Raw genomic sequence first — 51,358 nt, forward strand, 5'->3', positions numbered from 1 at the left:
GTTATGCAAAGAGAATGGACGGTTTAAAGATGCTTGTCCCAGTGCATTTTATGCACGGTACTTCGAAGGGGCACTTGTTAGATAATAGTGTCATGTTTCAACGATCCAAACTGGCTGGATCTTGAGTCAAAACTGATTGGACAAAACCATCTACTTCGCTTGTTTGATCTCTGTCCAGCTCCTAAACATACACAACAGGCATATAGCAATATTATCTACCGATACCACTTCATTTCCTTCTTTTCTTAATAAGAAGAAAACAGTCCATGGGACTCACAAATTAGGCAAGCAAGCTACCTATCTCAATTAGATAATCTGTTTCCACACTTAAAATCAATTGAATCATCGGTATTTGAATTAGTGGCAAGGAAATTTGCCAAACAATAAGCCATCTGTCTTATCAGCACATTGACCAATCCTTCATAGTTACCAGAATTTAGCTTTGAAATTTGATCCAGCGTGGTTAGCATGCGGAAGGCTTTCAATGGGTCTCTTAATGATATTTACACGACAGCACTTCTCTGGAGTTTGATGTAACAATGTATGGGCTATTGAAATGCTTAGATAACAACCCTCCGAATTGTTCTTGCAACTGCACGAGACACTAGCCTTCCAGCCAAATCAGCCGGCAACAGAAGCAATTGCTGCTGAGATTCGGGTGGAAGCTGCAAGATATTGTAGCATGTGTAAGCTTGGCAACAAGATAAGTAGCTACGGCATATATGGAATGAGATTGATCATGAAAATTCTCCAAAGCGGCCTTGGAAATAAGTAATCATGTGCAGCTGCAGGTCCTACAAACTACACAGTTGAAGAAATTGCGTGATGACTACACGGTGTGCCCTGCAGATGAAGTGCATTCAATCTGCAGTAATTGCACTTCTCAACTGTCAAAGAGTCATTCATGGTCCGATATTAACCTGTTGCAGTTTCCAACTGAGTAATGCAGAATTTATGGGATCCTGCTCGGCACCAAAATGTGTAGCTTGCTGCTCAGCAGGACTTGTACATGGGGATGGTTAGGTAAATCCAATGTGATTGTGAGGATGGGGTGCCCCAAAATTGCCCAGAACTGGGACACTCCCTATCACTGTCGGTCATGCCAGATTGAAGGTCTGGATCACCAAACCATCCCACAAGTCCAGAAGCCTTGGCAGCAGCAAAACAGCGCCTGTTGCTGCACAGGAAGCCATAATTCTCACAACCAGTAACTACACCTACCACAACCATCCTGTGGAGGGGCCCTAGCTGTACCTCGTGGGGACATTAACAGTCGATGATTATCACCCATGCCCTAGCAACCAGAATATGCATCAAACAGCTGTATAAAATCGGATGACACCAATTTGTACTGCCACAAAGAGACAATATCTGTCCCTGAGCACCACCCACTTGCAGCAAGCTTTCAGTGTCACACAAGCGGTCTAGTACCCTCTCCACGTGGCATCTTTAACAGAAATGCCAATTTATACCGCTTCATAGTCTGTGGCTGAGAAACACCCCCTTGTAGCAAGGTTTCTATGTCACATAAGCATGGTGTGCTGTAACAGCTGTTACAAGGCCATAGTGACCATTGTGTAACGCTAAAGGTGGCAACTGTTACATGTTACGGGGTTGTAACGGCCCTGTAACAGTCTGTTACAGGTTTTCCTCAAAGAAAAAGAAAAAGAAAAAGAAAAAAAAGAAAAGGCCATAACAGCCGTAACAGTAATGGTGGTGGCTGTTACTACCACCATTACTGTCGTGGAATAACTTGCACATAAGAGGTCTAGTACCCTCTCCACATGGCATCTTTAAAAGAAATACTAGGTCTGTTTGCAGCAGCCTTTGAAGGCCACTAGCATGCCTATTGATGATAATGTTTACATACAACATTGTTCACTTTCCTGCCACAGTGTCCCATGTGCAAGGCTCCAGTTGGATAGGAATGTTTTTCATAATCGTTAGTTTTTTGTAATTGAAAATTCACATCTTAATTAGCAAAGTTTGCATTTTGCTTTTAAGATCAATTTGACTGTTTGGCCTACCTATCCTAAACCATGATTTTACAGTGTTTGTTGTTATGCACATATGACTGCTTAGCTACCAAATTTACAAATTGCAATTAAGCAGTGATAAGGCATGCTAAGGAAGTGACATCAGTTCCCCATAAGATGGCATATATTGGTATATGTACAACATACAGGGCTTTAGCCTAGGGGTCCATAAAATGGTCGGCTGTTGCTAGAAAATTTAGATTGATCAAGGAATCTAAATAATTCATTTAATGGATCATAGGATGGGCATATTATATAGTACATATGTTGGCCGATCCTAAGAAAAAACAGACCACGAGCATCTCCACTATCAGTAACATTAGTATGTACTGCCCCATGAAGTTGGAAGCTATTCGACTGATTTTTGCCCCTATACTGCCTACCTTTGCATGGCTTGGATGTTCTACACAGGTGACATGTTGGCAGAAAAGAAGGTGATGCATATGGAAGTTCACATACAACGTTGCTTGTGAACAATTCTCCATAATTTTTTTATGTATGTATTTGACTACCTACCTCAGGAATTACGGAAAGAATGGGCAGAAAATCTTGAGCGGATGGCAATTGATAAAGAACAAGTAATGCCTCCTCCAAGCCTGTTTTCTGATTCTCATCCACCCTGATAACATCTTTCCCTCCCTGCAGAAAAAAAAAAAAAAAAAAACCTAATGTATTAAATTGCATAAGTACACAGTAAAGGCCCACACTTCACCGGTAGAAGGAAAAAGGGGGCAATATATATATATATATGTATATAATAAGAAGAAGAAGAAGAAGAAGAAGAAAAGAATGAAAGAAAAAAAAAAGACCATATTTTGAGTCCAATGGAAATCACGATGTTCTGACTATTCATCCAACAGTCAAACGGTGAACTCTTCAGTTGTCAGCAGTTTAGGAAACCTAATAAGGATTGAAAGGTCCAACAATATTTTAATGGTGGATAAGTGACTGACGTGCTTGAATTTGATGAGAGAAATACAGGATACTGGTGGGTATGGTGGCACGTGCCGGCTAGATGTAGGAGAGGTCGGTCTAGGCTACATGTATGAAAAAACAAAGAAAGAAAAGGGCAGAAATGTCATGTGCACAAATCTGTACCCCTTGTTGTGCTGAGCAGGCAAAATCTGAGCCATCCATTAATAAGCAGGCACACTTCTAAAAATTCCCTAATACCCCTGACCTATATGTTGAAAATCCCTTTTTATGTCCCAATAAGTCTCAAAGTTTAAGACTGCTAATAACTATTTGTGTGGAGACTGTAGTGTGTGGACACTTTTCCCGCTTGTTAGATGAGCCAGTGTGTGGACACTTTTCCTTCTCGTTAGATGAGCTAGTGGAGACAGTGTAGTCTGTTTGAGTGATCCAGGGTTCAAACCCAGGTACTGTTGACTTAAATAATAATAATAATAACAACTATTTGTGTGGGTGAAATCATCCCATTCTTTTGATCCGGAACTCAGTATGCAAGTCACCCGTACTGGCAAGGAAAGACAACTCACCTATACAACCTGCATGGGGTAGGCATATGCATTGGTGACGAACAGCAAATCTCAAAAAAAAAAAAAAAGGAGAAGAAAGATAGAAAGAAAGAAAAGGAAACAAAGGGTGGCAAACAGCAGTTGGCAGTACTTCAAGCCAACAGTGGTTTGGAAACAGAAATCTTAATAAATGCGCTCCTTTTTCCAGCCTTCTCCACCACAAAGCAGAACTGAAATGTACAGGACCATCCCAAACGTATCTTGTGATTATTTTGGCACAACAGTGAATTGTGTTGACCTCAAGAACCAGGGACTTCCAAACATTAGGGCACAATAAGTGATAAGATATGAAAAACTTGGCCAGGTTTGAAGTGGGATTCGACTTGTGAGTTATGCCTTACCTAGTGGTCCCAACAAAGTAGACCTAAGCAAGTCATGAACAAAGTTAGTGCATCCATGAACTTTTATCTTTGTTTGTTTGTTTGTGTGTGTGGGTTGGGGGAATGGGTGTTCAGAGGTTTCTTAGAAAATTCAGATTCATTTTCTTTGCAAGTTTATTCTCATAGTTTCAATTAAATATTCAGATAGATAACTATCAAAGAAGTGTCCAGCTCTTACATCATTTAAGTTTTCACTCCTTTGAAGCCCAGATAACAATAGCATCAGGCGGCGCAGGGTTCTCAAGTTGTTGATATCCTCCTCTGCCATTGTGGATGATGGAAAATGACTAAATGGCAACCTCGAAATAGCAGCAGAAGTGACAGAGTCCATGGTTGCTAAACCCAGTGCATCTATACCCTGTATTTATTTGCACAAGGCAATAAGTGTTACATAAAAAAATAAGAATAAACCAAATCAAACAATTACATCATTAGAAGAACTTAAGATTCAGAGAACTTGTGTTGAATTCACTCATATGGCCACATGCACTCAAAATAGAGATAGAGGTTTAAGTATATACCCCAACCATACAGTACCTCAGCAACTTGGATTTATTTATTTATTGAAAAGTACCTCTGCAACTTGGATTACTCAAATTCTTGTCCAATATCCAGTGGAAAATACATTGGCAGCTAAAAAGGTTGGGATGAATCAGGCAAATGCATATTAATCACCAAGCCCACTCCTTGGCAGTTACTCGTAAAGGTTAAAAATTTCTAAAATGCATGTCAGAAATATTTTGGTCACAGAAGCTAAATCTTTGTTGAAATATTACTTCATTTCTGGAAGACCTTAGTACATTGAAAGAGAACCAATTAAATCAGTAATCAGGAAATGGTGTCTTGCTTAACTAGCTGCCTTATGGGCCATCTGGGGGAAAGGAACGACCGCTGCTTTAGGAATAGAAGCGGCTCTATCCCTGCAGCGGTCTCTAAGGTGTTTAGACTCTAGGGAGATTGGGCCCCCATGTAGGGGTTGTTTTTGCTCTGTTTCTTTCTGTTGAATTCTTTTTGCTCTTCTTTTAATGAATTCTTTGCCGAGAGAGAGAGAGAGAGGGGACATCCAAGCCATATGCAAGGTGGTCTGCACCATCCAGATCACCCATGGCAAAAATCAGATTGATCCACTTGTTAGGTGGGCCACACCCACACACTGGATCAGACATCAGCTGTCCTTGATTTCAAGGGTTTAGCCTGCTGGATGAGTAAACCATCCTGGTTTTTACCCCAGGTGACATTTCCAGATCAGCCCCACCTTTTGCATCGCTTGAATGTTAAACACAAGTGAAACATTAGTGGGAGAGTGTTATATGTGAAAGTACACATACAGCAGTGTATGCAAAAGTTCACATACAGCATTGTATCTGAAAGCTCACATACAACGTTGTATGTGAACATTTCTCATGTAAAAACATAACTGAACTGATTATGGAAGAACAAAGATCTGATCGCTACTTGCATTTGAAAATTGGTTTGAATAAAGGGAAACTTAAACTGATATCTAAATAGAGTAACAAATCTGTCATGTTTGGATGTAGCTTTATCATTTCAATGTCATATCTATCTTTTCGACTTCAGGATGTTCCACGATCACTTCAAACAAGCATAGAACACAGTACATACTCATGAAGAAATGAAAAACACAAACTTTAATATTTTCCTAAGCATTTAAAAACCATCTTATAGTCATGATTTCATGCCATATCTTGCGAATAGCAATGGAGATAGACATCCCCAAGGTACAACAGTTAAGGCATTAATTGCAGCTTGCACTTAGTTGCCATTCCTTTATTTATCTCATCAGTTACATCCTTATCCCTGTTTTTATCAGATGACACTATTTTGAGATTCCGTGTACTGTTTGGTCATGTTATCGTGATAAGCGGCCAAGTTTGCAGATTCTAAGCATCTCCTGCCCTCACTCTTCGCCATATCCTTAAATCCCATTGAATCACTGGCAAAACGGTAGAATATGAAAAGGCCTAAAACCATACCTTAGCAAACTCTTCCAGAAGTATTTCCCTCACAAATGCACCCTGTAAAAAACAAAGAGAAATGAAACTCCCATGTCACATTCAGTGCCTCGGCACAATACAACAAGAAAAGAAAAAGCTGTCAATACCTTTTCAGTCAATGTGAAGGAAAGTATCTGCTTGATAACCACCTTGGAACCTGTGTCTACTGATTCCTTTTTTATCAATGATTGCTCTGTTCTTGCACGAAGGGACTGTCATAAAAATATGCAAATTTCTGAAAGAAATCAGCTGCAGCAACTGGGAAAATAAACAGCTAAAGTAGGGCCTAAACAAGAATTCATAGCAATGCAAGCTTCGCTGCTTTTCCTAGTCAAGTAGATTTTAAAGAGATCCATCAAAATGCTTGTGAATGTTTTCTGAGGAAAGCACTGACTCTAAGATAACTTGTAAAGGCAATGTTCACATGCATTATTGGTACACTCTCATCAGATGCAGACTCACATAGGTGTGTGAAAAAACAGGCGAATTGCTATTTCCAAATTGTACATCAAACCACATGCATTTTTTGTTGGGAGAAAAAAAAACCTTCTCGATCACACACAGGAATATTGAAGTCAAAAGGAAAAAAAGGGAGAAGCTGCAAATCAAAACACAGATTTACATGGTTCCCTTTCGGTATGTCCACAGACTCACGCCGATCCATTATGCTCAGAGGAAAAAACGAAGAAGCAGCAGCTCTCAATACAATTCCTCTCTCTCTCTCTCTCTCTCTCTCTCACACACACACACACACACACACACACAACAGGCTATATATATGACCCCAAATGAACTAGGGTTCACATAAAATACCGTGTGAAAGTATGTAATTGCCCTCGCAGTGCTGTTTGGAAGAACAGTACATCTCTGATGATCAAGCTCCACAGAGCCTAACATTTTTATCATGATGTGTACATGAATGCCCATTCTAGGCTCTGTTCAATCACAAAGTCAGCGACAACAATGATCTCTGCATTTATTTGGTTGTTAAACATGCATATTAAATGTGTTATAAAGCATAAACTACAATGTGCATTAATTAAGATTTAAGTACTCAATATAGGATAAATGTGATTATACCAGTTGCCAAAGTTCAATTTAATTGATTTAAGTTGTTAGAAACAAAACAGTGAAAAGATTTCAAATTTTAGTGCTGTGTGGTATTCTTTCTTTTCTAAATAAAAAAAATAAAAAATCTAGATACAAATTCATGCCATAAGTTTTCTCATAAGTCCTGACCAAAGGAATTGTTTTTGTGTATTATTATTATGAAAGGTAATGATGATTTTATTAATAAGAGTGCCGAGATGGTGCAAAACTACAAACTAGAGAGGAAAACTACAATCTCTCAGCCCATTTATACAAGAGGCCCATTCAACAACAAAGCCATCGCCCTCCTCAAAACCCTCTTTACACTATTGCTAACATTACAAAAACATCTCCAGTTCCTTTCTTCTCATAATACCCAAAGGACAACCAATAGACTTAGCCTCCACAGGGCCCTCTACTGCTTCTGAAGACCCAACTTAGCATAGTCCATGAAATGTGGAAACTCCTAAGGAAACCAAATCACGCTTGATGCACAAACGAGTAGTGAATGAAGAGAGGGTTGACCAATTAAGCATTTGCCATACACATAAGGCAGAAATTCAGAATAATCATTGATCATTTTCTAAGATCATCCATGGTTAGAACCCTCTCACTTCCAACCAGCCAACTGAAAGCCGCAATCTTTGAGGGAGCTCTATAAGACCACAAGTATCGCCTTTGCACATAGTCCCCTTACTTTGCTCGAACTTCACTGAGTCTCTTGTTTTTGCTTCCCTCCCTCCTCTCTAACCTCTCTCGGCTCATCCTCTCCTTCCCTCCCCTGTATGTTCCCCTTGAGATTTCTTCAACACCACATCCTTGTAAGACAACCCTAGCGTCACTACGCCTTCTACCTCGTTTCCTTCTCCTTTTTCTAAGACCACCCTCCCCTACTTTTCCAATCTATCATTCTTCTCATCCTGCTTCCAAGCTATTTGGTGATTCTTTTTCTAAGACCACCACTCCCTACTTTTCCAATTTGACCCTCTCTCTTCTCATCCTGCTTTGGAGCTATTTGGTGATTCACTAAGTTCAAATCTTACTAGGCTCTCTACACTAATACTTTTAGACTTTCAACCCCTCATACTATCTCCCATTTAATGACTCAGTCACCAAGTCTTGCTTGAATTCTCCAAACAAACAAAATGCGAACCCCCACATCTCATTGGTATCTTTCTGCCTTGGAATCACCACCTCCCTCGCAGTCACTAACATTTCGAAAACCCTTTTGAAGTTGAGTTCATACATCCCTCTGGTAAATTTTCCATAGGTGGGCAATATATATTGGAATAGGTAATAGCTTTTAAAGCTATAGGGATAATAATTTCTTTTGCTCTCTTGTATTTTTTTTTCCCCTCTTTTGTATGTTGTATTCTTTTGGCTTCGGCCTGGCAAAATAAACCATCACTTTTCCAAAAAATAAAAATAAAAAAAAAAAAAAAATTCCACAAAGAGAGTTGGAAGCTTCGGGATAGGCCAGACTTTCCTAGATCCTTCTTCCCTTTTGGCATACTCTTCTTCCCGACCTACATCCACCCTACCACCTTGCACCTCCCCTCTGATTTCTCCTCCTCAATGATTGCTCTCTCTTGTTTCACCCTTGATGTTGTTGATTACTTCCTCATTGCGCACCTCTTGATTGGCTTTTCTCACTGTCATGTCTCGAACTCCCTCCCCTTTTCCACTCCCTTGAACAATGATCCTGTTAAGATGTTAGGTGATGCAAGACAATTAACCACTTGCTCTAAAAGCTCGAATTGATAGAGCATGGCGAATTAATCCCTTTATCTTATAGCCTAAGCCTCACATTGCATGGGTTATGACCTCGGCTGGAACCCCCTCGTGGGCCCCACATCACATGGGTACCGCCTCACACGGGCTGCCCACTCCGAGTGTCCCCGCATCCCACAGGCTACCCCACTCGAGCCCAGTGTGAAAATGCCCCTGCATTACTTGTTTTCATGAACTTTTTCCAAAGAGTGCACTCCTAATACATTCATTACTACAAATAGTGACTCAATGAATTTTCAACTCTATACACTTCTATATCACCAGTAAGTGTAGTTGGAGAAAACGTCGCACAGGTTGGGACCTCGGCCGAACCCCCCCGTGGGCCCCACATCACATGGGTACCGCCTCACACGGGCCGACCACACCGAGTGTGTCCTTGCATCCCTCAGGCTACCCCACTTGAGCCCGGTGTGAAAATGCCCCTGCATTACTAGGGCTTCATCATGACCACCCAACCTTGATTCCTTCCTTGACTATCCTCCTCCTCAATTGATGTCACTGATGTAGATCTTCTTCCTTACCTCCAATCTCCGTGATCGACTTCTAAGAATCCCATTTGAATGGACCTACCTCGAGACCATCCTCATAATCTTCATGGCGTTCTTCCTCACAACATTTTTCCTCACGTGTCATTTTTCTGCTTAAAGAAGTTCTGGAAAAAATTCTCACGGAAAAGCATAGTATGGTTATATAAGGAAATATTCCATCCGAAGGGTGGGTTTAAAAGATAACTAGAATTATAAGATTTTTTACATGCCCAATGTCATTTAGGAAATTTGGTAAAATGACATTGTGATATTTCATGGGCCAATGAAAGAAAACAAAAAAATCTTGGTTGACCCATGTTTTACAAGGAAGCACATTAGTGTTTGGAATAAATGGATCTATACACTTTCACAAACAACCCACTGAATTATCGGCTTATGGATGAATTTGCAATTTTGTTTGGTCTAATTTCATAGGATGTACTTCGTTAATGACAACATCCTTGACAAGCATGGTTCAAATTTTTTAAAAAGAAAAGAGAAAATGCGATAGATGTGTGCATGCATATATATGAATGAGAGAATAGAAAACTCACCTCGGTAAGTAAAGATTCCAAACGATCAATCCTGAATCTACCCTCCTGATTAAGACAATTCGGAATTATGATTTGTTAAACTAATTAAGTATAAGCATCACAGATTAGCAGGACTACAATAAAAATAAGACTAGGACACACGGAATATGATTTAAGTTAGATGGACCAGCAAATTCACCTTATAAAGGAGATCCTGCAATGTTGACCTAAGCTGACGTGAGTTGTCAGTGAGTACTTTTCTTGCAATCCATGGGTATGAACTACTAAGAACTTTGTAATTAGGATTGAAACTAATTGCAATACCCTCCAAAACTGCAAGGCTGGGACACTCAAGAGCAGAAAACAAAATTAGTTTCCTCATAATTCATGAAAGCAGGTGGACTCAACAGTATTCCGCAAAAGAAAGAAAAAGCAGGCAGTCCTTGTTCTTGAACATTCAAAGAAACCTCAATCAGAATCTGAAAGTCTCATGAGTTATGACAATGTGCATTAGAAAAAGCAACAACACCCATTACATGGACTTCTTTTTTTTTGGTACAGCATGATTACCTCCGAATGACAAGAGAAAAATATGAGGGTATTTGAAATTTGAACTTGTACCTAGGAAAGCAAGACAAAAAAATATATATATTAAAAAACATTCAACAAAGGAAACACCAAAATAGAAAAGCAAAAAGACAATGACATGTTAACTAGACAATGAGAGCAAGAAAATTTGCAGCGATAGCCTCTCACCATCCTGCTGCCTTTTTATTCCCTCATTGGTTGATTTAAAAGTATTGTTACCATACAACAGATCAAATTAGGTTTCTTTTGCTTTAGAAGTATGTATCATGTAAAACACTCTTTTCTAAATGATTGAATAAAAAAAAAAAAAAAAAAGTCTTTATGCAGAGAGAATCTCCTGCTTTTGGAGCAATTCCTCAAAACCTATCAGGTGTGATGCCTGATATAAGCATGGTTTAACGCTATGCATACAAGGTATGATGCTTTGTATTTGGTTGGTGTGACACTCGGCCATGGTATGAATGATACATCTTTGCTTTGGACATTTAATAGTGTCTTTTTATTGTTTGTGGTTAATCATCCTGTGTGATTTTTGCATGCACCATTTCTGACAATGAGCATATCTAAGAAGCACAGTTTTCAAAAGATGCCTGCAATATAGAAATATGTAATGGTTTTCTGTAGATAGGGTGCCATGGTCATTTGCCTTTGATGTCAAGGTAGAGGTAAAGAAGATCCCAAAGTTCATCATTTATATGTTTCAATACACTGCAGAACAACATGATGTTTCGATTTATCCCTTTTTTTTCTTCTAAGGTTAACAGAAAATTTATTAAAGACTTGCAGCCGAAGCAAAGCAGGAAAAGAATACAAGGGACGCCCAAAAGAAAACAACAAAAGACACCCAAACTAGCACTTAGCACTCGAGACAGTCCATTCCGAAACAGACAATAGAATGGACTCCACAATCATCTCAAGAGACTTAAGAGGTATCCCAGAAGAATCTCCGGTTCCTTTCGCCCCATAATATCCACCACATTGCCGGCAACATCATGAGCCATCTTTCCCTCCCAACCTTCTCAATACAGCCTCCACACCATGCCCATAGAAACCCCCTAACAGAATACGGCATGACCCATTACACCTCTAAGAAGGAGAGAACGCGATCCCGCACCTTGCTTGTGAAGGGGCAAAATATGAAGAGATGGTCAATAGATTCAGCGCTGCAGCAACACAACCCACACATATTTGGGATGACCATGGCTCTTTTTTGGAGGTTGTCAATAGTCAGCACTCTCCACCTACCCACCAACCACGTAAAAGCTACCACCTTGGACGGCACCCCATAGGACCAAAAAATGGAAGGCGTTAACTTCTTGTGGTTTAAAATCAAAAGGCCGAAGAATATTAGAAAATGATCTAACCGAGAAGACCCCCGAAGGATGCACTTTCCAAACCCAAGAGCCTGCCTCTTTCGAGGGAACTACAAACTTTAATCTAAGCCAAAACACCAAGAAACTCCTCTTCCGCATCCGTCAAACTCCTGCATTTGAGGGTCCAACCAACTTGAGACCCCTCCCACAAGTAACAATCCGCCACCCTTAACCTCGCATTCGGGGCCACCCGCACTACATTAGGAAAATCAAGATGTAGAGGGTGGTCCCAGCACCAAGGATCTTCCCAAAATCTGATGTTAGATCCGTCACCCAAGCCATAGGAAATACCTATGAAAAACTTGTCTCTAAATGAGAACCAAAAAACAATGAAAATCAACCTAGTGGCTTGTGAATGGGTCCACAGAACTAATTGGGAAGGGGGTTTGGCATTCTCGGATGTACAAACTTCCAATGTATGCTGATGAGAAGATGGTTTTGTGTTTGTTGGGGGATACAATGACATGTGGTAAGAATTATAAGAGTTAACTATGGAAGATTTGGTAAGAGTTCTGCTGCAACAATTTACGAAGTTCAGGGCTTTGCCATCTATAGAACAAGGTATTCTATAAAAAGATCTACAACTCATTTGATTTTGTTTAGATGATTGACACAAGGCATGCCCTTGGTAACTGTAAATCATTTATTTTATTTTTTATTTTTGAGATATAATAACAATTTTATTAGAAGCTCGCAAAAACGAGAAAAGAATACATGGCACCCCAAAAAAGATGAAATAGACAAATTGGCAGCCAAGGCTGCACTTAATATGAATAGCCCACCCCGAGACTAGACACTTAACCTTTCTAATTACATCCTCCACCCCAGGAGTCTCATTATGAAAACAACACCCGTTTCATGCTCCCCAAATAGACCAAAAAAAAAAAGCCATTAAGATTTATTTTTTTTAAAAAAAAAGGGCCCAAAGAGGACTATCAACTGACTTGGGCATCACCCACACTGTCTTCAAGGAACCTAAAAAGTGATCCCACGCTCCTCTAGCGAAAGGGCAATGCAAAAATAGATATTCTATTGATTCAGCACCAAGTATCAACCCAAAAACGAGTGCGAAGACCGTTCCAAGCGAGAAAGCAATCCCTTTACGCACTTAATGCTCAGTAGCCGCAATCGCTTTCCACATACTAGAAGCCCTATATAAGGAGGTCCTCCTAGCAAACCATTCTCCACAACTTACCCTCCTCATGCCTGAGCCTCCCAACCCACTTGCCAAGAAGAGCTAAATTCACGTAACCCTAATCACGAATACCGATTTGTAAGGTTAAATTATACACAAATGAGCGGACAATGTTAAATGCACAAAATATAATAAGGTTTTCATTTGTTTAACAACTAGATGGAAGAATGGGATAAATGAGAATTTTCAATGACACATACATAATAAGGTTATCATTTCTTCAACTACCGGATGGAAGAGTAGGTAAATGAGAATTTGCAATACTGATTATTTGTTCTATAGGTTAATCCTGGGACTGAATTCGTTCAACTACAACCACAATCAATATGCTGTGGAGATCTGTTTTTGTTCCGTTCTCACAGCTAGTGTCAATGCTTCCAAACTGGTTTTCAAGGATGCTTATTACGAAATCCATCTGGCCTTAAACATGCAAGAAAATCCCATTGTACTATAAGATACTTCTGCTTCTATGTTAAGTTTCATCGCTAAATAAAAGGATCCACATAAGGATCAAGAAAGGCTTGAACCAGGACTTATTAGACAGTACAACCTAGTTCCACAAATAGAAAAAAAAAAAAAAAATCCAAAGAGAATACAGTGTTTAGAAAACAATGCCTTTCAATTAAAGAAAAACATTTGCGGATAAAAAAACAAAAGAGGAATAACATTACAACAGAGAAAACTTTGGTGAAGTTGACCAAACTATGTGTAAGATGGGCTTTCAATAAAAAGTGACTTCATCTCGCAGCAAATACAATGGCAAAAAGATGCAAGTTTAGTTTACCAAAAAAACAGAGAAGAAGAAGAAGAAGAAACAGATGCAAGTTTGGTGTCTACTGGCGACATCAAATAAATATACCGATCATGGATAAAATAATTCATAAAGTATAACAGTAGGATGGCACCGACATGTCAAATATGATTGCAGCAGAGGTTTGATGAAAGATGAGGATTTTCTAGATGGCCCAGGGCACTTACATGAACTCTCATACCAGAATATATATATATATATATATATATATATATATATATATTCTCAACTTTCAGGTACTGCTCTTCTAGTGATATTTTCAAACATTCAGACTTGCTGCCATCACAGTGATTACCTCTCAGGTTTTGCTCAAAAGGAGTTCAGTGAGCAGCTGATGAAGCTTTAACAGGAAAACACAGAATTTCTTGTGAATGGTTGAGTTGATTCAAGCAATTTCATGCATGGATTGTGACTAGTTTGTGAGGGATGTGACTCTTCTGAGTTAACTCAGACTCAGTAGAGTCTGATCCAATTCGGTACCACGAGTCACCCTACAAATCTGCCTGGGCACAACCTGAGTTGGACGAGTCACCCCCAACTCAGGTGAGTTGCGGCACATTATGGGATCAAACAAGTCGGTCAAAGTTGCCAAGTAAAAAAAACCACGATATCAAGTTAATTAACTGGTATTCAACCTTGACTAGAGATTTGAGGGACCATGTTAACGCGTATTTTGCGTGTATTTTTATTTATTCAGGGAATTTCATAGACATTCATAAACAAACGTAAACAAGCACATAAGAAGACAACATAAAGGAAGACATTTTATTCCAGCGATTTTGAGTTCTTTACATTCCAAGCTGTGATTTGGCACAAGCCCTTAAATACATCATGTAGAATACCTTTGATTAAAAGGCGGAAAGACTGTCTGCAGGGGATGGCGTTTCTAAAGAAGGTTGCTTGAACCATGCCAAGCTAATTGTCCAGACTGCACCATTTTTGGTTGATCAAGTGGCGTTGACTCATTTTTTATTCATTCAAATTCTAGGCTAAACAATTGTCAAGCCTCTAGTTGAGCGGTGCATCTCTGAGCTCCGCCTCTGGGACGGAGAGCCCTGGAAGACCAGCTATGAGCTCCGCCTCTGAGGTTGTCTCATTTTTTATTCAAGCTCTGGGCTGGACCGTTAAGCCTCAAATCAAGCGGTGCAACTCTGAGCTCCGCCTCTGGGACAGACTTCTGGAAGACCACCTATGACTATGAACTCAAGAAGTCCAGCCCACAGAGATTGCCCTTAGTGAGCAAGCCACTGACCGACTCTGAATGGTGGAGGTCCTCAACATTAACATAATCCTTGCAAAAGGCAAGTTATTAGATAGTCGTTTTGCGAGCATTAGGATACTCATATCATCGTAACTCGTGAGACGTCGTGGATACTCCGCATTATCACGATCCCTTACCGTGTGCCCAATATGCACACAAGAAGTGATAAGAGCTTGACTGAAATCCCAGCTAACACATGGAAGCGATTGGGCAATGCTCATTAAGCGAATGTTGTGGGAGCCCAGGAGGTTGCTATGGGGATCTAGGGGGTTGCCGTAGTGGAGTCGAGGCCGCCGCGCCATATGACTCGGCCACTGCGGGAGATCGATGGGCTGCCATGCAAGAGGAGAAAGCCATTGCGGGTGACCAGCGGGCTACCGTGGATGGGAGATTGCAGCCGTGGGGGACACTTCGGCCGTCGCGGAAGCTGGCAGGCCGCTGTGCATAGGAATTTTGCTGACACAGAGCTACGACCACCACGTCATATGACATGGCCGCCACAAGACTTGCCAGGCTACTGGATGCAATGCGCAGCATTCCACCCTTACTTTTTTTAACTTCCATTATGGGGGTTTCTGTTTGGCCGGGGATCGGCTTGACTTGTCGGATTCCTCCTTGGGACGATCACGCCGCATCAGAGATGTTCCGATAGATCATTTGATGAGTGTCGAAACGTTTCTCACCTGTCGGTGGTTAGATTTTGAGATTCCGGTGATATCATTCCGTCTTCTCTTGTCCAACAGTCCGAAAGATCATTCCTTTAGAGCGGAATGGGCTATTTATAGGTGAGAATGTCGGTGAACGAAGGCGAATGGTAGCCTGCCATGTGGCGTGCAATGCGGGGTTTTCAGCGAGTTGCATGGCGGCCATTCCCCGTGCGTCACTCGGCACGACGCCGTGGCAGGACGTTGTGGGTTGCTTTTGCTCATCTTGCTCGGTGGTGACCTGGCTTGCGCATCGGCCAACGTGTTACTCTCCAGTGTCTTCTTTTACTTATTGCCCGTTTGGCGCAGCGATCAAGAGTCCTACGCAGCGCCCGCACCCTTAGTGCATCTATTTTGAGGCCCTAACAACACACAATCTAGAACTTGTAACAGCCACCACTAGATGTTGATAAAAGCTAAATTTGCAGTTGCACTATTCTAGTTCAAGTAATGTTCAAAGACATTTTCATGAAAGATAGTGCGTGTTCCTTCATTCAAAGTACTTGTCTAATAGCAATCACATTGATTACAAGGTCCAATCTTCTGTTATGTTTGCTAATCATACAAATTCTTCAAAGCATGGGAGGAAAAAACAAAAAGTAAATGTAAGGAGCAACAACTAGATGCATTGACCAAACACGATATTCAGAAATAAACAGCATACATGGTGCGTCCCAGATTTCCTGACAGGTCACCAAAACTTATATTGCGGACTCCTTTATTTACAGCACTTTGGAAGACATCTACAGCCAAACAACGCCTGCATTATGTTAGCAACCACTTTAATTTATGGGCCTTGAATATTGACGATTCAAAGACCTCCAAACTGCCAACATGAAATGATCTAGACAACGTAACATTCCATGAAAAACAAACACATGGGACCTAGGTCTGGAAGCAGGTGAAAAAAGTGAAACCTGTTAATGCCTTTGTTACATCACTCTTCTGTGCAGTTGGAGGAAGAAGCCTGTTGCAAAATGATTTAAAAAGGTAAACCGAATTTTCCGTTCACTACTGTAAAAGTTTCAGCAGTCCAATAAAGTTGTCTGTAATTAGCATACCCAAGAGTGACAAAATCTTTAGCTAACGCATCAAAATCACGGTTCACAAGATGGAGACAAGCTTCGATAAATCCATCCCGCAGTTCTTGTTTAAATTCACCCATCATACCAAAATCTGTTAATGGAAGAAAATCACATTAGTCACTATGCAAGTGAGATCTAAAAAATCAACGGCCACTGAGCTAAGAAAAAAGGAATTCTCCATTGGAGCTAAAGATGAAGGTGATGATGATCTTAGCAACTTTCAACCAGCAATTTGGGGTTGGCTTTTAAGTGGTAGATTGGCAAAAGTTTTATGATTGGCTGCCTACCAGGCAACTTCCTCTTCAAACCAGTGATGGCAGAGGCTCACGTGGATAACACCCACATACCAACACAGCCCGACCCACTACTGACCATCAACCCGACTACAGCTGTCAGGCAAACCACTAAGCATGAACCCATGATATCACTTTAAGTCGGGTATGGTTTGTCTGTGAGGCGATAACACATGCCACAGAAGTGAAGATTGTTTCCCAATCAGCTCCAACTCTCCAAAAGCACATGTATTCATCTGCGAGGCTATAACCCATGATCCAAATTTGTGCCATGAAATTGGAGATTGCTTTCAAATGAGCTCCAAGTCTCCAAAAGCATGTGCATTCATCTCGCAGCTATCTATAATAACATTTTGAGAAACAACCTCAATTGTCCGTGGACACATAAAGTGCAACAGGAGGGTCCTACACATCTTGATCTGAGTGCACCTCCTCCATGACATGCTCAATCCCCACTATCATCATCAATTTGGGCCAAAATCCCTGAGTCACCACCGTCAAACCTAACCAATATAGTCCCCCATGGAGGAGGCTATGAATCCCAAAAGGTACCCTACGAACAAAAACATAATCCTATAAAAGGGGAATGATCGCATGCATTCAAAGTTTCGAACATGTCCCATACGTTCAAGCTGTGTGATGCCCACCTGTGAGGTGTATGTGGAATCCAAACCGTGCATCTGGTGTGGCTCCTAATTATCACCATATATCGAAGAATCATCCCTATCAAAAACTCAGGTGGGACAAGCATTTTAAACAGCGACCAGCGTGTAGTGTAGCATTCGCCCCTATGAGGCATGAGGACCGAGGAGTATAGCAAAGAGCGTGTAGCTTAGCGTTCACGCCTCTAAAGCATGAGGTGTAAGCTACATAGTGTATAGCATAAGCTACATGCTACTTCTAGATTTTTAATGAATGCTGCTTTTGGTTGCACCAATTTCATGATATTCTGCACCAAATTAGACAGTTCAATAGTGAAATTTAACAAAATTTCATGATATTTGGTGCAACCAAAAGCAACCTAAAGTAATAGGAAAGGGTAATGATTAAGTATAAAGGTAACAAAATAGCAACAAAATTGATTTAATACTGTTACTTATACTATATTTTACTAAAAGAATTGAAAAGATTAACTAATTTTTATTGAAAATAGAAAAATGTAACAAATCATTGAAAACATTGTTGTAGTTGCCTTTCAAAGATAAAAATAAAAATAAAATCGAGTGTTATAGTGAAAAATAACTTGTAATGTGAGCCACGTAGTAGGTAGCGTGCAACGTATGCAAATTATCATGTAGCATAGGCCACACATGGCTTAAGCTATTTTCACGAGATACGTAGCATAAGCTACACACTACATACCGCAGCTTGTCGGTATCGTTACAAGTTTTGCTAACTGGAGATAAAGATATATTATCGTTATCGCCGATAATATCGCCGATAACCGGAAATGTGAAAAAAAAAAATGGCAAATAATGAGGAAAATGATGGAATTTTTCAATAAAACTTCAGGGCATGCCTAAATACACATATTTGCAAATTTAGGAATAAAAAAATTATAAAAAAAAAAATGCATTAAATAATAAGTTTTCATTTAATGGGACCCAAAAAGCATACGCTGCCATAAGAAATCACTCCAATTGTAATCAAAATGAGTTCAAATAATACAAATGCAACTAAAATATAATAATTAGGACATGTAAAAGTTAATGAAGTAAAAAAGTACACCTTTCTTGGGACATGGAATCTATATATTGGTATACTTGGTGATTGATAGCTTGGATATGGCACTTGTTTGACATATTGACGCATCCATTCAATTTTCCAGATCATTTTATGGTATAAGCCCAAAAAATAGATAGATCCATATCTCAAGTGAACCACATCATAGGATAGTGTTGATTGAATGCACACCATTAAAAACTTCTCAAGGGCCACAAATTTTGTATCAAACTAGTTTGTATAACCTAATTAACAAGTTGGATGTCAAATAAACATTACATTGAACCCTGGGAGGTTTTTAATGGTGGACATTCAATTGCTACTATTTCTTGTGGTGTGGTCCACTTGAGAGTTATACATGCCTGATGTTTTGGATCAAGATCTAAAATGATCTGAAAAAATAGATGGACAGCATGGATCAAATAAATACATCATGATTAGGCCCACATAGCACCAACCATTAGCCATCTTGACAGTGGCAACGTCACTAGCCAAATCAAGTCCTCTAGGTGGTGTAAGGACTTTGTGGTACCCACCGTATCCCATGTGTTTTATGATGCTGTGAATAACGAGGTGGCTACTGGAGAGTGTTCCGTGGGCCCACCATGATATATGCGAGAAATCAACTCCATTAATCCATTTCAGCATATCATTTTAGTACATGGTCCAAAAAATGAAGTAGTTCCAAATCTCAAGTGGACCACATCAAAGGAAACAACAACGATTGAATCCCACCATTAAATTGGAAGCGGATTCCATTCCCTTAAAACTGGAAGCAGATTGGCTGGTGTACCACGCACCAGCTATATAGCTGCTGCAGGTACGTATCGTGCGAAGACGTGCACTAATGTTGCTCGAGCTCCGAGTTGTACGAACGGTTCAAAGGAGATCAAAGTTACATGGGCCCCACAGTGATGTATTTATAATATCTACACTGTTCATCTTTTTTTAGAGATCATTTTAGAGCATTATCCAAAAAATGAATCATGCCCAAAGATAATCTGGACCACACCACAAATGGTAGTGGAGATATTGATTTTCACGGTTACAAAATTTGTAGGGCCCACCATAATGTTTATTTTGCATCAAATCTATCCATAAGGTCACAAAGACCTGAATGAAGAGAAAAAACAAATTTCATATTGATCCAAAACTTCTGTGACCCCAAAAAGGGTTTCAATGGTAGACGTTCAATATCCCACTGCTTTTTGCAGTGTGGTCCACTTGATAGTTAGATCTGTCTTATTTTTCGTCTCAAGCCTTAAGAGAGCTTGCCAAATTGATGGATGGTTTTGATATAACAAATACCTTGTGATCAGACCCACAGAACTTGCTTATGTATACAGCAGCGATACAGCTGGTGTGAGAGGACGCGGATTAGATAGATACTGACAAGTTGAGTAGCGAGTCGGCTACTGAAGTGACGTCACCAAGTTCTGTGGCCGATATGTTATATCCACACTGTCCATCCATTTTTAGATATCATTTTAGGGTATGAACCAATGAATCAATCAAATAAAAATCTGTTGTGGACCCCACCAAAGAAGAGTGATTCCCACCGTTGAAACTATCCTAAGGCCCATCATAATCTTTATTTGAAATCCAACCTGTTCAAAAGTTAAAAAACACATTAATTAAGGGAAAACACAAATATCAGCTTGATCTAAAACTTCTGTGGCCTTTAGAAGTTTTTAATGGTGGGTGTCACTGTCCTACTATTTTCTATGCTGGGGTCCACTAGAGCTTTGGATTTAACTCGTTCTTTGGATATTGCCCTAAAATGATCTCTTCAAATGGATGGAAGGTGTGGATGTAAAACATGCATCATGGTGGGGCCCACGGAACTTGCCGACGTCACTTCAGCAGCTAGTCTCGCGACTCAACCTGTGAGTATACTCAACCCGTCAGTAGCTAATCCCCTCCCGGACGCGAGAGAAATTTCCTTTTTACGAAATTCTCTCTTCTCCGGAAAATCGCAATCAATCTCATCTTCCGTAAAAAACTTTCCAGAAATTTATCTTTTTCTTTTTCAAATCCGAACCGAAATCTCCGTAAATCTCGGTGAAATCAAGTTCGCTTTCAAATCTCTTTCGTTGAAGAAAGCAAAAGGGTTTTTTAAAAGGGTTTTCTTATCTCGGATAATTCAGAGCTATCAACAGCGATTTGCCACTAAATCTAGCCGAAATCCACTTCCGCGGGTAGATCGGGAGAAAAAGAAGGTAAGAGATCTTTTTTGTATATATTTTTTGTATTTATTTCAATTTTTTTTTTTCAATATTAAGGAGAACGATAGCTATTTTTTCGAAAAAATCGCCCATATTTCGTCGACATTTGGAAGAGAAACGAAAACTTGGGGTTTCGGTATCGCCGGTTCAACGACACCGATAATATCGCCGATAATATCGATTTCTCGTCGACAATGAAAACACTGATTCACTACATACCGCAGCTATTTAAAACACTGGGTGGGACACACAACAAAGAGCAAAATGTGCTTCAAGCCTAAAACCTATATATTCACTACTTTGTTGCCCACTTAAATTATAGAATGGCTTGAATTTAGGTGTCCTTTCATCCTCATTGGGCACATTTCTTGAATTGGTTGAATGACATATAAATGACACTATGCATCCCACTGTGGGCATTGCCCTCAATGTCCCCATCGTTCCCTATATATGGTCCACATGAATTATGGATCATGCTGGATTTTTGGATTTAGGCCTAACATTGAGGGGCACTTCTAATGGATGGGTTGGATGGCACTTACACATCATGACGGGCCCCACACAGCTCAAACATATGGTGATCTCTATAAGTTCAAATGCATGTGACCATTCCATCCTATAAAAAGACATCAACTGAAACTCAAGATGCACAAGGAACACTGAAAAGACCGATATACAGTGAAAAGATAAGAAGGTTGTATCACGTTGGCAGCCGCGGTCAAACTTTGCCATAACTTTTTCTTATGAATCCTGACAATCTGACATGGAGTGCAATGGTGGAACAAGATTCATGTAGCAGACCTCAATTAGTTGGCACATAAGGCGAAGATGATGATGATGATGATGATGAATAAACTCAGAAAGAAACAAAGATATTGCCTATGAGAGAGAAAGAAACTGAAAACTGCTTCCCTGCATCACTGCAGGTAGCAATCTATTGAGGATGCACTAGTTCTTACAAAAGCTGAATCATATAAATGCCATCAAGAAGGATACCCAAGTATGCTAGCTTCCCATCATTTGTCCGTAGAAGGTTTCCAGGATGAGGATCTGCATGGTAGAATCCATATTCTAGCAGCTGAGTTAGTGAGCAATATACTCCTGCCTGTTGAATGCCAAAAGACAAGCCCTCCCCATAAGTAACCTTGCCAAAGAAAATAGAGATAGGCAATGTGCTTCAAGACAAAAGAAGGTAACAAAAACATTCATTGCTTTTGACAAACAGACCTCAATCAAGTAAAGATCCTTCACTTCAGATAACTTTTTCCCCTACATACATGTGCACACAAAAGGAAGCAACATTTGCAAGAAAAGCTTAGCAAGATACATATTTCAACATCAATACGAAGGTTAAGTATAGAAGATGAGGTTGGAGGGCTACAAAGTACCTCAACCCATTCCATAATTAAGACCCTGCGACTACTCTGCTCCAAATACATTTTTGGTACAAAAACATCTTGTAATTCCCCATACAAATTTCTGCTTAGATACACGACAAACAAAAGGAAGAACAATTCCTCAATATTAGATCATCCACCAATTTAAGACCATAAAACAGGAAGAATTTTGGTCACAGGTGACCAAAGAAACAGAGATGTAGAATCATTGAAATGTAAATACCTCGCAGTATTCTCCAGTAGATTTAGAATGGCTCAAAGTAAGTGCGTGACTAGAAAAGCCTATTAGACCATTTATAATATGATTTTAGACAGATAATAATTTTTATTTTTATTTTTTTAAGATAATAGGATGTTCTGAGTATGGATGATAACTGAAATTTCACTTCCAGATGAGGTTATCAAAGCAGAGTTGGTCAACATTGAGCATGAGTTTTCTGGAATAGGATGAGATCCACCAGGAAAACTGTGCGATTTCTGGAACAGGGATAAAACAGAGGAAACTAGGAAAAGGATATGAAAGGTGAAGTGGAGAAAATTTTGGGTACAGAGACTGAAGAATATGTATATATTAAAAAAAAGAAAAAAAAGAGTGGCTTAATGAAGAGGAGGAAAGGGAGAAGTGACTGCTAAACTTGAGGGAAAGTGTTAGAGAGATAAATAGTAATTTTCTTATACTTAAACCATGAAGGGGGGTTATTTTAATTCACACTCACCATAGTTACATTGGCTATTTTGTTTTTCACTTAGTGGGTAATGATCACAAGCCTAATTGTTGTGCTTCTGAATACTCAATGTAACTCATGAGCCTACTTCGGGCCAACGTTGTTTCCTTGTTTCTTTTTGTTTCTCCAATAACATCTGATCTGGAAAGGCAAGAAATTCAATTTATTTATGTGAGTTTGTACCAACAACTGAAGGAAGGTTAACAGAGGATGCACTGTCTAAACATCAACTGCTACACAAATTCTGGATGGTAGATGCAGTAAACCAGCCATGAGAGCAAATCTAAAGCCATGACATTGAAACAAATTTGTCTCGATACGGGGAATACAACTTTCTGTGCACACACTGGACCACTTTTAACAGTTATAAGCATGGAATACAACTATCAAAAAGTACAACCACAAATAGTTCGGTTCTTAATTTCATAAAGCAAGCATGTCTTTCAGCTAAATAATTCAATACTTCCAATCACCCGGTTTTCTTGCTTGCCTCAGTTGGGGAGTGAAAAACAGAAGAACTATGTGCTATATTTCCTCAAACTTGATAATGTGTTATGCTGCAGGCAAGATGAACCTCTCTTTTTTTCTTGCCACGTGTGTGAGGGTAGGTGGGCGGGGTTACATTCTATGATAACATGTCCAATTTACGCCTTCAGATGAATAATTGAAGATGCTTGATGGTCCTATCTCCTATATGTTCCATTTACACATTATAAGCCTTAACCAGGGAGATATCATATTTTGCATTCGTGGAATGCAGATGTAAATACTAGGGTGTATATCATCTGAAAAATTAGTGCCTGCCACGAACCACCGTTGCCATGTCCAATTTACACCTTCAGATGAATAATTGAAGATGCTTGATGGTCCTATCTCCTATATGTTCCATTTACACATTATAACTTAACTACGGAGATATCATATTTTGCATTCGTGGAATGCAGATGTAAATACTAGGGTGTAAATCATCAGAAAATTTAGTGCCTGCCACGATCCACCGTTGCCATGCAGAAATAGATGAGGAAGACAATAAATAAATACAAGCAAGAAACATCTTGTGATAGTAGCAGCGCAAAATTCATGAACGAAATGTGGGAAAGAAGAAGCAAGAAACTTTGGAATTGTCAGGAGGAAACAATTTTCCTGGTAACTATGCCACAAAGCACTTTCTAATAATCAAAATGCATAGAGGACCATCCAAATACAGTAAGATATTGGATACAAGTAACATCCATTCTTGAAAACAAGATCCTACCTAAATTTCAGACCGTTCCTGGCTTCTGCCCTGTAGTCCATCTCCTGCATTCAATGTGATTTACCTGTATTCAATGCGAAGTCCTATGAATATAACTCAAATATTTAGCAAATGAATATTATCATTGTAGCATCAGTCTTTTTAATTCTTCTTTAGAACCAAGATGCCAAGGCAAAGCATTCAAGCGATTGCTGAGATATCAACCACGGAACCAGTCCAATTATATAACAGTCCTTGCATGGACAGCTAAGGATCTGGTATGATGAACCAAGTACGGCTGAATAGCTATGGCCTAGGAACTAGTATCCTCTTATTTCTATAGTGACAAATCTCATTCTCAGCAATTTCTCAGGAGATTTTCAGATTTTAATGTTTCTTGGAATATTATTGGGAAAATCTCCCTGAAAAATATATAATTAAAACATCTTTGAAATTAATAAATCGTTCTAAAATTTTAAATATATGTGTGTAATGATTATTCAAATTTAAATAAATTTACTGTTAATGTCATGATGGAAATATGGAAATTAAGCACCGGCAATGTGTTGCAATTCTCGTGATATCGATGGGATAATCTTTTGATTGATATTTAGCAAATATATCGTAAGAATTGAAAGCTCAGTTACATTTGCCACAATGCTTCTTTCAAATGCTTATGAAACTTATTAAGTCAAATTAACCTATAATTGCTTAGATTTGAGGTACTTGTTTCAATTCAGCTCCATATAGCCATCACAAAGTTCTTTATTCTCAAAATTTAAAATAAAAGAGCATTTCATTGTATCAGAGTAAACCTTCATTGTGTCATTAAAAGGACCACAGGAAAAAAATTATTACTTCAAAACCAGTAAAAGCATACGCTCTTGCCAACATCCAGATTACTTTAGTAGGCTTTAAGGAGCTGAATATATACCCGAAAAAGGCTTGATGCCCATTCGTCGACCACTGCCTGCAAGTGAAGTTCCTCAATTATTCAATATCATCAACCTTGTATCAGAAAAATGGGGGTCTTTGATTTGGGGTTATCATACCAGACAATTTGAAAGAATGACTCAGTTAAACCTGCTAACCGCAGAACGCACTTTTCAGTTGACCAGTAAAAATTGTGGAATTACCTGAAGATCAGTGTTAAACTTCCCAGCTCTCCGTATAAACCCTGCAAGATATCGGAGGATAAAAATGTCCAAAGAAATGGCTGCTTGAACTCCCGGCCTCTGCACTTTGACAGCAACAAACTCTCCGCTAGGACGAAGGCTAGCCTTATAAACCTAAGAATTGAGAAAGTTGCAAGCTGAATTCGTTCAAATATTCGAACTAAACTGCCTCAAATGGGTTCAAGACCCCATACCAAAATGAGCCCTAACTGATAAGCAGGATAACCAGTACGACCTGCCCTAGGGATGCTGCGGCAATAGGCTCTGATGTGATCTCTGAGAAAAGCATATCTATTGGTAACCCAAGCTCTTTCTCTATGGTATTGAAAGCGATTTCAGTTGAGAAAGGTGCTATTCGATCTTGCAACAGCGAAAGCTCATCCAGATATGCTGGAGGTATCACATCCTACAGGAAGCAGCTTATTTACTGAAAAGGAAAGACTGCACAAAAAGCTTTGTACAAATGGAAACAAAGAAAAGAAAAAAAGGAGGGAAGAAAGAGCAAGTGGAAACAGAACATATAAAACTAATCTTTGAAGATACGAAACAAGGTGGATCTGACTGCTTGCTATATTCAATTAGTTGATTGGTATAAAAACTCTAAAAGGAGATTCTGTGAGTAGACAATTCCAAGGAATTTTTGTATAAATTATTTAAAATCATTTTTGTTGTTACCTAACTAGAGGTAAGACCCGGGATCAGCCATGGAGTGATGATGAAATAAATGATAATAAAAAATAAAAAATCATTTTCTTGTTAGTATGAAAGCATGACATTAAAACAAGAAGAGAAGTTGCGATATGCAGAATCAATGGCATTCATTGATTACACTTTGAAGCAGTGTAAGTTTGACATCAACGGATTCACTGGTGTCAGACTCACACGTGGTGTGAAGCAGCATGTTGGCAGCAAACTTGATATACAAACATGATTCTAACTTGAACTGCTAATAGTGAAAGATATTTTAATGCAAAATGGTGAACACTACCTATTCTTTTAATTATAGGAGACTCTAATTCCATACATGTGGGAGATGTATGCAGAAAAGATACAGACAATTTAATTGGTGGGCCTTACTGTCTATAGCCCATGTAGCTCAAAACCACACCAATTGCATTAGCAGCCTTATCTGTGAACCTAGGGCTGTCAATGGGCTGGGTTCGGGCCAGGCAAAATCAAAATTTCGAAAGGCCTGGCCCGAACAGTTCAAAATCTGGGCTGAAGCCAACCCCAGGCCTGGCCCATTGACAGCCCTATGTGAATCCCAACCATCAATTTTTCCTAGAGCCAATTGACTGACCTGAAAAGTCTGATTGTATGATTAGGATCATCTGATTGGCATGACTTCTGGATAATGGCCAATGAAATATGTGTTCACCTGATGAATCGTTCAGACTGGAATACTGGATACATATGTGCCAAGTGAAGGGGCTAATGTCAAGGATAACAAGATAAGGAAAAAGCATTTGTCGCTGTATACTTTCTCTTAGTGTAAATATGTTCATTAAGTATACTTTGACTCCTTACACTGTTGGATTGAAGAGGTTCTGTGTTTTCTTGGTAATTTTGACCAAGACATGAGGTTGAAGGTCAGAAGTAAAAATAAGTTCTATGTTTTAATTCCCAATAGAGAAATGCATGCAACCAATCTAACAGGTTAACATTGCTTAAACTAAAGGATATTAAGAGTGGGAGATCTCAATTATGCACAATGCCACAAGATCAACGTCAGCAGACAACCAAGTAAGAGGCATGTTGCTGAAAGGTATCTTAGAATTAAAAGAGTATGAGAAGTTTGATTGCACCAATAGAATGCACCATTCCGTGTATCCAAACATTACGATTGATTATAGGTTGTGATAGTAGCACATTTAAGCTGTCCACATTACTATGTCAACCGGCATATTCAAGAATTAATCAACGGTCTAAATTGTCTACTACATGAACAACAAATAAGCAAACGAACAACTTCATTTTATATATATATATATATAGGGAAAAGGTACTATGCGCTCGACCTCACGAGTCCGTCCCATGAGGTCGAGCTGTGTGGGCCCCACCATGATGCGTTTCGAACATCTACCCCATTAGTCAGATGCACCATTCCCTCGTGGGCCTAGGTCTCAAAAATCAAGTCAATCCGTGACTTGTGTGGGCCACACCACCTACAGAAGTGGGGAGGGGCCGTGCACCATTAAAACATTCATAATCATTTTTTGGGCCCACCGAGATGTGGTTTGCAAATCCAGCCCATCCATTATGTGTGTCCCACTTGGATGAGGGTTCAGACCAAGTTTCAACAGCATTCAAAACTCGGGTGGGCCCCACCAAGTGCTTTTATATGTTTTAACAGTGTCTTCAAATGATTTTAGATGGTATGGCCCACGTGAGTTCCGTATACGGCTGATTTTTGGGATATCCCATAATTTAGAGGGGACCCATCAAATGCACGGTGTTGATGGTCGACACGCATCACGGTGGGGCCCACACAGCTCGACCTCATGGGAGCTTATCGTGAGGTCGAGCGCATAGTACCTTTTCCCACATAAATATATATATATATATATATATATATTGACATCAAAATTTCGAAAAGGATCAAAAGAAACATCAAAAAATATCATAGGGCCATAAAGTATCATAGATGGAAGATTTAGTTGTGATTTCCGCAAGACGACTAAGCAATAAATCCAGATCATAGGCATCTACTTAGTATCTGCTTATAGATGCTCCAATGATATTATTTCAAATATAATATTCCTGATCCTAACTAACCAATGGCTTATTTATGCCAAGAGGAGTCAACTCACTGGGCGAGATGAGAAAGCTTGAGCAATTTTGACAAATGCCTGTCAAACAAACATATCAACAAAAGAATAAACAAAACCATGAACTAAGAATACATAAATTATAAACACAACAGAAAACTGAAGAAAAAGGCATACCAAAAGAGTCAATCACATCCAAAAACTCATCCTATAGGAAGTCCTCTTACCACTAAATGTTCCATGCTTAAAAACCTAACTAAAAGAAGTTCTGAAAAGATAGGTGCAAGAAACTGACAAATGCATTCTTAGAGGCAACAGGAATACATCTACAGAAATTATAGTTTTACATGGTCTCTACAAAAATAATGAGGGTGCATTTTCACACCGAGCTCGAGTGGGGTGGCTTGTGGGATGCAAAGGCACACTCGGGGTGGGCGGCCCACGGAACCCATGAATTTGGGGCCTGTGTGAGGTGGGTGGCCCGTGTGAGGCGGAACCCATAGATTTGAGACCCATGAGGGGCGGAACCCATGGATTCGAGGCCCACGAGGAGGTTTCAGCCAAGGACCTAACCCATGGATTTGGGGCATGAGCTATGAAATAAAAGGATTAATTCACCATGCTCTATTAGTTCGAGCTTTTAGAGAAAGTGGTTAGTTGTCCTCCATCAAATTGGTATCAGAGCAGGAAGTCTCGTGTTCGAGACTCCTCACCGGCAGTGATTAATGCGGAGGCATTTTCACACCGGGCTTGAGTGGGGTGGCCTGTGGGATGCAGGGGCACACTCGAGGTGGGCGGAAGGCGAATCCACAAGTGCGGGAAATGTGGACTGTGGAGGCAAAGGAGAAGGGTTTTGCTACCAACCAGGACTTTCAACCTTTAGTTTCTAAGGGGCGGAAGCTTGACCTTCCAAAGATGGCCATGAACTATAAGGTGATGGTTGGAGATTTTTAATGGGCACTTGATATGACATAAAATATTAGCATAGGCCTCATTTCAATCGATGTGATGGGTGTGTATGTTTTGGATCATAGGAAGTTAAATTTGGACAGACTTTGGAGAATACCACATCACTTGCTTTCTCTCTACGGGCTCTACTAAGACACCATGAGTCATAGGGCTGGGGTCCCATATCTAGGACATCTTGAGATGGATGCCATTTGCGCTTCCAACTAGGGCTGTCAATGGGTGCACAATAAACCCCAACCCATTTTTAACTGGTCTAGGACGGGTCTAGGTCCCAATTTTGGACACATTAGGAAATTGGTTTGGGTTTAGATCTCACCTTCGGACTTGTTTACAAATAAGGTCTAGTTGGGTTTGGGTTGGGTCCACGTGTGGACCCTGTTAAAGTCAAGTTGTGTTTGGGTCAAGTCTAATAACCTTTAGTAGTACAATTATATATATTTAGTATATAGATGATTCTAGCAGCAAAGTAAGTTTTACTAAGCCACACATGTAAAAGAGCCGTGCACCATTTATGCGTAGAAGTGGCACATGTATGTGCAATCAAATCCATCCAGCAGGTGAGCCCAACCATTAAATGCTCTATTTGTACCAAACCCAGCTTGAAACCTAGATCCAACGACCCGATGGGTACCCAAACCCCATCAGATCCAGGTCCAGCTCTTCAAGAACTAGACCTGGAACTGGCAAGACCCAAACCTGGTTAGCCCAAGTACAGGTACAAACTGTCCAATTGACAGCCCTACTTCCAACCTTATAAAGCAACAACTGATGTTCCAATTCATGAGACCAGATGTAATAATGGTAAATGTGCAGCACATGCAGAATGCAATAAATAAATTCTTAAGACCCATTGTCCCAAAACTAATTACCAATTATTCATAAACCTAACCTATCGAATGGACACTGCCAGAACTGCATAATAGTGCTTGAACTATTGAATTCCGATTCTCCTCTAAAAAAATTTACATTTCTTTGACAGAGGACTCTAGGAGAGTCACGTGGATGAAAGATGCACCATTGATGTTTAGGACCAGTTTCAATGCAATCCCAAATTAGGACTGGTTTCATGAGATGTAAGCAAAAATAACCATCTGCCAACAAAGTCAAGAATACCTAAACCAGCAATGCCCAAACACTTCCTTAGGTTTTAGAATAGCTTAAGGATTTATAAGATAGAAAAGTACCGGCCCAAGTTCAACTAATATCGCGCGAAGCTCAGCTGCCCTGATCTACAAGAAAGCAAGGCAAATGATATGTATCCATTAAAGACATGAAATCATGTTATAGCATGGCAGTCAAAATAAAGATTTTGATTATTTTTTCCCTTTTTATCTATCTTTTAGCTTATGATTTCCCAAACGAGTCGTAACAGACAGAAAATCACCTCGAACATCTGATCGGATCTTTCCAACACACTATCGAGATAGCGAAGGCCAAACCACCGCCCGAACGTCACGCCAATCTGGAAAAGACGGCGGATGAGGAGTATCGGCTTCCGACGGTAAATGAAGCCGATCTTCGACGGATCATACTCTACGAGAGATTCCGCTTCCGACGCACCGCCTTCAAACAGATAACCGGAGTATTTCGTGAAGGAGTCGACGGCGGTTAGTTCTGGCAGGGTTTTGGAACATCGGAAGCGGTACTGAAAACGAATCCGGCGGGGTTTACCGAGGAGAAAATGAGATTTGGGAGGAGGGATGGATTTGAAATTGGAGGGAAGGAGGCTGAAATTTGGCGGGAGATGGAGAAGCATTTGGAGGAGAGGGGAAAAGGCAGGAGAGCGAGGAGAGAGAGAAAACGGATGGAAAGAGAATATTTGAACTTGTGGCAGGCTGATGCGTAAAACGGATAAGGGACCGGAATCAGTTATGGAAGGCTCCCCTACAGCACCTGTTTTATGCGGACGCGGATTGCTAGGGACTCGCTACCGGACGGTGTTCCGTGTGCCCTATCATGATGTATGTGTTTTATCCGCTCCATCCATCTATTTTTCCACCTAATTAAAGGGCATGAGGTAGAAAATGAGACAGATCAAAATCTCATGCGGACGATACCACAGGAAAACAGTGGTGATTAAATACCCACCGTTAATATCTTCCTGGGGTCATAAAAAGTTGTGGATTAAGCTGATAATTTCGTTTTCCTTTCATCCATGTCATTGTGACTTAATTCATAAGTTGAATGTTAGATAAACATTACAATGAGCTGCAGTAAGTTTTTAAAAATAGGCATTCAATGAGCGTTGTTTTGCTGTGATGTGGTCCAATTGAGATTTGGATCTAATTATTTATAACGGATGGAGATTGGATTAGCTATGCGCTCTCTATAGTATCTGTACGCAATCCGAGTCAAACGCTCAATGGGCGTCTGGCAGATCATGTTGTATGTGTAGAATCTAGTCTGTCCATTAGGTTTCACCCGTGCTTATAGGCCAACTCAGGCAAGCCACACCATATGGAACAATGAGGGTGGGATCCAACCATAAGTTTGCGCCTGGGCACCATGGTGTGTATTGGACACGGCTTGAACTCTTCTGTGAGTCTCACCATGATTATCCATCTATCCATTTTTTTTTACCAGATCATTTACAGGCATGAGCCCAAAAATGAAACAAATCCAACTCTCACGTGGACCACACCACATGAAACAACAGTGATTAAATGCCCACCACCACAAAAGTTTTGGATGACGCTAATATTTATGTTTTCCCTTTTGTCCAAGTCCATGTGACTTAATCAACGGGTTGGATGAAAAATAAACATTACACTAGGCCATAGCAAATTTTCAAATAGTAGGCATTCAATCAACACTATATTGTTATGGCATGGTCCACTTGAGATTGGGATCTATCTGGGCCACATATCCTAAAATAATATAGAAAAAAGATAGACAGTATATATCATGGTGGGGCTATAGAGCACTGCCCAATGGCCACCTTGCTACTGGAAGTGTGGATAGCCAATCCGTGTGCATTTTTCATCCAACCCTGACCCCTAATCATGTTAAATCAAGATGCTAAAAGCAAACTTAACCGACCCCCACTGTGAGAACTCATGGAGATTTTAGCATCAATTTTTCATGGTTATCTATTGATTGGTGTCTTAGTTTTTATTTTTATTTTTTTTATCAAGAATACTTGCTGTTCAAATAACTGTTCTTACCTGCTGGACGGAGCGGATTTACACAAACCGAATGTTAGCAATCACAGGGCCAGGGTGTTTTGCAGGTTATGCGTAAATAGGTCAGTGGACAATTCCATTCATAGATGAGTGTTTGGGTTAATTACCATAAGGAGTACAGCTATATTTGATTGGGTAGCAGATTGCTACCTGCCCTCAAATTAATAGACTACTTACTAGTTCCAAATCTGAGTTTTGGAAGAGCTTACAAAGTTATTTCTCAGGCGTCACTTTCACTGACGGGCCAAGGAAGGGCTAAGACAACTCCTATGTTAGTTATAAACCTCCGAAAAATGGTGGTAACTCATCCTCTGACACAGTACTTTCATGGATCATAAATCAAAGCCATTCTGCTCAACTAACCATTTTTGGCACCAAGTGGATGGTTAAAAGTAAAACACCAGATAGTCCAAATTTAAAGGGAAAACTTAAAAGAGGTTTATATTATATTCTGGGCGAAATTTTAGTTTCACACTTTTAAGTCAAAAGATGTAGACAATCTCCATTTCTAATGACTATGTACGGGTCATTTGGAAAGTCACGGCCACTTTTAAATAATTCAGAACTAGCCTAATGCAGTTCACCTGAGGTGGCACTCAACTAGTAAAAGTCATCTACCTTCCAACACATGCAAGTTAGGTTTCCAACAAAGACTGCAAGAGCCTGATACCCATGGAGTGATGCGGCCAGCCTATAACAGCCGATGCTAATTGTTATGGGAGAATGAGACCGCGATATATAAAAAAAGGTCAGGTCCGAACCTTATACTATCAACCAAGTGTAAGATAAGTCATTCCGTTCCCCTCCCTCAACGGCAAAAAGATTGAGAAGGAAGGAGAGGAAGAAGAGGCACGGTCGTCCTGAGAATCTGCTTCCTACTCAAAGTCCGTGGCTGAAGAACATGCCCCCAAGAACACTTTTTTTGCTAATTCCGAGATCTTTAGAGTTCGTCATAAGCGCCTTGATCCTGCTTAACTAAGGAGACAGGTCAACATTACTCAGCTCGGCATCACCTAGGTCGGCACAACCCTGGATGATACTGCTCAGGCCATGAGGACTCAGGTCAACATATCCCAGGTCGGCATATCCCGGGTTGGCACGTCCTACATCGGTACGTCCTAGGTCAGCGCACTTCGAGTCGGCTCAGCCCACCTCCTATCAAGGTCTGACCACATCCACCCAAGATATTAGCCAAAGATCTAGGAAACCTATAAATTTAGGATCCCGAAATCTTCACCGAGGATCTCGGGAGATTCACTACTCATCCGGATTCAAATCCCTTTATAATACGCACTTATTAAATAGGGGAATCTCTTCTATTTCACTGCCTCTCCTAAGCTATAAATAGAGGTACATCTAATGATGAAAGGTACATACAATCTTTAGCTCTAAACCATTAATACTCGATTAGACCTAGATCCCTTTCCTAACCTAGGCATCGGAAGGTCCCCTCCTCTCGTTAGGGTCTTCCTTATTTGTTCATTGTGTAGCTAAATAGGTTCAGAAAGAGCTAACCAGATTTCTCCATCAACACTAATTAAGTTTCCGGCAAAGACTGCACTAGCATGACTTGCCCAGGCAAGTTAAGAGTTACCTGGGTTAAAAGAATCCACTGTAACCCCATGCTTTGTGGGACCCTCTATGGTGTCTATTTGGCTGGATAATGACGGAACTAAATATCAAGATCACAGAATTTCTGTGTGCCTAATGTTGTTTTAATATTGGACACTCAATCCTCACTGTTTAATCTTCATTGTTCTTGCACTGTAGCACGTATTTGCTCAATCCTCACCGTTTAATCTTCATTGTTCTTGTACTGTAGCATGTATTTGCGATAATGTCCTGAGATGGGCTAGAGCAACCGACATTTAATCCTCATTGTTTCTTATGCTATAGGGCGCTAAGCTAACTTATTAGTGACAATGTCCTAATATCCCAAGATGAGCTAAAGAGCCACTGGAAAGGTGATGGACGGGATAAATGTAGATAGATGATAATGCACAGAACTTAAGGTTAGGGGTTGTTTGGCAAGATGGATTCAGTGCCAATTGGAATTTAACTCACGATTACCATAGATACATGGCAGTTAAAATCCTTTATTATGTTTTGCAGTAATTAAAATCTGTTGCAATCTAAAATTTTGTGTTTGGCAGCTTATAATTAAAATACATTGAAAATATATTCACAGAACCTGATTTTCATATGCTACAGCACAGTACAACCGATTCAGTGGAAGTGGAAGGGTGATGGATTGGAAGAATGTAACATAAGAGGGTATTGCGAATTTAAGGTAAGGGGTTGTTTGGCAAATATAAACTCAGTGCAAATTAGAATTTAATTCAAAATTATTAAAAAATCTACGGCAATTAGAATCATGAATTGTGTTTGGCAGCTTGTAATTAAAATCCACACTATAAAATTTGTGTTTGACCGATCAATGTAAATCAACTATAATATCCTAAATTAATATACATACATGATATTTGACATAATAATTATAAGAAGCTTATCAATATATGTTTTGGGCAAAACATGGAATTTTCAAGCCCACAAAAGTGGACCAGAAGGTCCATGCTCATGCTCATGAAATATCGGAACCTATTTCACGTTAATACAATGAATGGGCTGAAGGGTCAGGGCTCATGAACTAAAATGGGTCATCAGTCCGAGCCTGCTCATCATCATCTGATGATCCATAAAATATTGAATGATCATGGTCCAGTAAAACCCCCACACGTCGGCTGAATGACCATTACGTGGGACAGAAAACATCATTGGATGGGCAGACATGCATTCCATCCATCAAGTGCGCTGTAACATTGGTGTTACTGATTGTCACGTGGGACAGAAATCCCATCCATCTGATCATTGGATGGATATGACGGACATGCATTCCATCCATCCTGTTGGATGCAATATTTCCACCGTGGATTCTTATATTCGGTCTCGTCCAAGCCATGGGTAGGCAGACACCACACCAGAACAGAACCGTGAAATCAAGTCCAGTACATCAAATATCCTGATGCTATCTGCCACGCATCTCGTAACTTCCCATTCTTCTGCGAATCCAATCCAGTCATCTTTGTCAGTCGCCTGAATGGATGCGTATTGTATACACGAGTGGATCGGATGGAATAACATTCGTCTTGTCCGTTGAGCATTTTTTTTTTAAAGACTAACAGTCATTTAACTTGTTGGAAATTATACAGATAAATGTATTTTTGTATAATGTGGAAACCGAAAATTGTAAAATAATCTGAAGTCAGGACAGGCTAAAACATGTCTGAAACATTGTCTTTAAAGCGTTATTTGCCCCTACTAAAGTGAATTGAGTATGCTGATAGGTTCGAGGCAAACAACTTCTAGGATACGACGAGCCCGATGTGGGTCCACATTCAGCAAACACGAAAGCCCACCAAATGGAACTCAATTACTCACTTTCTGGCAGTATTACACTATAAAAGAAAAATCTCAAAAGAAGAAGAAAAGAAGAGAAAAGTAGTTTCAACTTCTGCACAGGTCAGTTCAAATCTTCAGCCACTGGTTCAATTGAACCGTCCTATACCACACAGCTGGTCTGTTCTTCAAGCTAAGGTTTAAGCCTTGCTATGTTGTTGGAAACACTAAAATATATGAGTGGAGAAAGGCTGGCTGTCTCAATTCGTATGAGTTTGCTAGAGTGAGTTGAGATAGTTTGGAAACTTATCCAGGCCCTCCTTTTATAGGCCATGGTGGCTAGGGGGTTATGGTCCAGAGACTTAAATTTTATTAAGCCATTTCTAGCTATTGGAAAACTAGCCGTTTTCTGACTATTGTGCATGGGCCATTAATCTGCTGCATGCTGACTGTTGTGAGACAACAACTAGCCGTTTTTTAGCTGTTGGGCTAACCATGCAGCAGTTACAGCTGGACCCTGCACTAATGGCTTAGCTGTTACAGTTTCTACTGCAATAGCTCTTTTCAGTCCCTCTATTTATACTGAGAGATTTCTCTCCCGATCCTTTAGTCTTTCTGCTAACCAGTCACCCGCCATAGCCACTTAGTCGCACACGTCTCGCTCCGGGTTGCTGTGAACGTGCGAAGTGCAAAGTGCGCCACTAGCGTCTCTACAGCTACACTGCCTCACATGCTCACGCCCTCACACCGAGCCCTTGACAGAGACTAAGACCAAGCCCGTGCCCGAGCGCGGGCGCGAGCGCGCGCGCTAGTGTTCCAGTTCTACGCACTGGAATACGCAAGGTCCATAGTCTACGGACTACGTAGGTAAATATTATAATAGTCCACATCTTTCATATAAACCACAGATTTTTCTCTTCCCTTTTCCATGTGGGACTATTCCCAAAAAACCCATAGAAAAGTGTTTTTCAAAACAACTTTTTTATATATTATATATTATTTTATTATTGAAATATATTTTATTAAAATCAATATTTTTTGCAACAATCCCCCACTTAATTTTATAAAATTATTTTCTCGGTTAAACAATACTGCCAGAATAATCAGATTATATGCATAAAGAAAGATATTTTTCGATTTTAATCTTTCCTTAGTGTAAGTATTTCAAAACTCCGTCGAAATAACTAGTAGCCACAGCTTTGAACCAATTATTCCTAGATAACAGAATTGAAAATACCACACACATATTCGTTATGTGTTTGTTAGAGTTTTCACAATCTTACTCAACACAATTAATGGCCATGTGCTTATCCTAATTCGTGAACGATCCCGAGAGAAAACTCCTAACTCTCATGAGAGACGGCACCATCTCTACATTCATATAGGTGGAATTTTTTCAGTGTCTCCGTTACTATAAGATACTTGTCCTTATAGACTGGATTTCATTAAGAGTTCTAAGACTCAACCCTCTATTGTAACGCTCAGCACTTATCTATTATGGATGAGGTTTTATAATTTAGTGCTGAAAACTTTCCACATATCAGTGACTTGTTCTTACCCATTAAACCCAAAATTAGAGATTTTCTGACCTTAGGTTGGGTTACCATTACTGATGGAACTTTGGTTGAAGAGTTCAATCCCATCCCTCTTGCTGCCAGCCTCCGTAGTACCCCATTCTCGGCTCCAAGCGCGTATACACCAGATTTCGATCCTAGGATCCTATAAGGAGGATTTTCCAACGTACATTTGTCTCATAATAAGCATAACCACAACTGTCACGCCCCGAACTCGGAAACCGGGCTCACAAAATTCCCGATCACCGAATCCGGTGCCGACAGCCTCCGTAGAACCCCATTCTCGGATCCCGACACCCATTTACCAGGTTCCGATCCTGGGATACTACAAGGAGGGTTTCAAATCATTAGTCTGATTCATAATGAGCATAACAAAAGCATAACCCACAATCAATAAGCACAAGAACACCACTACAAAATCCACTATGATCAAAAACTTTTTAGTACAATGCGACAAAAAGGGAAAATACAATGTAACAAAAGAAGCAAACTCCAGAAGCTCCGCTGCACGCTCCAACTACAGCGAGACTATGGTTGCGACTGCGTCCTAGCGTCACCCGCACGCATCAATCGCGCATAAGCTTATGGAAAGCTTAGAGGGTGGTGTAAGTGTGTGCGCAATATAACCGTACTCACAATGCAAGGTCAGAGTGATGCGGAATCATGGTGATGAGCACATGAATGCAATCAGCCGTACTAAGGCTATGCGGTGCAAGATATGAATGCTATCGGCCATAACACGGCCATGCGATGCAAGATGCAACTCAAGCATGCCAATCCTCAACATGTATCAATACAGTTTCATTCTGGATAATCACCGGGTTCAATACACTCCAAATGGCACTGTCGCTCTCTAAGCCGCACAGCCCAAATGAGCGTAAGAAACCTCACTATCCGCCCGACCAATAGTCCGCCAATACCTATCCTACACGTCGATAGCGGACCCATTCACGAGCCGGTCAAACTCACCTAGTATTGCCCCTACCCTCGGGCGAGTAAGGCCACACTCCTTTCCAACCGACCACGACACGGTGGGAGACGCGGCCTCCCGGTATTCGGCCCTCATGCGCTCGTATATCCACTCGGTCTCGACGTTGGAGTCATCCTCCGGTACCATCGGGTTTAGGGATTTTCACCCAGAGATATCTATGGCGCCCGTATGCTAAAACTAAATATTTTCAGTATCCAATCCTGTCATCCACGATGTGTGTGTGGAGGCTATGGCCCTGATGTCGCTAGGGCATACCGTTACTACAATCACACAATGCAAGTGCATGAAGCATAGTCTCAGTCATGCACCAGCCCTGGAGATACCATGCACTTATATGAGGCAACTCCGCCTATCGTGGAGCCCATAAACAGCCTATCCAAAGGTTTATGCTATGATCGGTCATTCCTCACATCATGCATACATATGGTGCGAATGATCATGAATCATGCATCTATACTCAACATGTAATAAGAGATGTGTACTAGGTATAATGGAGATGGGCCTAGACGGCCTACTTACCACAAGTTTGGGCCTATCAGTGGGCCTTAGGGAGAGCTATAATGCGGACATTTAACCAACATTATCAATGTGGACGTCAAACCAACATCGCTCCCAACGAATGGCCTTCCATGAAGTACACATTGTAATGGGCCTTTTATACATCTAATTGGGCCTTGACCCAAGGACCCAAATACATCAAATGGGCTACCTAACATGAGCCCCATATCTATATCAAGGTGGGCCTCAATGGGCCTCATAATATGGGCCTAATACAAATCAAGGTGGGCCTCAACAAGGACCACTAATGCATGAAGATGGGCCTCCATAATGGGCCTTAAATTATCTCCACAATAGTTGGGCCGTTGGATGAAACACATACATTATGATGGAGCCCACACTAATAGAGGGTGCGGTTGACAATACTTACCTAAGTGGGGCCCACCAAAATGCTCATTTTCCACCCAGCTTAAGACCCAACATAATGTTTATTTTCCACCCAACTAAGGTCCAACACAATGTTTATTTTCTACCCCAATTGTTCATAAAATTACGTGGACCAAGGTAGGGCCCATTGTAATATTTATTTGTCACCCAACCGTTCAAAGGGTCTTATGGTACTGGGGTAGGGCCCACTGGACTGGGGAGCTGTGTACACAGCCAGGGAAGCCCATGGTAATGCATGTTTATAAATGTATATATATATATATATTATTATAATAACTATTATTATATTCACATGGACAGGGGGTCCACTGGGAGGTGGTCCCCAAATCCAGTCCACTCATTATGTGTGTCCCACTTGGCAGAGGGTACGGACCAAGTTTTAGTCGTATCCAAATTTCAGGTAGGCCCCACCAACAATTTTATATGTTTTAGGCATATATTCACCTGATTTTATTTTTATTTTTGGATGGTGTGGCCCACTTGAGATCAGTATACGGTCGATTTTTAGGGACAGACCATAATCAAAGGGGACCCATCAAATGCTCGGTGTTGATGTCCGAAACACATCACGTGGGGCCCACAGCTGGAGTCGTGAGGCCCCAGCTTTATTTCTTTTTTTTTTTTATTATTATATTTTTTTTTTGTTTTGGGGCCCACCGAGATGTGATTCACAATCCAGTCCACCCATTATGTGGGTCCCATATAAATGACGGTACAGACCAAGTTTCGGCAACATCTAAAACTCAGGTAGGCCCCACCAACGATTTTATATGTTTTAGACATGTCTTCACATGATTTCAAATGATGTGGCCCACCAGAGTTCCATATACAGCTGACTTTTGGCGTGAACGGATGAACCGTGGGGACCCACCAAATGCTCGGGGTTGATGATCCAAATTCATCACCGTGGGGGCCCACAGCTGGAGCCGTGAGGCCCCAGCGTCCGTCCGCCCGTCGCTGCTGCTGCTTTAAATTTTTTTTTTATTTTTATTATTTTTTTTTTGTTGTTTTGGGGCCCACAGAGATGTGATTCACAATCCAGCCCGCCCATTATGTGTATCCCACTGTTCTACCCGTCCAGAACCAGTTTCACCTGCATCCAAACTTCAGGTGAGTCCCACCGAGTACCTTTTTATGATCTGGCATGTCTTCACATGGTTTTAGATGGTATGACCCACCTGATGATCAGATCGCCTTAAAATTTTGGCTCAACGCCTAAAGAATACTGGAGAATAGATTGGACGGTGTGGATCACATACATACATCAAGGTGGGGCCTGTATGAGTGGCCACCACTCCTCTTGGCTAGCCCGTTAGCACAGCCCACGTCAGTTTACACTTCACCGTTGGCCAGTGACGCTGGACGGCATGCATGAATACATTAATGTGGTGGGTCCCACGTAGATGTGGCCCACCAATACTTATACATAATATATATATATATATATATTATATTATATTATATATATAATACATATTATATTATATATATTATATATATTATATAAAATATAACATATATTTACATATATAAAGCATTTGACCCACCTAAACGGTGGATGGTGTGGATCATCACCTACAATAAGATGGGCCGCACCGTCTAATGTAGATGGACGGGTAGATGTAACACATATTGGTGGGATCCACACCATCACAAAGGAAGAGAGAGAGAGAGATAGAAAGAGAGATATAAGGTGAGATAGAGGAACCCCGCCACTATGGGCCCTCTTGAATACATCACATACATCCAAATGGGTCCCACCAACAAGTGGGCCCTAAAATTTAAAATAATGGCAATTCACCCACCTTATCTTCCTTCTTCTTGGTCCCTTAGACTCCAATGCCCCTCAGCTTCAACTTTGATGGAGGATGATGAACTCTTGATGGTGGGGATGAGAGATGGGAGGGTGTAGATGGATGATGGAAGGTGGACCACACTTGTGGTTTGGGAGAGAAGGCTTGGACGTTTGGGGCTTGGGGTTGCTTGGAGAGATATGAGAAAATGAGAGAGAAAATGAGAGGATGGGAGTGATATGAGGTGATGGAGTGATGGGTGTAATTAATGGGGCATGGGTTTGTTTGAAAAGTGAGTAAAGGAGGGATGGGTGAAGAGAGAGAGAGTTGACTTTGTGAAGAAAGAGGTATGGGTTGTTGTACTTGAGATAAGGTTGCATTTAATGATGATTGATGGGACTTATTGTGTAGAGATTCCCTCGAAATCCGTAACGCGCGGTGTTTCTTCGGAATAAACGCTGATCGGCATCTTCTTACCTGGGTATCGGTTCGGTGCGCAAGTCACGGCGTTGGAACCGCGGCGACGACGCGATCGTCAAGACATAAGTTTCAGATCGAGCCGACGTCGGTGCGCGGGACCTGGCTTAGGATCGTGCGCAAACACCGAATTCGGTGCGAAGGTTGCCGGAATTTGACCGGAAGGACCGCGGAAGCTAACAGAATTGTACGGATTAGGACACGGGTCTTACAGCTCTCCCCACCAAATAAAAATTTCGTCCTCGAAATTTAAACAATCAACACAAGAAAACATAAATCATAATAGAAGAGGAAGCAAGGCATCGCCATATAAATACCAGAGACAACCTATGACATACAACATACAATCAATCATCAAAGAGATGAGGATAGCGCTCTCGAATCTCAGCCTCGCGCTCCCAAGATGCCTCATCCACAGAATGGTGACCCCACTGAACCTTCACCAAGGGGATGACCTTGGTTCGGAGGACCTGCTCCTTCCGATCAAGGATACGAACTGGCTGCTCGATGTAAGAAGCGTCCTCACGAACCTCCAACGGCTGCCAATCGATAACAGGAACTATGTCTGACCCACACTTCCTCAACATAGAGACGTGAAAAACGTTGTGGACGCCAGACAACTGAGATGGTAAGGCAAGCCGATAGGCCACAGCGCCAATGCGCTCAGTGATCTCGAAAGGTCCTATGAATCTCGGGGCAAGCTTACCCTTCGCTCCAAATCTAACTACGCCCTTCATAGGCGAGACCTTGAGATACACATGGTCCCCTACATCAAACTCTAAGGGACGACGCCGGCGATCAGCAACACTCTTCTGCCGGCTCTGAGCTGTGCGCATCCTCTCCCTGATGGTATCAATAACCTCTGATGTCTCCTGCACAAGCTCGGGACCTAGGAGACGCCGCTCTCCAACCTCGGTCCAACAACTTGGAGATCTGCACGGTCTGCCGTATAATGCCTCAAAAGGAGCCATGCCAATGGTCGCCTGATAGCTGTTGTTGTATGCGAACTCAGCCAATCGCAGATGCTCATCCCAGCTACCACCGAAGTCAATCACGCAGTTCGAAGCATATCCTCAAGGATCTGGTTGACCCTTTCGGGCCATCGGTCTGCGGATGATACGCTGAACTGAGCTGCAACTCAGTGCCCATAGCTCTCTGAAGCTCCTCCAAAATCGAGACGTGAACCTCGGGTCTCGGTCGAAACGATCGAGACCGGTACGCCGTGCGGTCTCACAATCTCCTCAATGAACAACCTCGCAAGCCGGTCCCAAGGGCCAAGTTGCACGAATCGCAAGAAAATGTGCCGACTTCGTCGACGGTCCACGACAACCCGGATGGCGTCATGACCGCGCCGAGTCCTCGGCAAACCCATAATAAAATCTGTAGATACGTGCTCCCACTTCCACATCGGACGCTCAACGGCCGCAATAGACCAGGGTCTCCGATGATCGGCCTTGACACGCCGGCATGTGTCACACTCGGCCACAAACCTGGCAATCTGGCGCTTCATTCCTGCCCAATTATCGCCTCATATCATGGTACATCTTCGTCGAGCCGGGTGGATAGAAAATCGCGATCGATGTGCCTCGGCCATAAGATCTCTGCGCAACTCAGGAATATCCGGACACACAATCGGCCTCTAAAGCGAAGTCCACCATCGGAACCATCTGCCAAACTGTCTGACTCTCAGATGCCGCATCTGCTCGGTAATCCTGTAACGACTCATCTATCTGCCGAGCCTCGATCACCCTTGCGACAAGAGAGGGTTGAATCGACAAGCTCGATAATTGAACGATAGAAGACTGCAAACCAAAATCGAAGTCGTACTCTGCTATATTCTCAAGCATCCTTCACTCCTGAATCATCATATGTGCCACCAGGCCTTATGGCTAACGGCTAAGGGCATCTACCACTACGTTCGCCTTGCCTAGGTGGCACTGGAGGTTAAAATCATAGTTATTCAGAATCTCCATCCAGCGTCTCTGTTTCATGTTCATCTCATACTGAGAGAATAGATACTTCAAACTCTTGTGGTCAGAGAAGAGCTCGAACCTAACCCCATAGAGATAGTGTCTCCACACCTTCAGTGCGAAGACGACTGCTGCCAGCTTCAAATCGTGCGTGGGGTAGTTCAGCTCATGAACCTTGAGCTGATGAGACGCAAATGCTACAGTCTACCCTGCATCAGGACCACCCAATCCAATACGCGAAGCATCGGTAAATACCACGAATCCATCACTCCCAGAGGGAAGAGTGAGGACAGGAGCGGACGTCAGACGGTCCTTTAGCTCCATAAATGCTCGCTCACAGGCATCACTCCAAATAAACTCTGCGCCCTTCCGAGTCAACCTGGTCAACGGGGCTGCAATACGGGAGAAGCCCTCAATGAAGCGCCGATAATATCCCGCTAAACCAAGGAAACTACGGATCTCGGACGCAGTCGTGGGCTGACCCCACTGACGCACTGCATCAACCTTCGAGGGGTCCACTGCGACACCCTCCCTCGTCACCACGTGACCGAGGAATCTCACCTCCTCCTGCCAGAACTCACACTTCTCCAGCTTCGCATATAGCTGGTGGGCACGGAGGGTCTGCAAGGCGATCTCCAGATGCTGCATATGGTCCTCACGGGTTCTTGAATATATCAGAATGTCGTCAATGAAGACCACAACAAACTGATCGAGATATGGACGAAAGACCTCGTTCATCAACTGCATGAAGACCGCGGGTGCATTGGTCAGTCCAAAGGACATAACCTGAAACTCAAAATGACCATAACGCGTCCTGAAAGCTGTCTTCGGGATGTCCTCCTCTCGAACACGAATCTGATGATAACCAGAACGCAGGTCAATCTTCGAAAAGAACTGTGCACCCTGCAGCTGATCAAATAAATCGTCTATCCTTGGGAGCGGGTATTTGTTCTTAATCGTGACCCGGTTGAGCTCGCGGTAATCTACGCAGAGCCTCAACGAGCCATCCTTCTTCCTAACGAAGAGTACCGGCGCTCCCCAAGGCGAACTGCTCGGACGAATAAATCCCAACTCACGCAACTCGTCCAACTGACGCTGCAGCTCACGCAACTCCATCGGTGCCATACGGTACGGGGCCTTCGAGATAGGTGCGGTACCGGGCACAAGATCGATCTGGAACTCGATATGACGGCGAGGAGGCAATCCTGGAATCTCCTGGAACACGTCGGGGAAGTCGCAGACAACTGGCCACTGATCAATACAAATGGCCATAGGCTCCTCGACTGCACAGGACATCAAGCAAGACAACGGCTCTCCTCTAGGCTCGGCGATGAACTGGAACTGAGGCAAGCCTGGTATGCAGAATGTGACCGTCCTCGCGAGCAGTCCAAGATAGCGTGATACTCGGCAAGCCAATCCATGCCCAAGATAACGTCCAAATCTGACATCAAACAAGTCAGCCGGCAAAAAGATATCACCGACAAGAACCGGCAAGATGGACAGAAACGGCCAATACTGAGGTCCTCCCCAAGGGCGTCGATACGATCAATCCCTCACTAGTAGACTCGTCGGCAATCCAATCGATCGGCGAAACCCTCGGACATGAATGAGTGAGAAGCGCGAAATCAAATAATACTCGAGCGATGCATGAAGAGACGGAAGTATACCCTCGACGACTCCTCCGGATGATCTGCGGGTCTCGCGAGCCGCGTAGAACCTAGCTGAGCCGGGCCGGGAGGTGCTGTCCTCTCGAGGTCCTGTGCCGCTGCGCCTCTGCGGCGGCCTATACCGATGCCTCTCTGCTGCCGAGGTCTCGGGCCGAGGTGGGCGTGCCGCCGATGGGGTCGCTGGCTGGAGGTCCGAGGTCGCCGTTGTCTTTGAAGGTCTTGTGGTGCTCTCGGCGGATGTGGGTGAGGCTGCTGTGATCCTCTCGATCGCTGCAGATGAGGGCGAGGGCACTCGGACAGGGTGCCCTGACCCACCACATCCAAAACAAGTCCCCGCAAATGGCTGCTGGGGTGGCGCTGGCGGTGCTGCTGGTGCTCTAGCAAGTGGGTGGCTCCTATACCTCTGTGGTCGTCGCTGCTGCTGCTGGAAGGGGTCTGCCTCTTCTGACCCTTCCTCTGATTCTGCCTGCGCGCCAGCCCACTCAGTCTCATAAATCTGATCCCTCCGTACTACCGCCTGAAAGGTCGGAGCTCATGCCCAATAACACGGCCTCGAAGACTTTAACATAAGCCGTTCTCGAAACGGCGGGTCTTCCGCCTCTCATCATCAACCAAATATGGTGCGAACCTCGATAGCACCATAAAATGGGCCACGTACTATGCCACAGACATGTCTCCCCCTGCATCAGAGCCTCGAACTCTAGTGCTCTCGGATGTCGTATGTGGTCAGGGAAGTACTGCTCCTCGAATCAGTTGATAAAGTTCTCCCATGTCCAGACATAATCAGGTCCTTCAACATGGGTAATAGAGGTCCACCAATGCTCGGCCTCGCCCTGAAAAAGAAACACCGCCAACCGAACTCGCTGCTCGGTCGTACATGACATGGTATCAAAAATCTTCTCCACATCGGAGCGCCACCTCTCAGCTGCTGTCGGATCTGGCTCGCCCTGGAATCGTGGAGGATCAAACTGTCGAAACTCACGCAGTAAGGCACTCGCGCGCTCCTGCTCTGCCTGGGCCGGTGAAACAACCGAGTGTCTGCTCTGCCCCTGGAGTGCGGCCGTCACAGCCTGCAGCATCTGCTGCAACTGAGAAGCACTCACAGATACAGTCGGATCCGCACCGGTCTCTGGTGGAGGTGTAGCATCCTCAGGATGGGCGGTATGAATCTCTGGTAGAGGAGCGACATCCTCAGGCTGAGCGGTAGGAATCTCTGGTGGCGGAGCAGGTGTCGTGGGTGGTAGTGCGGGAGCCGCAGGTGGTGGAGCTGAAGTCTCAGGTGGTGCGGGAGTCGATCGGGTCACTCTCCTGCGCGCCATGTCCTACAGGAAAGAGCGAAGGTGCCTATCAACTTAAGGGCTCGCGAAGGCACGCACGTTAAGGGTCTGTAATAAAAGATCGCTAGGCTATCCAAACTTAGGACTTAATCATTCATAGCAGACATGTAATGTTGTTCTTGGTTATTCCCGAGTTATGCTCTGATACCAACTTCTGTCACGCCCCGAACTCGGAAACCGGGCTCACAAAATTCCCGATCGCCGAATCCGGCGCCGACAGCCTCCGTAGAACCCCATTTTCGGATCCCGGCACCCATTCACCAGGTTCCGATCCTGGGATACTACAAGGAGGATTTCAAATCATCAGTCTGATTCATAATGAGCATAACAAAAGCATAACCCACAAACAATAACCACAAGAACACCACCACAAAATCCACTAAGATAAAAAAAACTTTTGAGTACAATGCGACAAAAGGGAAAAATACAATGTAACAAAAGAAGCAAACTCCAGAAGCTCAGCTGCACGCTCCAACTACAGCGAGACTATGGCTGCGACTGCGTCCTGGCGTCACCTGCACGCATCAATCGCGCATAAGCTTATGGAAAGCTTAGAGGGTGGTGTAAGTGTGTGCGCAATATAAACGTACTCAAAATGCAAGGTCAGAGTGATGCGGAATCATGGTGATGAGCACATGAATGCAATCAGCCGTACCAAGGCTATGCGGTGCAAGATATGAATGCTATCGGCCATAACACGGCCATGCGATGCAAGATGCAACTCAAGCATGCCAATCCTCAACATGTATCAGTATAGGTCTCATTCCGGATAATCACCGGGGTTCAATACACTCCAAATGGCACTGCCGCTCTCCTAGCCGCATCCCAAATGAGCGTAAGAAACCTCACTATCCGCCCGACCAATAGTCTGCCAATATCTACCAAGCACGTCGATAGCGGACCCAATCACGAGCTGGTTAAACTCAGCCTAGTATTGCCCCCTACCCTCGGGTGAGTAAGGCCACACCCCTTTCCAAACGACCACGACTCAGTGGGAGACGCGGCCTCCTGGTATTTAGCCCTTGTGTGCTCATATATCCACTCGGTCTCGACGTTGGAGTCATCCTCTGGTACCATCGGGTTTAGGGATTTTCACCTGGGGACATCTATGGCGCCCCGATACTTAGTAACAATATTTCCGGTATCCAATCCAGCCACCTACGATGTGTCTGTGGAGACTACGTCCCTGGTGTCACTAGGGCATACAATGATCACAATCACACAAATGCAAGTGCAAGAATCATACTATCAGACATGCAGCAATCCTGCGCGTACCGAGTGCTCATATGGGGCAACTCCGAAGGGAGCCCATAAACAGCCTATCCAAAGGTTTATGCTATGATCGGTCATTCCTCACATCCAGGCATACATATGGTGCGAATGATCATGAATCATGCATCTATACTAAACATGTAATAAGAGATGGGTCCTAGGTATAATGGAGATGGGCCTAGACGGCCTACTTACCACAAGTTTGGGCCTATCGGTGGGCCTTAGGGAGAGCTATAATGCGGACATTTAACCAACATTATCAATGTGGACGTCAAACCAACATCGCTCCCAACGAATGGCCTTCCATGAAGTACACATTGTAATGGGCCTTTTATACATCTAATTGGGCCTTGACCCAAGGACCCAAATACATCAAATGGGCTACCTAACATGAGCCCCATATCTATATCAAGGTGGGCCTCAATGGGCCTCATAATATGGGCCTAATACAAATCAAGGTGGGCCTCAACAAGGACCACTAATGCATGAAGATGGGCCTCCATAATGGGCCTTAAATTATCTCCACAATAGTTGGGCCGTTGGATGAAACACATACATTATGATGGAGCCCACACTAATAGAGGGTGCGGTTGACAATACTTACCTAAGTGGGGCCCACCAAAATGCTCATTTTCCACCCACTTAAGACCCAACATAATGTTTATTTTCCACCCAACTAAGGTCCAACACAATGTTTATTTTCTACCCCAATTGTTCATAAAATTACGTGGACCAAGGTAGGGCCCATTGTAATATTTATTTGTCACCCAACCGTTCACAGGGTCTTATGGTACTGGGGTAGGGCCCACTGGACTGGGGAGCTGTGTACACAGCCAGGGAAGCCCATGGTAATGCATGTTTATAAATGTATATATATATATATATTATTATAATAACTATTATTATATTCACATGGACAGGGGGTCCACTGGGAGGTGGTCCCCAAATCCAGTCCACTCATTATGTGTGTCCCACTTGGCAGAGGGTACGGACCAAGTTTTAGTCGTATCCAAATTTCAGGTAGGCCCCACCAACAATTTTATATGTTTTAGGCATATATTCACCTGATTTTATTTTTATTTTTGGATGGTGTGGCCCACTTGAGATCAGTATACGGTCGATTTTTAGGGACAGACCATAATCAAAGGGGACCCATCAAATGCTCGGTGTTGATGTCCGAAACACATCACGTGGGGCCCACAGCTGGAGCCGTGAGGCCCAGCACTGCTGCTTTAAAAATTTTTATTATTATTATATATTTTTTTTTGTTTTGGGGCCCACCGAGATGTGATTCACAATCCAGTCCACCCATTATGTGGGTCCCATATAAATGACGGTACAGACCAAGTTTCGGCAACATCTAAAACTCAGGTAGGCCCCACCAACGATTTTATATGTTTTAGACATGTCTTCACATGATTTCAAATGATGTGGCCCACCAGAGTTCCATATACAGCTGACTTTTGGCGTGAACGGATGAACCGTGGGGACCCACCAAATGCTCGGGGTTGATGATCCAAATTCATCACCGTGGGGGCCCACAGCTGGAGCCGTGAGGCCCCAGCGTCCGTCCGCCCGTCACTCAGCAGCAGCAGCGCTGCTGCTTTAAATTTTTTTTTTTTTTTTTTTTTGTTGTTTTGGGGCCCACAGAGATGTGATTCACAATCCAGCCCGCCCATTATGTGTATCCCACTGTTCTACCCGTCCAGAACCAGTTTCACCTGCATCCAAACTTCAGGTGAGTCCCACCGAGTACCTTTTTATGATCTGGCATGTCTTCACATGGTTTTAGATGGTATGACCCACCTGATGATCAGATCGCCTTAAAATTTTGGCTCAACGCCTAAAGAATACTGGAGAATAGATTGGACGGTGTGGATCACATACATACATCAAGGTGGGGCCTGTATGAGTGGCCACCACTCCTCTTGGCTAGCCCGTTAGCACAGCCCACGTCAGTTTACACTTCACCGTTCGCCAGCGTCCAGGGACGCTGGACGGCATGCATGAATACATTAATGTGGTGGGTCCCACGTAGATGTGGCCCACCAATACTTATACATAATATATATATATATATATATTATATTATATTATATATATAATACATATTATATTATATATATTATATATATTATATAAAATATAACATATATTTACATATATAAAGCATTTGACCCACCTAAACGGTGGATGGTGTGGATCATCACCTACAATAAGATGGGCCGCACCGTCTAATGTAGATGGACGGGTAGATGTAACACATATTGGTGGGATCCACACCATCACAAAGGAAGAGAGAGAGAGAGAGATAGAAAGAGAGATATAAGGTGAGATAGAGGAACCCCGCCACTATGGGCCCTCTTGAATACATCACATACATCCAAATGGGTCCCACCAACAAGTGGGCCCTAAAATTTAAAATAATGGCAATTCACCCACCTTATCTTCCTTCTTCTTGGTCCCTTAGACTCCAATGCCCCTCAGCTTCAACTTTGATGGAGGATGATGAACTCTTGATGGTGGGGATGAGAGATGGGAGGGTGTAGATGGATGATGGAAGGTGGACCACACTTGTGGTTTGGGAGAGAAGGCTTGGACGTTTGGGGCTTGGGGTTGCTTGGAGAGATATGAGAAAATGAGAGAGAAAATGAGAGGATGGGAGTGATATGAGGTGATGGAGTGATGGGTGTAATTAATGGGGCATGGGTTTGTTTGAAAAGTGAGTAAAGGAGGGATGGGTGAAGAGAGAGAGAGTTGACTTTGTGAAGAAAGAGGTATGGGTTGTTGTACTTGAGATAAGGTTGCATTTAATGATGATTGATGGGACTTATTGTGTAGAGATTCCCTCGAAATCCGTAACGCGCGGTGTTTCTTGAATAAACGCCGATCGGCATCTTCTTACCAGGTATCGGTTCGGTGCGCAAGTCACGGCGTTGGAACCGCGGCGACACGCGATCGTCAAGACATAAGTTTCAGATCGAGCCGACGTCGGTGCGCGGGACTGGCTTAGGATCGTGCGCAAACACCGAATCGGTGCGAAGGTTGCCGAAATTGGACCGCGGAAGCTAATGAAATTGTACGGATTAGGACACGGGTCTTACATCTAGACTTACCATTATAAGTGCCGCTATAGGATCTAGCTAATGTGGCTTCACTATCACAATGTAGTGACACAGTCAATATAGGCTTTACATATAAAGGAATTTCTAATAGAAGATCTCTTAGCCACTCAGCCTCTTTGCTTGTTGCAACCAGGGCTATAAATTCTGACTTCATAGTCGAATGCATTATACAAGTCTATTTCTTAGATCCCCAAG

At 42.3% G+C, this 51,358-nt stretch overlaps 1 protein-coding gene across 5 annotated transcripts; it reads right to left on the reverse strand.

Moving 5' to 3' along the window:
• Positions 1-201: 201 nt before the first annotated feature.
• Positions 202-31,303, reverse strand: LOC131242166 (uncharacterized aarF domain-containing protein kinase At1g71810, chloroplastic). 5 transcript variants are annotated; one of them, XM_058240627.1, is made up of 21 exons: positions 30,819-31,302; positions 30,619-30,663; positions 28,508-28,546; positions 25,933-26,103; positions 25,659-25,811; positions 25,457-25,492; positions 24,544-24,587; positions 22,555-22,645; positions 22,394-22,435; positions 22,163-22,271; positions 16,903-17,017; positions 16,759-16,808; positions 16,506-16,584; positions 10,480-10,530; positions 10,109-10,250; positions 9,931-9,975; positions 6,077-6,181; positions 5,949-5,990; positions 4,133-4,312; positions 2,553-2,675; positions 202-665 (listed from the first exon to the last, which is right to left on the reverse strand). In XM_058240627.1, exons 1-21 carry the CDS (start codon positions 31,188-31,190, stop codon positions 561-563), a joined length of 2,139 nt encoding a protein of 712 aa, XP_058096610.1. In that variant the 5' UTR covers positions 31,191-31,302; the 3' UTR covers positions 202-560. The 5 variants fall into 5 exon arrangements, with proteins under 5 accessions (XP_058096610.1, XP_058096614.1, XP_058096613.1 ...); XM_058240631.1 differs by lacking the exon at positions 10,480-10,530 and having other exon boundaries at positions 30,819-31,303; XM_058240630.1 differs by lacking the exon at positions 30,619-30,663.
• Between the last annotated feature and the right edge of the window lie 20,055 nt (positions 31,304-51,358).

The sequence above is a fragment of the Magnolia sinica genome, chromosome 4 (genome assembly GCF_029962835.1).
Source record: "Magnolia sinica isolate HGM2019 chromosome 4, MsV1, whole genome shotgun sequence".
In the NCBI taxonomy this organism is placed as follows: domain Eukaryota; kingdom Viridiplantae; phylum Streptophyta; class Magnoliopsida; order Magnoliales; family Magnoliaceae; genus Magnolia; species Magnolia sinica.

Coding starts and splice junctions, on each gene's coding strand:
- LOC131242166 (XM_058240627.1), bottom strand. CDS start 31,190: ATGCTTCTCCATCTCCCGCCAAATTTCAGCCTCCTTCCCTCCAATTTC. Junction 24,588..25,456: donor GGGCATCAAGCCTTTTTCGG/GTATATATTCAG, acceptor CATTGAATGCAG/GAGATGGACTACAGGGCAGA. Junction 4,313..5,948: donor TTCTGGAAGAGTTTGCTAAG/GTATGGTTTTAG, acceptor AAATAAATACAG/GGTATAGATGCACTGGGTTT.